The sequence below is a fragment of the Lissotriton vulgaris genome, unplaced genomic scaffold (assembly GCF_964263255.1).
Source record: "Lissotriton vulgaris unplaced genomic scaffold, aLisVul1.2 SCAFFOLD_278, whole genome shotgun sequence".
Classification (NCBI taxonomy): Eukaryota; Metazoa; Chordata; class Amphibia; order Caudata; family Salamandridae; genus Lissotriton; species Lissotriton vulgaris.
In genome coordinates, this window is record NW_028252241.1 from 270,438 (window position 1) to 342,526 (window position 72,089).

Consider the following 72,089-nt stretch of genomic DNA (forward strand, 5'->3'; position numbering starts at 1 on the left):
TAACTGGTATTGGTGTGTCATGATGTCATCACTGATGTCATTTGAGATGTCATCAGTGATGTCATCAGTGATGTCATTTGAGATGTCATCAGTGATGTCATCAGTGATGTCACTGACCATGTCATGAATGATGTAATATGTGACATCATCAGCAGTGGATTGCGGGTGCGCGATATATAGTTAGTGCAACTAACTATATATGGAATTTCATTGGTTTTATGTCAATAAAATGTCCAGCTAACTATATATGGTCTCTAACCTATGGTTTTTTCAGTGAATTTTCAAAGTTTTGTAAATGCAAATTCCTAACTATATATGGTCTATAACCTATGGTTTTTTCAGTGAATTTCATTGGTTTTTTAAAAGCTAATATCTATAGCTGTAAAATATATTCTTTATTACGTGACGTATCACGTAGCCACGTGAGACGCCTCATGACGCGTCGCATACCCGTGACGTATCGGTTCTGCAGCGCAAACAAAACCCGTAACGTAAGCGTGCCGGAGCACGCTTACAGATATATATATTTTTTTTAACCTTAATTAGACAAAATCCACACGTGCACATATCTTGAGGCCTTGCAAAGGCACATCAAACAAACAGTCCCTTCAATTTTGCCAAGTTTGCTGGAAATCTATTCCCTTCATTTTTTTTTTACTGTTTCTCTTGGTTTTCCCCTTGTTACGCTTACCGGGACGCTACCCGGTACGCGAACCGGACGCTCCAAAAACACAAGATGGCGGACTCCCGTTATGCTGCCGGTTATGTGCCCGGTTCGCGTACCGGGAAGCGCCTCTACCGCGAAAAATCGCGGGGGACTTTAATATCCCCCTCATCAATCCTAGGGGGTCAGGAGGGGTTTACCTTGCCCCCTTTCCTTCATTTCCCCCTTCTTTTTTCACCACATCTTGTCTCTCGAACCTACCGAGAGACAAGATGGCGGCCGCTCCGGACTGTTTACAATGTTGACAGCTACGCTGCCGGTTAGTTGTCCGGTTAGCTGCCCGGTGAGCTGCCCGGTTCGCGTACCGGGACGCGCCTCTACGGCGTAAAATCGCTAAATTTTTTGCCCCGCGGGGCACTTTAATATCCCCCTCATCAATCCTAGGGGATCAGGAGTGGTTTACCTTGCCCCCTTTCCTTCATTTCCCCCTTCGTTTTTCACCACATCTTGTCTCTCGATCGTACCGAGAGACAAGATGGCGGCCGCTCCGGTTTGTTTAGAATGTTGACAGACACCAGAGACCCAATCAGATTCGCTTCGCGAAGTTCCGTTACGCGTCTGGTACGCGAACCGGGGCGCTAACCGGAGCGCTGTCACAGATATATATATTTTTTTAAACGTTAATTTCTCAAAATCCACTGGAGCACATATATTGAGACATAGCAAAGGCACGTTGGGCAAACCATATCTACAATTTTGCCAAGTTTCATGTAAATCTATTCAGCCGTTCGAGCTAAAAGTGAGTCCAACCGCCCTATGGAAAAATGAATGGGAAAAACATGTTTTGGGACCCCCCTTTGTTCTCAGCCCCCCCTTGACGAAACCCCACCAAATTTTCAGGGGCTGCTCAGAAAAAAATGTGCCATTTTCCTGAAAATTTCAGCCAATTCCGTCCACAAACGCCAAAGTTATTAGACATAGAATTTTCAGAAATCCCATAGAGAAAAAATCCTAACTATATATACCCACTGGCTATCGCCAGTAGGTAATATACATATATAAACATATGTAATTTGCATATCTATATAAATATAAATGCATGCATACATATACATATATGCATACATATGCATGTTATTTACATGAAAGTTTTAAAAACACTAATAAAAGCAAAGCTAAAAAGCCACCTCATTACAAACAGAATGGCTTTAACTTAAACGAGGGCGAGATCTATTGCATTTTCAATGCTTGTTTACTTTGGTTCTATCAAGAAGGCATTCAGATGTGTCACACATTTGCCATAAATTCTGAATGTTAGCACTCTAGTTGCTCATTAGATCACTGTAGTAAAGCTAGTGCTCACCAGGGAAGTCTGCTGCTAATCATGGTTTGCAGCCATTTTCCCGCATTTTTTATCCCGCAGACTTTCAGTCCGCATACCATTATCCCGCAAGGTCATTGAGCTCGCATACCATTATCCCGCATTTTTTCAAAACGCATGTGCATTTATCGCGCATGCCTTTACAAAGAATTACGTTTTAAAGGCATGTATGGTAAATGCATTTGCGTTGTGAAAACCACGATGACGAGAGAGGTAAGTGGGTTTGTGTTAATTTTTTCGTGGGTTAGTGATTGTGTAGTGTAGTGTAGTGTTGTGTAGTGTAGTGTTGTGTTAGTGTAGTGTAGAGTTGTGGTGGTTGTTTAGTGTAGGGTCATGCTGGGGGTAGTGTTTTAGGGTTTAGGGTTGTGTTGTAGTGTTTGCTTAGTGTAGGGTCATGCTGGGGGTAGTGTTTTAGGGTTCAGGGTAGTGTTGTAGTGTTTGCGTAGTGTAGGGTCATGCTGGGGGTAGTGTTTTAGGGTTTAGGGTTGTGTTGTAGTGTTTGCGTAGTGTAGGGTCATGCTGGGGCTAGTGTTTTAGGATTTAGGGTAGTGTTGTAGTGTTTGCGTAGTTTAGGGTCATGCTGGGCGTAGTGTTTTAGGGTTTAGGATAGTGTTGTAGTGTTTGCGTAGTGTAGGGTCATGCTGGGGGTAGTGTTTTAGGGTTTTGGGTAGTGTTGTAGTGTTTGCGTAGTGTAGGGTCATGCTGGGGTGTAGTATTTTAGGGTTTAGGGTAGTGTTGTAGTGTTTGCGTAGTGTAGGGTCATGCTGGGGGTAGTGTTTTAGGGTTTTGGGTAGTGTTGTAGTGTTTGCGTAGTGTAGGGTCATGCTGGGGGTAGTGTTTTAGGGTTTTGGGTAGTGTTGTAGTGTTGGCGTAGTGTAGGGTCATGCTGGGGTGTAGTGTTTTAGGGTTTTGGGTAGTGTTGTAGTGTTTGCGTAGTGTAGGGTCATGCTGGGGGGTAGTGTTTTAGGGTTTTGGGTAGTGTTGTAGTGTTGGCGTAGTGTAGGGTCATGCTGGGGGTAGTGTTTTAGGGTTTTGGGTAGTGTTGTAGTGTTTGCGTAGTGTAGGGTCATGCTGGGGGGTAGTGTTTTAGGGTTTTGGGTAGTGTTGTAGTGTTTGCGTAGTGTAGGGTCATGCTGGGGGTAGTGTTTTAGGGTTTTGGGTAGTGTTGTAGTGTTTGCGTAGTGTAGGGTCATGCTGAGGGTAGTGTTTTAGGGTTTAGGGTAGTGTTGTAGTGTTTGTGTAGTGTAGGGTCATGCTGGGGGTAGTGTTTTAGGGTTTAGGGCAGTGTTGTAGTGTTTGCGTAGTGTAGGGTCATGCTGGGGGTAGTGTTTTAGGGTTTAGGGCAGTGTTGTAGTGTTTGCGTAGTGTAGGGTCATGCTGGGGGTAGTGTTTTAGGGTTTAGGGTAGTGTTGTAGTGTTTGCGTAGTGTAGGGTCATGCTGGGGGTAGTGTTTTAGGGTTTAGGGTAGTGTTGTAGTGTTTGCGTAGTGTAGGGCCATGCTGGGGCGTAGTGTTTTAGGGTTTTGGGTAGTGTTGTAGTGTTTGCGTAGTGTAGGGTCATGCTGGGGGTAGTGTTTTAGGGTTAAGGGTAGTGTTGTAGCATTTGCGTAGTGTAGGGTCATGCTGGGGTGTAGTGTTTTAGGGTTTTGGGTAGTGTTGTAGTGTTTGCGTAGTGTAGGGTCATGCTGGGGGTAGTGTTTTAGGGTTTAGGGTAGTGTTGTAGTGTTTGCGTAGTGTAGGGTCATGCTGGGGGGTAGCGTTTTAGGGTTTTGGGTAGTGGTGTAGTGTTTGCGTAGTGTAGGGTCATGCTGGGGGGTAGCGTTTTAGGGTTTTGGGTAGTGTTGTAGTGTTTGCGTAGTGTAGGGTCATGCTGGGGGTAGTGTTTTAGGGTTTTGGGTAGTGTTGTAGTGTTTGCGTAGTGTAGGGTCATGCTGAGGGTAGTGTTTTAGGGTTTAGGGTAGTGTTGTAGTGTTTGCGTAGTGTAGGGTCATGCTGGGGGTAGTGTTTTAGGGTTTAGGGTAGTGTTGTAGTGTTTGCGTAGTGTAGGGTCATGCTGGGGGTAGTGTTTTAGGGTTTAGGGTAGTGTTGTAGTGTTTGCGTAGTGTAGGGTCATGCTGGGGGTAGTGTTTTAGGGTTTAGGGTAGTGTTGTAGTGTTTGCGTATTGTAGGGTCATGCTGTGGGTAGTGTTTTAGGGTTTAGGGTAGTGTTGTAGTGTTTGCGTAGTGTAGGGTCATGCTGGGGTGTAGTGTTTTAGGGTTTTGGGTAGTGTTGTAGTGTTTGCGTAGTGTAGGGTCATGCTGGGGGTAGTGTTTTAGGGTTTTGGGTAGTGTTGTAGTGTTTGCGTAGTGTAGGGTCATGCTGGGGGTAGTGTTTTAGGATTTAGGTTAGGGTTGTAGTGTTTGCGTAGTGTAGGGTCATGTTGGGGGTAGTGTTTTAGGGTTTAGGGTTGTGTTGTAGTGTTTGCGTAGTGTAGGGTCATGCTGGGGGTAGTGTTTTAGGGTTTAGGGTTGTGTTGTAGTGTTTGCGTAGTGTAGGGTCATGCTGGGGTGTAGTGTTTTAGGGTTTTGGGTAGTGTTGTAGTGTTTGCGTAGTGTAGGGTCATGCTGGGGGTAGTGTTTTAGGGTTTAGGGTAGTGTTGTAGTGTTTGTGTAGTGTAGGGTCATGCTGGGGGTAGTGTTTTAGGGTTTAGGGTAGTGTTGTAGTGTTTGTGTAGTGTAGGGTCATGCTGGGGGTAGTGTTTTAGGGTTTAGGGTAGTGTTGTAGTGTTTGTGTAGTGTAGGGTCATGCTGGGGGTAGTGTTTTAGGGTTTAGGGTAGTGTTGTACTGTTTGTGTAGTGTAGGGTCATGCTGGGGGTAGTGTTTTAGGGTTTAGGGTAGTTTAGTTGTTTAGTGTATGCTAAAGGCATATTCGTTCTAAAAGTTTTCGTTATTTTAATTTGCGGCCTAATAGTACATGCGGGATTTTTTTTGCGGACTGATGGTATGCGGGATTTCGTCATATATTCGCTAATCATACTTTCTATGGCAAAATGAACCGCCTCATTTTGTTCCTTTTTAAATTAAATGTTTTAAGAGTTACCACTTTATTCCAATCAAGATGGCTTCAGGTGTGCCATACCTTTGTAATAAGTAGGACTGTTAGCACTCTAGTTGTTCTTTAGAACACTCTGGGACAATCTGTCATTGGGCTATAGTTGGGCTACATCTGGTGATATTTGGGCTACATTTGTTTTTTTTATCTCTGGCGGCCATCTTTGGGCTACATTGGGCTACATTGGGCTACATTGGGCTACATTTGGGCTCCAACATATATATAGCCCAATGTAGCCCAATATATATTTTTCAAAGTTAATTTTCGTAAAAACCACTGGAGCCTATATCTTGAGACATAGCAAAGGCACATCGGGCTACCAGTCCCTACAATTTTGCCAAGTTTGGTGTAAATCCATTCAGCCGTTCAGGCTAAAAGTGAGGCCAACCGCCCTATGGAAAATTGCATGGGAAAAACACGTTTTGGGACCCCCCTTTTTTCTCGGCCCCCCCTTGACGAAACCCCTCCAAATTTTCAGGGGCTGCTCAGAAACAAAATGTTCCATTTTCCTGAAAATTTCAGCCAATTCTGTCCTCATAAGCCAAAGTTATTCGACATAGAATTTTCAAAAATCCCATAGGAAAAAAATCCTAACTATATATACCTACTGGCTATCGCCAGTAGGTAATATATATATATATATATATATATATATATATATATATATATATATATTTAGTTTTAGTTTTTTTGTTTTAAAGACACTGATCAGCAGTGGAGAAGTGTCCAAAGTATCTAAGCCAGCAAAAACGAGATCCAGTACAAAGTCAAAAATGCAGGAGGTAGTAGCAAAAAGTCAGGGGAAACCATACCAAGGATCCCAAGTCTAACATGTGTTCCCTCCAGCTGAAAAGTGGGGAGAACTACCAATCTTCTTGGGAGTTCTCATCACTAAGGCAGAAAAATCTAGACAGACCATTGTGAGAAGTTAGCTTGGCATATGATGTCCACTAGTTCTAGTGAGCACCTTGCACCAGTCTAATCGACCATTATTGATGGTGGTTGTAAAGTCAACCTTATAGAAAGCTATCCTAGTGGTAGCATGGACCAGCAGTCATCAGGCTAAGACTTCAGAGAGCATATTAAGCAAGTTGTTTTACCAATTATAATCCCTTGAGTACAAAATGAAAGGACACCACACAAGGTATATATCAAATGTACATGTATTTATTCTAAACACAACCCCTCTGCACTCTTTATGAGGTCAGAGGTAAAAATACAATACAAGTCACTGAGTTATTATACGATAAGTTGCAGAGTATACATTATGTCCTAGGGGCCTCACAAACCATATACTAAAATAGAGGTATAAGAACCACAAGAGAATTAGAAAACAGGCCTGGGGCCTGTGGAATCGCTGGGGCTACTCTAAACAACCAAAGGTTAGGAAGTAGGAGGCCCAGGGGAGACGCGTGCAGTGTCTAAACACATCCGCGGGTTACCATTGACTTTCTACGGGAAGCATAGAAGTTACAAATATACAATTTAAGGACACTTCTGGATGGACTACGATGGAACCCTTTTAAACTAGGACACTTCGAGAGTCAAGACCCACGGGAGCACCGAGGTACTTGTGTTAACTCACCCAGGGAAGCCGGGTGCATAGGTGTCTGTTCGTGTTGGGTTTCGTCATCGTTTTAAATGGAGAGCTGCAAGGAAGTGCTGCAGGCGACCAGGGGAAAAGTGTCCGGGTGGATCCAAGGGTGGGTCAAAGATCTGTAGAACCTGAAAGCAGAAGGGACAGAGCCTGGGTCACTTGCCAGTGACCAGGGCGGCGATAGAAAGATGCCAACAGATGTCGGGTGATTTCATGTGCAGATGTGAAGTTTGTCTATTCAGCCACGAGGACCAGGAAGTGTCGACGATGACCAGGAGCTGGATTTTAGCTGTCCCACAAAGGATCTAGTTGACTGCAGTGTCGGTATCCGGACTGGATCCAACAAGCCTTGGCAAACGCAACCCACGCTGGATGTCAAGATTGGCTTTGGTGCAGACCAGCAAGGTCTGAGGAACTTCTCCTTTGTAGGGAAGTTGGAGCAAGCCTGGAGCAACCAGGAAAGCGAGTTAGATGCAAAGGAAAGTCTTCGGGGGGCTCATTAGCCAACAGACTAGGAACCGCAAAGACGCGTTGAGCTGAAATGCAAAAGCGGGGCCCACGGGTCACTCATGGAGTGGGGGCCTCTGAGCTTCGGTGCAAATGATGCTCGGTCTGGGGCTTCAAGCACCCCAATGCACGACTTTGAGTTACCTCGGGAAGTGAGTGAAGCTGTCAAAATGCAGGATGTCCAGAAGTTCCAGTCCCACGTCTCTAGTGTCTGCCACGTTTCTCAGCTTAGCTGTGAGCGAAGGTCGGGGTCAGAGATGTCTGGAAGTCTGTGTCCTGTGTCGCAGATTCTTTGGAATCCGGCAGGAGCCTCGAAAATGCAGACCGGCAAAGTTGCTGTTGGTGCCTCTTTGAACAGGGTGGTCACTCCTTGACCACAAGGGAGATGTCTTCTGTCTTCTAGTCGAAATGGAATGTCGAAGGTCCAGGGTTTATGTTTCAGAGTTTCGTCCAGTGTAATCTAAAGTCCTAGTGACTGGGCTCCTATACTTATACTAAGTTTAGGGGCTGGACTACCCTTAAGGTCCCTCCTATGGGTGGACCTTGGAAGGGGGTGGTTACACCCCTTTCCCTTTGTCCAGTTTTGCACCAGAGCTGGGACAGAGTGCCCCAGCAACCGGTTTGAACTGGGAAATGCATGGAGCACCTTGTGTGCCCCAGGCAGTGTCTGGAAAGCATTCACTGAATGCAGCCCTCCGTGCCCCAATAAACAAAAGCCTGTCTGGGGAGGTGTTGGCACCTCCATGGACAGGAAACCTATTGTCCAGGCCTCTCCTGCCGGAGTTTCGTCCAGCAACAGGAGGTCAGACTCATGTCTGTGGCAGCAGCATCCATTTTGTGATGCTGAGGCTCTGTTTAACTTTAACCGGGTAAACCAGTAACTACATGTCTTCTCCCTCTGGAAGGGTGTAATGCTACCCCTGCTGCCAGGACTGGCAGGGGGTGGTGTAGTATTCCAAAGTGTTTGACACCTTACACAACATGGATTGATAAAGCCAAACTATATTCAGCATTAACCGAGAGCATTATAATGCACTTAAGAGTATATGGTATGGCTATATCATAGAACAGCTATAGGGAGATGGTTCCGAAAGCTGCAAAGGGGCTCAGCTCATGCTAGGGCACCCTTTCACATAAAACCAAGCTCTCTGCCTCCAGGATTGTTAAGGCCTGCCATAGGAGTGACTTATAGGTGTATATGTGTCTATATGTATATATAGATATAGGTATACTATATCTAAGTAAGGGGTGATTACACCACCTTACCCAGGCTGTGTGAACAGACCTGTGGTGTCAGTTTGGAAGGCAAACCAGAGGTGGCACAATTCATGCTGCAGCCCCTGGTAGGCCTAAGGTGCACCTATGCCCTGTATACCTATGGTACACTATACAGGGGCTCACAAGGGTGACCCAGTAACCAATCTGGTATGTACCTAAAGTACATGGTATCAATTTAGAGAGAGAACAGCTGGGCTGTGGGCCTGATTAGCAGGCCCACAGCCACACTAAATAAAAAAAAAAACAGAGAATCACAGCAACAAGTGGGGGTAACCATAGGAAGCAGACCCTACTCTCCTACAGCCATCAGCATTGGCATGCTCTGTACCAGGGTGGTGTTCCACTGTAAAGTCCATTCCTTGTAGGGAGATGGAGAACCTCAACAGTTTTGGGTTCTCACCCATCATGTGCATCAACCATCTGTGGGGCCTGTGGTCTGTCTGAATCTGGAAGTGAGTCCCAAACAAGTAGGCTCTTAGGGCCAGATGTAGGAAGGCTATTACCGAAATGGCCGAAATTAACGAATTCCGGCCGTTACCGACCGGTAATAGGCTTTTCTGATGTAGGGGCCGAAATTAAAGATTCGGTAATTTACAGAATCGGTAATTTAAGGAATCGGTAAATTACCGATTTCTTAAATACCGATTCAGTAAATTACCGAATTCTTAGGAGAAATTGGGTGCCTTCAGCATGGGTGCAGTACACATGGCAGATTTCAGGGCATCAAATGCATTCTGACAGGCATCAGTTCAGAACACTTTCCTTGGCTGCTTCCTTGAAGTCAGTTCTGTCAAGGGGGCATCAGTGGTGCCATATACCTTGACAAACCGTCTGTAGTAGCCGGTAAGATCTAAGAAGGTGCTTACCTCTGTCTGGGTCTTGGGAAGCTCCCAAGCCAGAATGGTGTCAATATTAGGCTGTAGGGGCACCACCTGGCCACTTCCTACCTTGGGCCCTAAGTACACCCCAGGCCCATGCCCTATCTGGCATTTACTGGCCTTGATAGGGAGGATCACTTTCTGCAGGTCCTTCAACACTTCACAGAGGTGGTGCAGGTGCTTCTCCCAGCTGAAGCTGAACACTGCATTGTCATCCAGGGAGGCGGTGCTGATGTCCTCTAGCTTGGACAATACCTGGTTGATCATTCTCTGAAACATGGCAGGGGCGTTCTTCAACCCAAAGGGCATGACCCAGAACTGGTAGTGCCCATCTGGAATTCAAAACACAGACCTTTCTTTAGCCCCTCAGTTAAGGTATCTGCAAATACCCATATGTTAAGTCAAACATGCTGAGGAACTTGGCAGCTCCCAACCGATCAATGAGCTCATCAGCTCTGGGGTTGGGAGGTGTATCAGTCCTGGTGATGGCATTGAGCCCCCAGTCGTCCAAACAGAACCGATGGTCAGGAACGACACCAGGTGCAGCAGCTTTTGGATCCAAGACCACTGGGCTAGCCCAGGGACTGCTGGAGGGCTCCATCACCCCTAACGCCAACATCTTGGAAACTTCCTCCTTGAGGCTAGCCTTGACCCTGTCAGTCAACCTGTAAATTTGTGTTTCACAGGCAGATCGTCCCTAGTGTCCACATCATGGACACACCAGTTGGTGACTCCTGGGGTCAGGGAGAAAAGGGAGGTGAACTGTCCCATCACCTGGCAACAGTCCCTCTGCTGCTCTGGGAGCAGGATGGGAGAGAAGTTCACATCATTCACTGACCCATCATGCTCCTGCGCAGACAAGAGGTCAGGAAGAGGCTCGCTTTCCTCCTCAATTCGATCCTCTGTTGCCAGAAGCATAAACAGATTAGACCGTTCAAAGTGAGGTTTGAGGTAGTTCAGGTGTAGGATACTCAAAGGGTTCCTAGGAGTCTGCAAGTTCACCAGGTAGGTGACTTTACTCTTGCACTCCACCACCTCAAATGGCTCTGTCCACTTGTCTTGGAGAGCCCAAGGTTCCACTGGTGCCATCACCCACACTTCTTTCTAGCCATGTTGAAACTCTACCAGAGTGCCATTCTTCCGATACCAATGTTTCTTCTCTTCCTGGCTGGCTTCTAGGTTCGACTGGGCGAGTTTCCTAAAGCACGTAGTCTGGTTTCTGAAGGCCAGCATGTAGCTAAATACATCCTGGGGAGTCTTACCACAATTTTTCTCCCATCCCTCCTTTACCAGGCTGAGAGATCCTCTTACAGTTTTCCCATAACGTAATTCAAAGGGACTGAAACCTAAGGATTTCTGTGGTACCTCCTGTAAGCAAACAGTAGGCATGGTAAGAAGACGTCCAACTTACGGCTCATGGGTTCTGCAAAACCCTTAATCATTCCATTCAGGGTTTGGTTGAATCTCTCAACCAACCTATTTCCTTGGGGATGGTAAGGAGTGATGAATGTGTACATTACACCACACTCCTCCCATAGAGACATCATATACTTAGATATGAAGTTGGTACCCGGGTCAGATACCACCTCTCTGAGGAAACCCACTTGGGAAAATATCCACATCAACACATGGTCCACCACAAGGTCTTGTGGTTATCCTGAGAGGGACAACTTCCAGATGCCGGGTGGCATGGTCCACCAAGATCAAGATGTATTTGTTGCCTAAGGCTGTCTTCGGTTTCAGTGACTCCACAACATCAATATCAACATTTTCAAAAGGGGTGCTCACCACAGAGAAAGATTGGAGGGCAGCCTTACACTTCCCCTCACTCTTTCCGCTTGCCTGGCAAGTCTGACAAGACCTACAATGAGTATCGGTGTATGTTGGACTTAGGATTGCTAAGCCACCTAGGGTAACCTGGCCTAGGGTAAGACAATCAAATTCCAGAAACCCACGAGTAAAGGTTGCACACCACCCAGCAGTAACTCAATGCAATTCCACTCAAAAAATTACACTACACCGGTAATTATGGAAAAATATGGATTGCTTTATAAAAATAGTTTGGTTTTTCTCTTTCTTTTTCACACCATCATTTCTCCTTATATTTCTTTTCACTCTTAAAGTTGGAAATCACATTTCACAGCCAAATTATATTCCCTTTGTCAATCTCATAAGGGTTCAGCATTAAACTTTCTCCTACAGATTTCTATCAGCACTACTCAATGGGGGCAGAGCAAATAGAAGTTTGAGCAAATTAACCTTTTCAGTTCCCCCAATAGGTCATCAGCATTTCAAACAATCAGATTGTAGATGATAATCAAAGTTTCCACCGTTGACCCTGTTGTTTGGGTAAACCTACACAGTTCACTGAAAAACTGGAAACAGGCAGGCTCTGTAAAACCTATTCCAAGGTACCACCTACTCCTTTTACCAGTTGGGGAATTTCTGCTAACATCCACTCATAGGATGGATCTGCTGCTTGGCCAGTGCCAGTGTCTACGTCCCAATGGCTCCGGTCTTTCTAGGGAACACACGGACATCAACTATGAGCAGCGTTAAATGAAACAGGTGTACCGGTCTCTTGGGCTACACCCCAGCCCGGGAGACAGGAAGTCTGAATTTCACCTAGTTGCCTGGGTCCTGCTCCAGTGACTCTATCACACCACTTCCCACGAACCCTGCCGCTTGAAAGGAAAAATGTGTCCCTCTCTGGGACTTCACCCAGACAGGACGCTTACTTCTTTAGCCTCCCCCGGTCCTCTTGAAGGGCACACAGGAACTTCAGCGCTCCTCCCCAGGCCCGCTTCTCTCACGCTGCCTGGCCGGCCGCCAGTCTCCCCAACTCCGCTCCTCACCAGGTCAGACGGACGCCCAGCACACCTCTGGGCCTGCGCAGTTTACGGAACGCCTCCGCTCCTCAGGAACCACCCACCGGCACTAAGCATGCGCGGCCTTGAGACGGCGCTTCTCCTCACGGGAACCACTCCGCACCTCACTGGGCCTGCGCAGCACTCGGCACTCTACTCCCAGCCGGGAGACGCGGCGCTTCGCTGACGGGTGGGCTAAATCCGAGGCAAGAAAACTTTTGATTAAATGCTATTCCGAAGTGCCGGATTTAAGCGGGACACTTCCTCTGGGCCACGAAGACAGTCTCACTGGCCACCGATGATTAGGGTAGAGCAGGGATTACCTTACTTCCATCCCATTCAGGCCCGACCTTGACCTAGGGGGCACCCCTGATTGCCCTCACCTGGCGGTACTTTACTGTCCTCGCCTTCAGGCTCTACAGAGGATATCCAACGATAACCCCTACTGAAAGGGGGGAGGGAGGTCCCCTGAATCCACGTCTTGACAGGGTCAGGTCAGGAGATGAGGGATAGTTACACTAGAACAAGGACCGCGACCAAGCAGATCTATCAATCCTCACAGGGCACCAGTCTCCTCCTTCAGCCGCCTAGACTCCTGTCGTCCACCTCTCCTCTTCACACCAAAGCCAACATAAAATGGCCGCCCTGGTTCTGGCCTTATATAGGCTGACCCTAGGAGGTCCAGAAGGTTCTAGAGGGTCCCTATTCTTTCCTATGGGGCAAGCTCCAGGTGTGGCAGTTAGGACAGTTGAAAACCACCATTTTGTAGATTTGGGTGAATTCCAGTCAGAAAAGGCACCTAGGCCTGAGGTGAAAAACTATGGGGGCAAAAGAGCATCTATCCCCCAGGCCAATACCATAAAAATCTAGTGGACACAAAAAGATAAAAAGGGTATGAGGGGCAAAAAGGGGACAAAATAAATAATTAATAGGAGGGGCTACGCAAAAGGCCAGACAGGTCTAACAGTGTACCTTCACATGTGGTGCCCAAAGAAGTGGGTAACAAGCCTGGGAAAGGTCTTGTCATGCCCCAAATGTCTTGCCAAAGGCACATCATGAGCTAGGCCCAATAGGGAGGTACTGAAGCACTTAGGTACCGACCAGCATATGGGCTGACCCCGGCTCAGCAACCTTAAGCTTACTGTAGAGGAGACCATTATCCAAATAAATCCACTGTGATCCAGACTGATCACCTGCTGCCTGGTTTGCAGCCTCTTTCCATAAACCAACAAAAGTAGGGCACTCTATATGCGTCTTGAAGAATTCCTCCCTGGTGGGACAGCCTTCCTGCTGCCAAGGGGTTAGCTCAGGTAGGTCTTTAAGTTGAGCCACTTGCTTCTCTTGTCGGTTCCATCAACCTCAAGGTCTGCTTCCTCCCGGACCGTCCTGGACCATGAAAACTACTGGGGAGAGTTTCCGCGCCCCGTGCCCCTGTACTTTCTAAAAGGCATCTGGGACACTGTTTCAGGCTACATGTCCTCTTGATCACCCTTACTGGCTGCCATTGACCGAGTGGTCAAACACTTCCACTCAGGCAGACCCAACATACCCAGATGAGCCCAGCTTTCCACCTCCTTCCAAGGGGAACTCTCAATGTAATTGCCAAGCAGACAGTCAACAGGCATATTTAGACTCACAATGACCTTCAAGGGACCTGAGACCCACACCTCCCTTTAAAGGGGAACATGCGCCACTTTACACAGGTGCTCAGAGTTGTCTGCAGCAACTACAGGTTGAAGCACATTGGGAATTACCTGCTCTTCAGACACCCATTGACACCTGACAGTTGTCACACTGGATCCAGTGTCTCTCAGAGCTTACACATTCCACCCATTAATGGTCATCCACTGCCTGTACTTCTTAGTGATCTTAGGCAGAAAGGTCCTCTGGACCATCTCACTATCTCCTAGCGAGATACGGGTCATCTCAGCTGGCTCCCCCTCCCTTCACTAGCAACCAACTCCTCCCCCAGCACTGCTCTAGCTAACCCCAGTGACGGTGCATCAGCGGGGACCGTTCCTAGGATGCTTGTTTCCAGTCCATGGAGGACCTGGCTTGGCAGTTCAGGCTGGACTGTCCCCATGGGGCACAGAGTCAAGACGGATTTGCATATGGCTAGGTTCAAACTGGAATGGCATGGTGAGCAAAAAAACAATGGATTTAGGCCCAGATTTCTGTACTGGGGTGAAGGTATGACATTGTTCTGCATTCTGTCCATCAACTGTTGTTTTTGTAATGGCCAGAGCTGCCATCTTTGGAGCTGGGGAACCAGGTTCAAGTCTCTGCATTGGCTCAACAGCCTGTGAATCTGGACGAATCACTTAATCTCCCTGTGCCTACCAAAAATCCATGTGTCCTTAACTGGTGCTCAAGCACCGGTGTTAATAATGAAGTGCCAGTGCCGAGCACCGGAAACCACAGTCTCAAATTAAGCACGGTGTCTTGCTGAAAAAATGTGGGAGTGACAGTGAGAAACAGTTGAGAAGCTCTGAAGTGAAGGGAGGATGTGACGTAACGGGCAGAGCTGAAGACAGGGGAACTGGGACACCAGGTTTGCATCTCGGGATCAGCTCAACAATTTGTGATTCTGGGCAAATCACTTTCGCTCCCCCCTGCCTCTGACAATGAATGTGTCATTGTGGAATCTAACTGGTGAGCACTTAAAGCGTTCCAATACCATAGGCTGGTGTTAGTAATATAGTGAGATGAAGGACGGAACAAGCGCTCCAATTTTATTGGATCGAGCAAAAAAAAAAAAAGAGCCGCTCAAAACTGCCAGCATATGAAACAGTATGTGTTTAAGTGACTTAAAAATTATTAGCTACATAAAAGATAGATACATAGTTTTTATTTGCAGCGCTATATGTATATAAAGCTGTGATTGTCGAATTCAATGTAAAATATGCTTCCACAACGCCTCCCTCCAATAAAAAGGCTGAGCACATGCATGTCTAGCATTACCCAACATAAAACTGATGCCTGCAGCAATGGGGCTCCTATATACCTGAATTACCAACAATATGCTTATTTTATACACAGAATGAATACCACATAATCAACCAAGAGGCCCCCATCAACATGTATAGGTATTGTAGTGGCAACAAGTATAGGTATTGTAGTGGAATCGAGATGTACACAGATAAACTGTGATCCTGGGGGTTTCTCCATCAAGCTCCGTCCTTCTAGGTGCTGCTGCTTAACCTTCTGAGCGCACACCCATGGCTGCAAATGATCCACACTGCCCAGTTCAGGCCAAGGCAGAGACTGAGAGGGAGTGGTGTACATGGGATCTTACATAAAACAATGCTACTGACTTGTCTGATATGTTTTTCTGTTTTCACATATCAAAGAGAAATGGCCTGAGTTTTACATTTTGTTGATCGATATAGTGATCAAAGCGAAAATGCTAAAAAACAATGATATGTGAACCACGGATTGCTGTTCAACTATGAAGATAGCAGTTGCCTGTTTTAGAACAGATTCAAACTAATGTGTCATGTGTATGTTTGTTTTTTAGATTCTACAACAAAGAGTTTACCTACAGGGAAAAAGTGCAGCTTGAGTAACAGCAGAAAGGAAAGGCTCAAGGTGACTCCTGTAAAAACTCTGTCTGTACTGATCATTGTCAAACTGTTGGATAGAGAATGTGGTGTAACACCCAGAGCTACCGACTTTGGAGTAGATGCTGGGGAACCTGGTACGTATCTCGGCATGATTCTGAACAAATCACTTACTCTCCCCGGGGCTAGCAAGATATGAATGTATCCTTGTGTATTGTAACTGATGCTCATGTAAAGCAATTCAACCACTTCAAGGTTGAGGTAGCACTATTAAACAACTGCAAAAAATAAATAAACATGTGGAAGGTAGATATGGGATGCAACAACAGACAGTAAAAGAACAGAGAGTGAGAGAAACATAGAGGGATTGCGAGAGGCAAAAAGAAATAATGAGGCAGCACGAGCAGGAAACAACGTAGGTGCAAGTACAAACAGTAGTGCTTGTGATAAGTGCTCTAAGAGTAGTCCCAAAACAATGCTTTAAAATGGCCCCTGTGTAAGTTTAGATGTAATTGATCACTGCACTTGGTTAGGACTAAAGACAAGAGTCATGACGCATGCATGCCATGGGCAAATGGGGAGAATTAATAATGGAGCGATGAGGGAGCCAGCAAATGTCAAGCCTATGGGTGGGCTGAAGCCCACAAAGTACATACAAAAGGTCTCTTTTTGAGACACTGCATGTGCACTGTATAGCGCTGAGACCTAAAAAGGGGCTACCTCTGTGAAAATTGCCAAAACTGAGGCAAGAAAAAAATGTGTTTGATTCAGCGTTGCATGTTTCTGAAAGTGTGGAAAATGGTGACTTCAGCACAGCAAACCTTTTGTTGATGCCATTTTAGAGAAAAAAAGAATTTTTTTTGCAGCGCACTTTTTTCCTATTTTCCCCCCGAAAAACCTCAACATTGAACTATATTTCCTATGCACAAACTGTCCCAATTAGCCAAAAAAGGGCTCAGCATTCTAGGGGGGAAAGGCTTAACAGTAAAGGGCTTCCCATTCAAGATGGCTTCAGGTGTAAATCTCCGGAAAAGCCCCATCCCCCAGCAAGTCGCCACTGCCTGCGCGGCAAGCCACGACGCAATGCAGAGTGCGGATTGCTGGTCGCAGCAGAGAAGACCCTGCAGAGGAGAGAGGTTTTGAAGTGGGAACCTGGGAAGATCCAGTTGACACAATTCCCAGTAGGTTGGGAGACGTGCCTGCAGATGGCCAACTGCCCTTCCACTACAGACTGCCTGTCCCCACTAGCAATGCAGCTATTTATAGCCGGCAAGTCGCTGCCTTCCCTAGTTCGCCGTGCCCCTGTGACCTGTCGGGGGGAGAGATCAGCATGGCCATTCTATGGCAGAGTGAGCCCACTGCTGTGCTCCGTTGACCGACTGCTGGATGTCTGCAGTTGGCCTCCAGTCCTGTACAGCCCATCCTCTTGCCGGGGAGAAATGGAAAGCCGAGCCGGGACCAAGCTGCAAGGAAGGCGCGCCAACGCTGCACCTCTGCTCACCTGCATGTTGGTGATCTCCGGGAGAGGGTAAAAGAGAGCAGCACAGCCATGATAATGAAAATGAGGCGGCCATGATGTCCCTACCCCTGTACCCTTCAGCTACCAGCCTCCCCTGGGGCTTAGCTGGCCCCCGCGCCGGAAACCGTTCTTAAGGTCCCAGGAGTGTGTAGTCAACTGGGACAACAAGCGTGGAGGTTATCTGGCCATCACCAGGTTGGGGATCCCTCCAGACCCAAGATCATTGCCTGTGAGTGCAACAACACCCTGAAGGCCTGGCTGAATGAGCACCATCAGAACCCGTGATGACGAGATTATGCACTGTAAATATGTAATATAAATGTATCGCTTTGTTTCTTAAAATGCAATCTTGAGTGGATTTGCAACTTGTATATCTGTAACTTTAACCGCTAGTAAATGTAGTTGACATATGTACTTACTACCATTCTTTGTGAGTTTAGTTTATCTGTTTCGTATCTTTTATGGCATTCATGTGCTCTGAAGTCCTTATGTAATGTAACTGGTTCTATATTAAAGCTCTGTCACCTTCGAGTAAAGTTCACGCTATATGAAAACGCATAAATAAATAAACAAACATTCAAACTCGTAATTCTAACCTATGCGTAAACAGTTCACGCATGGTTGGACTATTACGAGGAACTAGTAACAATCCCCACTCAGTCTCGTCCGAACCGCGATTTGCGAAGGTAGATACGCATGCGCAAAATTCCAGTTCATTTCGGCGGCTATTGAAATGGAAAAGATACGCCAAGGAAACAGACGTTTAGAATGCGGCCTCGTATCAATAGTGAAATCGCCACTGTGTAATAGGAGATTAAGAACAAACAAAAAAAGATATCTTCAGACTTCACAGGGAACTGTGATTCTTTATTTTTCAGATGCATAATAGCCTATAGTAACAGTACCTCTGAAGAAAATACCAAATATTTTTCTAAAAAAACTAAGATACATCTGGCGCTCGATATTATCTTTTGGACGCTTTAATACATTTTGGGTTCAGCGACTAGCTACGTGCAAACGAACAAAACACGGTATATTTTTTATTATGTAGATTGGAATGGGTACGCGGCATTTTACTCGAAGACCGTCCTATTTCCACGTCTCTAGTTAGGGCTCCCTGCGTGATACGTTCCCTCCGTCTAGGTGTGACGTCAGACGTTGCAGTAAAACGCGCTGCAAGGCTATTGTGTCGTCTTCTTACAGGCTGCGGAGGTTTGGAAGCTGACGAGCTGCCTGGACCTACTAGGTTATACATAGAGCTCGAATCTTTTCTTGTATCCAGGATGCCGCGCGTCTACATTGGCAGATTAAGTTACCAGGTTCGGGAGAAGGACATCCAACGCTTCTTCGGCGGCTATGGCAGGCTTCTGGAGGTAGACATGAAGAACGGGTACGTTGAGGGTAATGAAAGGAGACCCAACTACAGATTTGCTACCTCTTCGTTTTATTGTATAGCCCCATAAAACGGTCCTCGTGACAGCCTTTGGATTCAAAGCTCTCAAATGGAAATATTTAATCGGCGATAAGCTGCGTTGTTGGTGGCACGTTGCGTGCCTGGACAAGACTTCTCAACTGTATTTCAATGTACATGTCTAAATTTTACAGTACGCACTGAGCTAGTTGAGCCATCAAGTTTTACATTTATGTTCATATGCTTTAAAGGCGCTTTCCATAGTTACACGGCACATAATGTTGCCCTCTAATGGTTTGGTCGGGCCGTGGAGTGATTCTATTGCCGCTGTATTGCGCATGAGCAGTAGCCGCCATCTTTGTTCTGGCTGTATAAAAAATAGACCCCTCCGATGGCTGCCATGTTGTGGTCGGGAAACAAAATGGACGGAGCATGTATAGTTAGTGAGGTATGCCTGTCTCGTGTGATGGGGGTTTGCCGTAGTCACACTTATCTAGCTTCCGTGCATCTTATCGGTGTGAGCGCTCTAATGCTGCAGGTGTTGTGATACGTGTCCACGGATGATATGATGTTTGGGTTTAAATGTTGCTTGAGATAGCAGTGTAAATGAACAGATGTGTACACTGGTACCTTTGTGTCTATGACATGGCTTCAGATCTATAAACGTGTGGCAGTCTGGTGGGACAGTTCACGTGGCACACATCTCAAAATGGCGGCTTGTCTGAAAGGGCCTCTAGTATCAGCGAGGGCTGCCCCCCCCTTTTCCTAAATTCAAGTGCTGTAGAAAGGGGATGGTTAGTAGACAGACAGGGCAGACTTACTGTCCTTCGGTGTTAAGCAAAGCGGCATACTCGTGCTGCCCCAAAACTTTGTTTCCGTTATAGGCGTGGACATTTCTGTGTTTTCTAGAAATGACAGTAGTTGCCGAAAAGTGAACGTGTTCGTTGCGGTGGGAAAACCGAAAATGTTTACAGGTAACATGTAAAACTGTACTTCTGATGAGCTCCCCGTGGAGAGGGGTCATGAGAAGATGTAGTTCTCCATCACATCGTATAAGGAAGTTAGTGGCTTAGTAGTGAGCTCAATTTTGCATGGAAACCAGAGAATCTTTTATTTGCGGTGCCTCTCCGTTTGGCCCGCGCTTGTACGACAAACTGAACAAATGTATACTGCACACGCCCTCCCCCTCCTTCAACCCGCCAATGAATACTCCACAACAGACACGAATTGCAAACAAAGTTTGATGTGGAGGAAAATACACGTGTGCATATCCAGATGTTCACTCATCCCTTTGACGCAGGGCCACAGCCTTGAATACTATTCCTTTGGGTGGCTGCTTGAATTGACACTTCAGGTGCCCGTGCTATCCATACCCCTCATGGAGTGCCCTTCAGTTGATCAGCAGAATACTCTCCACGTTCAGTATAATGCCTGTGTGACAAACAGGTACTTAAATCAGAAGGGTTACCAAAATAATGTGACAGTGGAGTATCGGATTGAGGCATGGTTGACTAAGTCATGCAGCAAGAAATGGTAAACTATGCACCACTTTTTGTTATTACTTCGTTATTTTGTACTCAAATTTTTCAAATTTATTTATTATGTTTTGGCTCTCAGAAGAGGGCCACATAAACATGAACATACAAAACAACACAATCATCAAAAATACAAGAGTTATAAAAACATGCTATTCGAACTGTGATAGGTGCACTGCAAACCATCAGTCCCACAAGGCCAGGCCGGGACCACCTTCCAGAAGATTAATAAATAGCTAAAAATCCTTTAAAAAAGTTAAAAACATAGGCACAAAACATTTCATTTGGTGGGCAATAAAGTGCATGAAGAAAATCTTGAAAAGTGACGATGCTGAGGCGTAGACAGATTACTTTAAGCCATCGGTTGCGCAAGTTACGTAACATAGGACAAATCAAAAGTACATGCATACAGTCCTGGTTATTCAATTTACATAAATTGCACAACGGCGAGGTGCCATGCCATTTGGACAGCAGCACATTAAGAGGGATTAAGTCATACCGTAATAAAAACCAGAACCTACGTATGCCATGTGGTAAATTCCACAGGGCGTACGGTTGGGGCTGTTTCAACCTATAGGAGGAGATTAGCGGCTCCACGTTCCTTTTGTCGCCAACTGTTTTTTTGTCGGTTAGGAAACAGTACTCCCACGAAGCCTCCTTAAGGACCTGCTTTAACTGCGTGGGAGTATAGGAGAAGAGTGCGCTTTCCTCCAACCCCAGGATTTTCACAGCCCTTCTGAAATTGCCAACGAGTTTGGAGAACTCCTTGAAATTGCCCAAAAGTTCTTTTTTGAGCAAAGCTCGCAGGGTTCCTTCTCTCGCTCTAGCCAAACTGGCTACCCACCTTATTAAGGCGCATAGACCCTGCACCCAGGCACTCCTGAGTCCAAAATCCAGCCTGCAGGCGGCCAGTGGACAGGCGTTATTAAGAGTCGAGAGGGATCTTAGGAGTTTTCCCTCAGTCTTGTGGCAGAAGTCCCAATATTTTATCTCAATTATTTCTATACCATACAAAATGGTTGCGGGGATTTTAGCTCTAAATACTTCCAAGAGGCTAGAAAAATGTCTTCTCCCCGTTGCCAGGTATAGGGACTTTAACCCGTTGCCATGGGCAAGAGCTTTGCGAGAGCAATGCTCTATGTGAAGACTCTCGCTCATATTGGCCGAGAATATTTTCCCTAAAAAGGTATAACTAGTAACGACCTCCAATCTGTGCCCTCCAATGGCCCAACGAAAATCTGTCGAGCGGCATTTCTTTCGACCAGCAATACACATCACTTTACTTTTATTGGTATTGATCTTCATATAATGCTCCATGGCAAAGTCCTGCAAAGCCTGAAGCCGATTTGCCAGTCCCACGGGTGTTAAGTCAAGCAATAACACATCATCGGCATACATCAGGCAGGCCATTGGCACCCCTCCTATCAATGGTGCGATCCCCTCGCTGTGGGACACAACAGCAGGGAGGTCAGTTGTATATAAGGAAAATAACAGGGGCGCCAATAGGCAGCCCTGTTTAAGGCCATTCTGAGCTGGAATTTTGGCCGAAAGCCCCCTTTCGCCCCCCATTAAGACCCTGCACCAGGTCTCAGTGTGCAGCGCCCGCACCAATTCCAACAGGTGTGAAGGGAGGCCCAGCATCGCCAATTTTCTCCACAGCGTTCCCCGATCTACTTTGTCGAACGCCGTGGAGAAATCAATGAATGCGGCGTATACCACTCCCCCTCTCACCTGGACATATTTATCCGTAATAACCTGCAGGGCAGTCAGGTTGTCCAACGTGCCATGTTCCCTTCGGAAGCCAGTCTGTTCCAAAGGCAGGATGTTGCGCTCCTCGACCCAATCGGAAAGAGAACTCAGGAGGCATTTCGCAAAGACCTTTCCGATGGAGTCGAGGAGCGCAATCATGCGATAGTTACTGGGACTGTCCCTTGCCCCCTTTTTAAAGATAGGAACCAGAATGCTTCCTCTCCATGATGCAGGGACACATTTGGAAGAATGGCACGCCTTAAACAGGGGATACAGGATTTTACTCCAGGTCAGTGGGTCTTGTTTTAGGACCGTCATCGGAAGTTCGTCCGGTCCCATGGCCCCAGAGGATCGCATATTTTTTATAGCCAACTCGATTTCCTTCTCAGAGGGAAAGAAAACCGAGTCATCAGGGGCCGGATCCGAGACGTTATCAACAGCTATGGTCCCATTTCCAGCATATAAATCACAAATATGGGAAAACCATAGATCTTCTGGTATAGCTATAGGGATAGGGGAGTGGCGTGTACCACATCCTTTCCCAATTATTGCCCAAAAATCTTTAATGTTGCCGTGTACAGCAGATTCCCTTAATTTAATCCATGCCTCATCCTCCCTGTCCCTTTTAATTTTTTTCTTAAGTCTGCTTCTCTTTCTTCTTAACCTAGCGATAACTTTCCCACGTTCCGGTACCCTTTCAGCATACTGTGCACGGATTAGTTTGTTTAACTCCCTATTCAGATTACGGAGGGGCAGAGGCACTACCTCTCCTTTTTTCCTAAGCGGGGCAGATTTTTTAACATTCGATAGAATCTTTAACATGAATGCCTCGAAGCAAACTATTTCATTTCCGTTCCACACTTCTATTTCCCTGAGAGTATCGGACAATAGCTCCTGGACCCCATTAATGGCAGCATTATTCCAGAAGCATCTTCCAGCTGTTGGGTTGAAGGTAGCCTCCTTACCATTTAGAGCCCAGGATGCCGTATTCAGAGAATTTAACGAAATTGATAGTGCTAGAATACTATGGTCACTCAGAGTCGTGGGTATAATCTTTAAGTCAAGAATCAAGGGAAACAGGCTGTAACTGGCGATAGCATAGTCCAAAATTGATGATCCAAAGGGGGAATTATGGGTATAATTTGCGGGGACGTCAGATGGAAATCTTCCATTTAAGATAATACCATCCCCGATTGCTAGTTCTTTTAACAAAATCTTCCCCCTTTTATTTGTTCTTATGTTTTGCGGGAAAAGCGTCTGGGGGATGCAATATGTTTCCTCCTTAGCTTTATCCCTAAAAAGTGTTAGACTAGCATTTGATACTTTACAATTCAGATCACCGATTAGCAAAATTACCGGAAAAGGAGGAGAATTTTTTATATTTTCCATAAACTGGAGGACCCGCTTCAGTTTATCATTAAAACCATCCTCAGGCGGAATGTACACATTAAAAATGACCATGGAAAATTTTGTATTGTCATGGTACATATTTTCCAAAGTTATTGTGTGGAAGAGTCTAGTGGGATCAATATAATGGGAGAATCTCCATTGGAACTTATTTGACAGTAAACAGGCGAGCCCCCCCCTAGCATGCCCTTTTTTAGAGGGCGCAGCCGGTACTTCCAATACATAGAAATCTTTTAAAGGCATTAACCTGTCTATGCACCATGTTTCCTGGATACACAATATATCGGCCTCCAGAGTGGATAAGAAGGCCAGTTTCTCCGGGCTACTATGAAATCCGGCCGCGTTCCAGGAAATTATGTTTAAGGTTGGGTTAAAGGTGGTGAAACAATTTGGGGTTATCCTTATTTTTTGTTGATAAAGCACTATGGAGCCAGTTCCACCGGTTATTATCATCATTGAGTGTGGAATTCTCAACTAGTGGAAGTGGCTTCACGTGCGATACAGAGCGTTTTCCCCTGGAAACCCAAATTTTCAGGTCTCTCAGAGGAGAGGTTATCCAATTTTGCTCACCACCTCTCAGCCCCTGCTTATCGAAAGAGTTTGGCTTGCCAGGGGTAGAGATAGGAAGTATATCAATTCCTAAACGTTGGAAATTTTCAGCCTGTTCAAGAATCAGATTTGTTATAATCGGGGAATAAAATTTCACCCGAATACTCAGAACCCGACTGCCACCTAACAGAGACACCAATTCTATGTCTCTAGACTGAATGTGATAGAGACATTCAACCTCGCTAAAGCGCTTAAGGAGCCAGGCTCTATTTAATAAAAGGTCAGTATCAAATAATGGAACAAATTCTAGCACACGCACATCCGCAGGGGCCTTAGACATATTTACAGGCCGAGCAAGAGGACAAGCATTTTCGGAGTCAATTGTTACCACAAAGGGAGCAGCCAAAGGGTTTAAAGTCCCGGAGGGAAAAGAAAGGGGCCCTCCTACTGCACTCCGAACCGGAGAGCCTGGGAGAGGGCTCCCAATTTGTGGAAAGTCTTCCTGAGAAGACAAGCTGCCTTGTTCATTTTCCTCCTCCACTGAGGTTGAAGTGATTAAGTTCACATCCGTATCCGCTTTTAAGGAAGTAGATAAAGGTTCCCCATTCCTTATTTCATTCTCCCTTGCCTCTGTGTATTTTTGGAAAATGATCCTCCGTTGCTTCTTCTTTCTATATTTTCGAATTGGTTTCCTCTTGCTGGCTTTGGTACTTTTTTTGATTACCATATTTTTTCTTTTCTTCATTAAGTTGGGGTTTGTCGGCCAAGAGTTCTTTTCCACCATCCGGGACAAAGATGGGAAATAACTCCTGTGCCGTTTTGGGGCCAGGCAAGACTTTATCCTCCTCCTCTATCTCGAGGACTATATTCTTGATGCAATTTGAAGCTGCAGAATGAGGCAGCTCCTTATCAGGGACCAGAGAAGGCGGTTCATTTTTCTTAACTAGTTCGCTTCCAGTGGCTTTGATTTTCCCCTCAGATGCAGGTTGTTCAAGATGTTGAGGGGAGGAGGCCTTACCCAAATCCGGCACTTTCTGCAGCAGTAACTTTAAGATTTGGGTAACTGATTCAAGGATACAGTCCGAGCTGCCTACAAATTTTCCTAAAAGCATCAGTATTGAAGCAAGAAGTTGTTCCAGCGCGATCATGGACTCGGAGATCGGCTTTTCTCGTGCTTCCGCCATGGAAATATTATCCAGGAGATTGAGATCGGGACTCTTGGAGGAGTTTAACAAGTCAGAAATTTCATGTCTGTTTAGTGACGGAGTGCTACTATACAACATTAGTCCTGATGGGGTGGCTCCACCCTGAACTTTAAATTGCTCCAGGGATTCCACTTTAGCAGGGCTTATGTAGCGACCCCATAGTTCCAAGTCAATAGATAAAGCGGACAGATCGTCTCCCGGCCTGTCATTCGTGGATGCCTGGGGGATCGGTGGTATATGAACAGGCTCACTTACAATCGTCGGCTTCCCGTCTGTAGGGTCCCGTGAGGGAGACCCTCCTACCATGAGTTGGGAGGCCCCCTGCTGGGCCTGGGGAGATCGAGGCTCAAAGGTAGTTGGTAAGTGTACTTCCTGTACCTCAAGGGCTTTGGTATCTGAGTTGAGTAGGGTCGCACATTTAGGTTTGTTAATAGCGGTTAGATCCCACAGTTCAGATAACTGACATTGACCTTTCAGAGGTGGATTATTTATTGACTTATTTCTTGTGCGGATGGTAGGTAATTTCCGGGTGGATTTTTCTCCCACTACCCTTCCAGAACGTAAAGTTTTAGACATTTTCCACAGTAGAAAAGAAAGACTTATAGCACTATAAAATGGATAAAAGTCTGGAATAAAGTTGGTCCCTTGCGGGACAGGTAGGACCAGGGTGCAGTATATCTATCACAGTGTTTGCGGCGAATTGCCCTCCTACTCAAATGGGCACAGACACAAATAGATAATAGCTGTGCGAAAAAGAAAATGTAAGGGTCCAGGCCCAGCCCGGCCTACCTCGGTCACTGAGGGCCACAGAGGGCCCGCCCTTTGCCCGGGCTTAGCCCGGCGTCGCCCGCGCGCGTCCCGCGATGCGCGTTCCTCCTCCTCAATTATCGGCAGGTGAGGGGGGCGTGTCAGGGCGGTGCTCCAGGGCCAAGAGGTTTGTGGTTCTTGGAGTTCTTTTAGCTGTCGCAGTCCGCCGTCCAGGGAATGCGAGTGTTTCCCGCGCAGCGGGAAACGCGAGCTGTGGCGGTGTGTGCACTCCAGGCAAACGAAAGGCGCTGCTCCGTGGCGCTTCAGGCGCTTCAGAGCGTGAGCGCTAAACAGCCCTTTTCTTCAAACAGGGGCTCTGCCAGCACAGACAGCAAAACGAGGAGAGAGGAACACACAGCAGCAAATTGTTCAGCATACAGCCCAGTACAGCGCGCCTCCTCCTCAATTATCGGCAGGTGAGGGGGGCGTGTCAGGGCGGTGCTCCAGGGCCAAGAGGTTTGTGGTTCTTGGAGTTCTTTTAGCTGTCGCAGTCCGCCGTCCAGGGAATGCGAGTGTTTCCCGCGCAGCGGGAAACGCGAGCTGTGGCGGTGTGTGCACTCCAGGCAAACGAAAGGCGCTGCTCCGTGGCGCTTCAGGCACTCCAGGCGCTTCAGAGCGTGAGCGCTAAACAGCCCTTTTCTTCAAACAGGGGCTCTGCCAGCACAGACAGCAAAACGAGGAGAGAGGAACACACAGCAGCAAATTGTTCAGCATACAGCCTTAATTGTTCAGCATACATACTGTTATATATAGGTGTTGCCACACTTTTGAAACAATCACAGTACGTAGTTATTATTACAAATTTTGTATTTATTCTTGATCGCTGGAAGTTCTCCACACAGCCTGTGGCTGTGTAGAGAACTTCCAGCGATCAAGAATAAATACAAAATTTGTACTAATAACAACTACGTACTGTGATTGTTTCAAAAGTGTGGCAACTCCTATATATAATAGTACTATGATATACGTGTGCTAAGGAGTGTTAGAATGTGTCTAATAAGTTGTGTGTGGCACTGTGCAGATGCATCCAGCGTTTTCATTTTGCTGTATATAAATTTCAAAATACTAGATCCAACAGAACATTGGCCACTCTTCCAACAAATGTCGCAGGAGGGCCAGGAGCGGCGATAGTGAAGAGGTAAGCGGAGATCCCCTTCCATGAGATACAATCACAGGGACCCGGCGAGGGGGAAGCTTTGGGGTGAGTCGGGGGTCACAAGAGGCACCAGGTGGAAGGAGAGGGAGGATCCAACCAAGCCTGACCCCAAAATGGCTGCAAATCATTTTCGAGTTGCACGAAGGTGGGCCGGGCAAGGGCTGTGCCTGTCCCTAAAACAGTGCCCAGATCGAGATTTCGTTGCACACATCAGGATCTCCACAGCGCAAAAGAATAGCAATGAGACTGTTTTTTACACTTGGTCCTACAACAGCCTTACTCACACCAAGACAATTGGGTGGGGCAACATCTGAGTGCCCTACCACACTGGTCCTACACATTCTATATACCTGACCTTAGAATGACTGTCCTGTCCCCTGGAAGCAATACTGTTGAGCATATCAACCCTAAAGTAAGTCTTGGGTCCCAATAACTCCGGGATGGGTGCTGCCAATTGATCTATGACTACTCCCCCTGGACTGAAACCTTGAACATTGTACTCACCTCAGAGCCGGATCAACATGGTCCATGTCCGGTGGAACTTTGATAGAACTTTCCATGGACCTTTGACGATGCCCCCTAGGCGGATACATGCACCCTAGGCGGATACTAAAACTGTTTGTACTTACCTCTGTGCACGAGCAACCTTGGCTGATGCCCGGTGGATCGGTCATATGCAGCTATAGAGGAGTCTGGCCCTGGTTTCACCCCCTCGGCCGTCACCTACCCAGCCGGTCATCTGACATGGTTTTCCTCGTTTCACCGTTGTTTCCTCCTTCCTCCTTCCCCCTCCCTTAATGATTCATTGATTTAATTGATGTAACTATGTAACCTGTAGCTCTGGGCGGATACCAACACTATTTGTACTTACCTCTGTGCACGAGCAACCTTGGCCGATGCCGGGTAGAGCGGTCACATGCAGCTATAGTCTGGCCCTGGTTTCACCCCTTCAGCCGTCACCTACCCAGCCAGTGAACTGACATTGTTTTTCCTCGTTTCCCCGTTGTTTCCTTCCATCCACCTCCTCCCCCCCCCTCCGTGATTCTTTGATTTAATTGATGTAACTATGTAACCTGTAACTCACTGATCCTCATGTAAAGCGCTCTGATACCTCCTGGTCTAGCAAGCGCTATATACACTTTTAAAATAAACAAATAAAGTTGAGTTTTGACAATCTTGCATGGCAATAATAAAAACCATCCCCTCCAAGGGACCCATAAACAAAACCTTCTACTTCAAATGTGGCACGTATTCACAACACATACCACTGTAAGCCAACACCTATTGATGGCCTAGTTTTAAAGGGGTACTCTAGTCCGCAATTAAGGCACTCTATCTACTCTGTTACCTTTGGGACACAGGTAATGCTAGAGAATGCAAATACCGTTCCTCTCAGATGGCACATAGCCAAATTTGTAAAGGCCACTGGTAACTAACATCCCACCATAAATGCACAACAGCAGCATTTAAACTAGACCCACTGCACCTATAATGCTCCTCGGAATGTAGTTTCTGACCTTATTCTCAAGACCAGGGTGTGAAAGACTATATCAAGTGCATGAAATGAACTAAATAGTTAGTCGCCCTTATTCGTAGCCTAAACGTTTCTGACACAAATAGACTTAAAAGTGCCATTTGCTAACACTTGCTTTCACTCAACCTGTTCCAAGCCTGGTGCATGATTCTTTTTCTGGATTCCCATGCAGTGCAGTATCCCCCCATCTAGTGGTTCGGTTGAGCCCATGGTTGCCGCGAAATCACTGACACTCGTTTCCTCTAGGTGTTATTTTAAGAGTGTCTGTGAGATGTGCTTACACAGCTTCTGTCAGCACTACAGTTGCTCCCTTCAGATCAGCGTCACCTTTCTTGTTGAATTAGCTGCGTAGAGAATTTGCCATCAAGGACCATTAGATGAGTAGCTAGCTTTCATCTCCCATCTATTAGCATACGATTTTTGGTGATATATTCCTGTATCAATCTTCTGTTCTAGAACATTGGTATCTTGGTTTATGGGTATATTAGCCGTTTAAAGCACCGTTAAGCATATTTTCTGTACCGTTTGGAAATATCTTTGATAAATCTTCATTTGTGCAGGTACGGCTTCGTTGAATTTGAAGACTCCAGAGATGCTGACGATGCAGTGTATGAACTCAACGGAAGAGATCTCTGTGGAGAGCGGGTTATTGTAGAACATGCCCGTGGTTCCCGCAGAGCAAATTCTAATTATCAAAGTCGCAGTAAGTTTAGTCCCATTTCATTGTATGTTATAGATTTTCAGTTGTAATAGCAAACTAATTACATTATTTGTAGTGCCTGCTTTTTACTTTAGTGTGTGGTCATAGTGGATTTGCACCATTTTGCCAACATTTCCCATAGCGATGTGTGGTAATTAATCAATTTGCTGCATTAAAAAATGCGTCTGCCTTTGTTTCTTTGGTGCAACTTTATTAGAAACCAGTTGTGGATGTTGATTGAAATAGTCTGAATAATGCATGCTATTTCATTTTTTTAGTGGTGTACTTTTACTTACACAAGTGCCAGGGTCTGCAGCATGGATCTTATTTGATTCGGCTAGTGCTCGTTTTGGAATTCCATTGGGCATATTAAGCCCATTATTGCCGTTTTGACTGCAGTTTTCTGTCGCTCAGTGATAATTTTATCGCCTGTCTTGATAATATGCCCCACTGTTTGCTTTGTGTGATGTGGTGGTAGGCTTGAGCTCTGGATTTAGGAGTGTAGCTTCCTAGTTGTAAATCCCCGCTACTTTCACAAAGAGGGCATACCTGTTAACCTCATTTATTATGGTTTGTTAACAGTAGCAAACGGTCAGGCTAAATCGGTGCTTGGCAGAAACAACTTTCGAAGGAGCAATAAAAAAATGACTGTGAAACTTTCCTTTTTGTACTCGAGATATACATGGTCCCACGGTTGCAATGCTGAACACTCTGGTGGGAAATCCATAATCGGACATTTTCTTCATGGGGATATTACCAAATTAGGATGGCTGAATACTGACTCAAACTACAATTTATCAAGGATTGTAAATGACGGGATTAAGAAAACTCAGATCTAAGTTCCTTTGAATGTATTGGGACTTGGGCTGAGAGTAATAGCAGGCTTCCAAAAATGGCAGGTTTGGGAGACACCAGGCAGTGGTGACGAGAGGGCGTTGGCATGGTGGTCTTGAATGTTTGCATAAAATGCTTCAGTTCTCCATTTGTATTGACTTGGTTTTAATTTCTTCCAAATTGGATTGCTCCTTCAAATAGCCTGCGTGAATCAATTACAGAATGCTATTTGTATGTGGAGGTGATTGAGCCGCTGTTAATTATGGACATGGAATTAATTCTTGACGAGTCTTTCATGGGACCCAAGTAAAGATCGGTTTGATCTTCACGATACGTGCATGGTTAACTGTTGAATTTGTTTTAGCGGTACTTTTTTTAGAGTAGTCTGGAAGGGGGGTGTTTTTTAAAAGTTTGTACAATATTTCATGTTTGCATTGTATTTTGACTTGCATGTTAATTTCAAATTTTAACGAGTCCTTGATGTTTCAATTTAAAAGTGACCAGTGGGGGCTGAGTCCATTGAGGCTAAGATGACTGCCTTTCCTGATTGGCCTTGGCATTTCCATACATTGTGTGACCCTTGCCCTATGACCCTTTGGCTGACCTTACCGGAAGCCATGATGACAGCTGCCTTTTGCCATTAGACGCAGGGTGATGGTGAGGATTTCAAGGGTTAGACAAAACTAATCTGAACTACTGTAGGTGACTGTTTCCTTGCCTGTTGTCACACCAACAAAATCCTCCTACTGTGATGTAAGTACCATTAAACACGACATTAAGTTCATTAAACACGACATTTATCGGTGCATGTAATGCGTTAAAGTTTTTATTTTACAATATTCTGTAAAATAAAACTTAGCAAACTAGTATAACTGCAGGAACAGTCACGTTTCCGTATCTGTTAGATGCAGCATCTGTTAGGCATTCGTTTTGTTTTCACATTTACACGATATATATACATATGAATTGAATTTACAAATTTTTGTAAACACTTACAAAATCAGTTAAACTTGGAGGAATACAAACTGATAAATAACACTTTTGAAATCACAGTAAAACTGGAGGTGTGCAAATATCTTCGTGCCCTAGTATGTATATGCAATTTTACATTTTAAACATTCACCAGTCTTTCTTTGCACAAAGCTGCATCAAGCCCTTACACTGTTTTCTGTGCACGATCAAGGTGGATACAGGAGAGAGAAGTCTGGAAGAGACAAATATGGGCCACCTGTCCGTACTGAATACAGATTGACAGTTGAGAACCTATCCAGTCGCTGTAGCTGGCAGGACCTGAAAGTAAGTTCATTATCGAAACTTGTAATTAGAACTTTTTGTATTGAATATCCCTTTTAGAATCAGTTACTCAGAATGGACCGCCTGTACGTACAGAATTCAGACTGAAAGTTGAAAACCTATCCAGTCGATGTAGCTGGCAGGACCTTAAAGTAAGTTATTTAATCAAAGTCTTGTAACTTAACGAGAGCCATTGTGCTTTATGTATGGAATAGCTCTCGATGTTTTTTTTCCTGCCGGTTGATACTGAAATACAGTGGTTTGCCTGCAAATATTGCAAGGAATAAGTGTAGCCCTACCTGAAAGCCCTTTACATTTTTTAAACTTCAGATTCCTGCACCTTGTTTTATATTCTTTTCTGGCAACTAGCCAGGTTTGTGCCATCAACACATTGTGTGCTTGGTTTTACTTAGCTGGTGCCTTGTATTTATGCCTTTGAACCGTGGTATTTGTGGAGGGTTTTTTTTTCTCCCAGAAATTGGTCACCTGTTATGCTTTCTAGTATTTTTTTGGGTGCTAGTTAAAACTACAGCTTTTTCTGGTGGCATTCAATCTTTTCAGACTCACCCCACACCCCCTTCGGTATATTTATTTTTGTTTTTGTAGTGCAAATCTGGAATCTAAAAGCATTGTAGTACTACAGGTCACACTTCAGACAAGCATAATCAATGCAACTTGCTCCAAGGTTTAGAAAATGTAAAAGTGAAGTACATATGGATGTTCAGCATACCGTGACTCGGGGAGTGCATTTTAGAAGGGAAACGTTGTGGTATGGTTTTGTTATTGGGAGGATGTTAGCCGATATTTAGTCAACAGAATGGGTGGGAACCCAAAGGGTCATTATGTAGATTTTTCCTGCATGGATACAACATCTTTACACTAGGTTCTGCACCGCAATATTGTGCTTAGTATATTACCAAGTGTGCAACTGCTGTTGATTTAAAAAGACAAATTTGCTTGCCTGTGAACCTGTAATGTATTGTGATGACAAATGCACTTACCCATAATTTTCGTTAAGATCCCCATAGCCCTCTTTCAGTTCTATACTTCGGAGATGCATACAATTCACATTCCAATTTCAACAACTGATGCAGCTGTCAATTCGACAGCTGCCTGAGTTGAAACTGGAATGTGAATATTTTCTTTTCAGTTATCTATTGCTAAATTCTTACTCTTCAGTGCATTACATTTTAACTGACTTTTTGTTGTAACTGCCACTTTTTTAAGGTGAAACGCGTTTAAAGCTTTTATTAAAGTTTGTTACATTGTTGTGTAATTGTATTTGCATAGTGCTCACTAACCCTGACTTTGAAGCTCTCTATTGCGGGTAGCACGCTACTTTGTAGCCCAGTTAGGTTAATCCAGTGGTTATTTGTTATCCCGCATTTAAAGTGGTGATGTATCAAGTTTACGATCTGGATGTCATTATTAGTCAGTGCGAGTGAAAAAAGAGGGGCGACTAGAGGATGAGTGGTTTAGTATTGCGAGGTAGCAAGAAGAAGTTTGAGCCGAATGCGAAGTATTAACAATACTTTGTTTTTATAGGATTTCATGAGGCAAGCCGGTGAGGTGACCTATGCGGATGCTCACAAAGATCGCACTAATGAAGGGGTGATCGAATTTCGGTCTCATTCTGATATGAAGCGTGCATTGGAGAAATTGGATGGCACAGAGATAAATGGCAGGAAAATTAGGCTTGTCGAGAATAAGCCACGACGCCGTAGATCCTATTCGGGTAGTCGATCAAGGTATGTAGTGCAGTCTAGTGATGAAAAACCGATTCATGCTTTGTTTTACAGCTTGTCTTTTTAACCACTTACACAAGAGTTCTAAATTCTTGCACTTTTGCACCGGTGAAAAACACTGACATTTCTTTGTGTTCTCATTTAAGTTGCTTTTTCAGATTGGTTTTGGTACATTTAGTGTTATCAATAATCAGAAATGTGCCTTGACTTGCACGAAGCAATTTCTGACCGTCTGATTCCCATCCCTGTACAGGTCCCGATCCAGAAGCAGGCGACGGTCACACAGCAGGAGCCGCAGGAGCAGTCGTAGTAGAACACGCAGCCCAGTCAAAGCACCGTCTCGGTAAGATGCCCATTTTTTGTGCGAATTAAATTGCAGATGTACATTTCTCCAACGCAATCACGGTGACCACTGCACTCAAAGCGATGGTGGTTATTGGGGTGAATCTTGTGCACTCTGGCACACCTTTGCGTGAATTGATCCCCGTTTCTTTTTTACGGATAACATTAAGTAGGAATGATCTTTGGGGAGGTATGCAAGTTCATGCAGCTACCCGAGGGTTAATAAATTAGATGGAGAAGAAGTGGTATTTTCAGATTGCATGGGTATGGCTTGTGACCTTTGCTATATCAATTATTGTTAGTTTGTTTATGTTAAAGTTTAACGCAAAAATGCATATGACTTGGAGAAGGTTGTGCTCTGTGGGGGCATGCAGAGGAGGGAAAGAGAACCATTTGAAAGAAGAAGAAAAAGTGGACTATCAATTTTTAGCTTGAGGTCAGTTTTACATGTTACTTATTAGAAATCTAAATAATGATTGATGCGCACAGCAAGGGTCCCTTGTTGGCAGCGCCACTGGAATTATGTAATTGTGCTGATGCAGTGTTTTCCTATATAATTATATATTTGCAACATAATCCATCGTCTGCTGCATAATCTACATATTTTTCTTCGAATTTGTATGTAGCTCGAAGGAGTTAATAAATATTGAACAGCATATGTTCTGCGTAGTGAAAGCCATTTGCAGAGCTTCACAGAAAACAAATGGAGTGCCCCCTGAAGGCAAAGCAGAGAAAAGCTCTGCGCCTAAAGCTTAAGGCTTGATTAAGCCCTTGAGCCCAACCTTACTATTGGACATAGCATGTCCTTTAACAATACCTCTCACTCACCAACCTGGTTGGTGACATGCTTCATCATCGGGGTCCCACCCCGAAGGCCGAGTGCCAACAGGGTGTGCTGCGACACCTGACTACAGTGGAGCGGGTATTTTTTCTCTTTTTATATGTGCAGTGATAAAAAGGGTTAAGTGAATTAAAAAAGGCGGCCAGGCCTACTCACTTCAAGACTTTATTCCTGAGTGACTGGTCACCTAGATAAAAACTAGCACCTTTTGTCTAATTAAGTAGACTTCGGTGTTAAGAGACGTGTAGTGTTTGATAAAAATAGCTAAGTGTGCTATGTGAGTTAAAATTAAAGGTTTAGGTCTACATGTTTCAACCTCTTATAAGTGTGGGTTTTCGTCAGGACCAAAAGGAAAAAGAGAAGTGGACCTGGGTGGTGCGCACACACTAAGGAGCGCCCTGCCCTCGATCCGTCGTGAATAGGAAAACAAAAATTGTTTCCTTATACAAAATGTAGTCTTCTCCCCACTCTGGAAGAAAAACTCATAGAGCGGTGGAATTCCGCCTCATGGGCGTTCGTGGTCCAAAGGAGATGCTTGCGCAATTTGCAGCTTCTGTTCCTCTGGCTAGTAACCTACTTGGTTCCATGAACGATACGCCCTGTGGTAAGAGCTTGACTAGTTTCTTTCCTGTTTCTTATTGCTATAATTGGGTATTAATCTGGTGTTAAGACACAGCCAATGCCCAGATGGCTTTCACCCCAAAAAATTGCAAACTAATAAGGCAATACTTCTAAAATGTGCTGCATTATGCTCGATAATTTCTTTTCTTGCTGCATAATTTACTCAACCACGTTACCCTGCCACAAAATTAATCATGCCTGGAAAAAATGCTTTGTTGTAGTTGATTGGCAGATGCTGACTGCCTCCAGTAGAACTAGCTAAAAAAAAACTGCATCTCCTTTTTAGGTCCCACATGTCCAGTTGTTGCGACTCTCTTGTAAACTAACACTTTTAAAAGGGTTTGCGGTTACAAGCTATTTCCCATTAGTTGTCCTTCAGGTCACTCTCATGCTTTTTGATTGGCTATCGCTTCCCAACATTTTCTCCAGCCCCCACTTCCTGTGCTTGCACTCCCTCTGTCCCTCCGGTTTCTTATCTACTGGCGTTACATTTTAGGGATCATTCAGAAAGTTCACCTAGGAAAACATTCCTCCCGTTGCTTACCATTGGCTTTGTGTCTTGTTTTTCACGTTTTCTGGCTTTATTTGCTTTGGCTGTCCAACTTTAGTTAGCCCCTCCCGTTGCCCAAATCTTGTTTAGTGTATTCCATGAACGCTCTGTAAACAGGCCTTTGAATCTGGTTGTTTTCTTATCTCGTATGCTTGGCATTCAAAAACATGTCAAATGTCATGTGGCTTCAGAGGGCGCTTGGTGTTTGCTTTTGCTGACTTCACAGTGAGAGCATTTTTAGGAAAGAGGAATGCAGATTGCTCTACCCATGAAGCCTGCTTGTGGCCCTCCTTGGGTCCAGTGTACAGATCTGTAGCATAACCCTTAAATAGCACATATATAACACTTGGAAGACCTATGTTTATTTTATCTAGGTAAGTGGGTTACTGCTTTTAACACAGATTCTTTTGTTACTTGCAGTTAATATGTTGTAATCCCTCTAATATAACTGATCTGTGAAGGACAGGTCACTCCATATTTTACATTGATTAACCTACTTCATGATTTATTGTCTATGTATAATATGTATGTTATGTAAAGTACTCTTGACACCTTGCAATGGGATGAGTACTGCTACAAAAAATGGTGGCATTTAAATTACTTGTGTAACTACTGGGGACAGATAAACACATTTGACATGCTTACAGTGCATGCATTTCTCTTCTAAACGGGGACTAAAAATCAAAAGCACGCCTCTTCATCACCTGTGAAGTGATAAGCTGTGAGCCTCTTTTCCCCACCTTTGTATTTGCATTTGGAGTGTGAGCCTACCAGGATCAGATTGGAACAAAAGGCGGTCTGATGGGCCGTTGACTTCAGTCTTTGTCTTTGGCCCAGCTAGAGGTTCAAATAATTTTTGAAAATTCCCTTCCAGCCTGCATGTTGCTGCATAAATTGAAACCAGAAAACTGTGCAGTCGCAGTTAAATGTGTCCTGTCTGAAAATTGCACCGGCATAAGTTCAGCATCGGCAAATAGGCAAAGTAACTCTTCCTAAAGAACACCACATCGTCACTCCTCTTCTAAGAACCTCCAGCCACCTCTTCCCTATTCTTTGAAAATAAAGTATTCACCTGGATGTGAGTGTTTAAACACCAGGACAATAAGAAATAATGGAAACATTAAACCAACATCAATGCTTCTGTTTACTCTTCAGACAGACAAAAGTAACACAGTTGCTTTACTTCGCCTCTGGGCACCACAGTGTACACCAGAATATACGTTTTGACCCTAGCTCAATGTTAAAACAGAGTATGCTTTATTTTTTACTATTGTTTCACTAACACCACAGCGTATCACTCTGCTCTACTTCACTGTATTCCACTCTACGCCACTCTACCCCAGTCTACTCTACTCCATTCTCCATTGCACACAATACCACTACTCCATTGTTTAGAGAGCACAATGGTTCAGTGGGATACAAATTGATTTAACAAAGGTTCTATGTATGAAGACAGCTAAACAATATAACTTTTACCAATATATATTTAAAAATCCAAAACACAATCTCTTGCAATTGATATATATCGTAACCCTATTTATCATTAAAAGAAGATCTGGTGCTCATGCTGTAAGTGACACAGACGGTGCAGTGCAAAGTGAGAGAAAACAAAACGTGCGTCACTATTGAAAAGACACATGACCCCTCAACGGCGTTTTGACCTTTATAACGATGAGATAATCGGGACTGTAGTAAGAGCACTCAGTATCTGAAAATTAAAATAGAGGATGTCCATGTAAAACGGTCTGGGACAATTCTGGCCTGTATATGAGATTATAATTAAACCAAGAAAGATTGAATCAAATGTCAGTCCATCAATGAATGGTGAGCATAGAAAGGGCAGACAATTCACCCGAACCATAAAAACCATTAAATAACGTTAAGAACAATAAGCAAGTGAGGGAATGAATTCCAGATCTATCAAGGTGGGGATAATCAATCACCTGACGGGACAGTAGTTTCCTGCCTGGTATTAGACTCCATTCTAAATTTACATGGCTATCCGGGCAAGGGGGTGAACTGAAGCAGCAGATATCTAGCCCGTATACATCAATACAGGGATCCCTGTGAAAAGAACACTAATCTCCTTTTCCCTCCAATCTGAAGCAGTGGTGTCTAGGTGGAGGTAGGCAGAGTTATGACTACTTTTGAGGATGGCTACAACACTTACAATCCATTTCTATATAATAAAACTGAAATGTATGTTAACCCCAGTATCTGGCCCTCCTGGGCCTACGTTGGACACCCCATCGTCTTATGCCAACTACTATTTTTGTGGCAAACCCCTCTTAGTTAAGCCATTAGGTCCCGCCTTAGCAAGAACTATTGCCTTTGTCAATGTTTTGCTTAGCCATGTTGACAACTGTAGCTTTTCAATATACAAATGTTGGTGGTGCATTGCAGATAAATCAATCAACTAATATTAACGCTGCAATGGAATAAAGTTTCCAATGGAATGTAGCTTGAACCAAACATTTCCTTTGTGAATTGATTGCAAGAGTTGGTGCACGTGTCTGTTGCCATTCCATCATCTTTGTAGATCAGTGTATAAGACAACACAAATTACAACATATAAATAGCATCAATACTTTTCACATCTCTGTAAATATCCAAGAAATTTCTGGACAACACAACAGTGTCATCACGGTTCACGTTGGTGCAAATATCCTTTAGCCTCATGGTATAATTAATCCAACCTTGATGCATCATTTGTGGCGTTAATGACAAATGTGAAATCTTACATGTATTTGTTTAATCCTAGGTTTTTGGGTATTCCTTGATGTTAAATGAGTAATAATAATAATCCTAAATGCATCTACCTAAATTTCAAGATTTGTTTTTCCCTTTTGTGCAGCTTGAGTAAGTAGTCAGTATGCGTTTGTGAGAGCAAGTTTTTCTTTCCAATAACGTTTTTTAAAAAAAACCATTTTTTTGGGTACTCTTACAGATCCAGGAGCAAGGGACGGTCTCGTTCAAGATCCAAACCTAGGAGATCTCGATCAAAGAGCCACCCCAAGTCTGATCTTGGTTCACGCTCCCGAAGCAGATCCAAACCAAAGTCTGAGCGGTCTCGCAGCCGGTCCAGATCTCCGATTCCTCAAGAGAATGGAAGGGAAGAAAAATCGAAGTCCAGGTCTCGAAGCAAGTCTCGCTCCAGGTCTTTTTCCAGGTCTCCTCCCCCAGAATTGATGGAAAGGGATCGCTCCAAATCTGCAACCCCACAAGCGGCGTCCAGGTCACAGTCTTGCTCCAAATCACGGTCAAAGTCTCGCTCTCGATCAAGGTCCATGTCCAGGGATTAAGACTTGACCATTGATCTTCAGTAACATTGCACACTATTATTGGAACACTTCCCATTTTTTTGGCCAAGTCGCGATCCTGAATTTGATATGGTCATTGTCTCATCTGAAAACCGAACCAGCTTGAAACACATTCGATATGTTCCCAGTTTTAAATGATGCTCTAAGGCAGAAACTTTTTTTTTAATGTTTGTTTTTTTTTTAGGAAATTAAGCTTTTCATCAAGAATAAAAAATATTCCTTGGGTATAAATTTCATAGTTTTAGATTTGATAGCTTAATTCTTTTACAGCCCATTTTGAAATATGATTTTTTTGCCTAGTGTGAAGCTAGCATCCCTCACCTTGGCTTACCAGGAACTCCCAACCCCTTAGGGGTCGCTTGTGCTGGAAGAAAAGCAGGGGTTACTCTGGTATGAAGGTGAATTCTTCAGTGGCCCAAAAGCTTGTTCTTAAAGACTTGTATGACAAGTCTTAAACCCGTGATACTTTTGAGTGGTGAAGTGTTTTTGTCCACTGTAAATATGCTCAGTATTAAAGGGCACTCCTCAGTCCAGGAATATCATATAGCAGGCGCAATTCTACCCATTTCAAGCAATTCTGTAACTATTTAACTTGTCAGCTACCTGTTTGTGTATGAATTGAAATCTAATAAAGGTACACCTGTTTTTGTTCTTTTGCATGAGATAGTATATTCCCTGGCGCTGTGGGGGTGGGGACTTTGATTTCAGTTCAGACCACCCATGCGGTTTCTACTCCTAAGTTGTAGGTATAATTTGTCTTTTCACATTTTTATGGAGCTGCGCAAGTTGTCTAACTTTCTGTCTTCACTCTAAGTGTAGTTCTGACTAAATGTATGTAATATCGTATTTGCCCGGGTCTGTTTTATCCTGGTCACTTTTCCATTCAAATTGCCATTTGCGCTTCTAAAGATACAGATATGAAAGCTTGCCCAGTAGTCTCGTCTAAAAGCTATTTTTTTTGTAAAAAATACAATAGTGAGTTAAAATTCCTTTGTAAAGCTACAACTTGTAGTATGAGTTGACATTAAACCGGTGAATTTAAAGATTGCCTTTTTGAAATGTATGTTGTGCATTATTGAAGGTACTCTGGACATTACTACGCTCCTGGTAAGAGCCTGTGGCTGAAACACTGTCTCTCTGGCCCAGATGTCTGCAGTCCTGCAGACTTAACTTCTTTTGTAAGGTTGTTTTAGCCTAGATTTTCTTGTTTTGATGTCTAGTAAAATGCACTGCTACTGACCATACAAAAGAAATCTAACAAAGGTGAGCTTAAAGTTTCTTAACTGTTAGAAGATTTGAAGTAGAGCAAATGGCCATGCGCAGTGAATTCTGGAACTTGTCTGTATAAAAAGTATCCACCCTTGCATGTCAAGTTTTTGACATGGGCGATAAATGGATCGAAAGTATAAGGGGTCAGTAAAAACAATATATGGTGGCTCATGTTGCTGAATGAAATCATTGAGGCACGGCTTTTAAAAGGATACTCTGCCTTGGATAAGCCAATAAATGGATTTTGGGTTGGAAGAAACGGGCAAATGTTAAAATCTGCTGCTATTCTCCTATTGCAATGGTTGAAATATTTTGAAGATGTTGCCCCTGTTTAGAAAGAGTAAAGAAAGCTACATAAGTCCATGCATTAATTACTGTCTTGAGAAATAAAGCAGGTGAGGTGGTGTAGGTTTACTGAGTATTTTTAAAAGTGAGTACTTTAGAAATATTGAAATGACGGTTAGAAATGGAAAATTAAGATTGCACGCAGGAGGAAGAGGTTACCCTGAAATCAGCAGACTGATTAAGTGACCAAATATTAACACCGTTGATCTTGAAGAAATGATAACCGCAAGAGTGCAACAGATTATATACGCTGTCTGTAAACTGACTTAGCAGCTTTGTCACCATACATATGCAGAAAAAAATGTCATCCCTATGGTTAAATACCTGATTGGATCTAAGTGAAGTGAGATAAGGGCAGCTAAAGGGGCAACAAGAAGATTGGGAATCTTACCATGCAGCTTACAGATTGGGAATCTTACCATGCAGCTTACAGATTCTAAGCTATTAATGAGAAGAGAGAAGTCTGCATATGGTTCGTGATAAACAAACACTGTTTGAGGGTGCCCTTCAGACACTTCCCTGAAATCCATTTAGGATAATCTATATATATATATATATAATTTTTTTTTCGGAGCAACTTTATAATCTTTGAAGAAAACTGTAGTTTTTGCTCTTTGGCCTCTTTCAGATGTTTATACAAAGGACCGAGTGTCTGGCCTGGAAGTCAACTGTTTGAAAGCAATATTGTCAGCCATGGCATTGAAGATTAACTGCAGCGTTTATTGCACATGTACCTGTATGTTTGAAGCATGTGAGCTGTAGATCACATGCTTTGCATACACCTGCCATCTAGTGTTGGGACAAAATGTTTGCACTTTTTTGTTCCTTCGTAGAAGCCTTTCCAGTCAGGAGGTGGGTGACTCCTCTTTTCGGTGATGGTGCTCATAGGCATCGACTCGATTGTTAGATTTTTGTTTTCCGTCCTCCGGTTCGGACCTGGATTGCTGTGCTCCGGTTTGACAGTTTCTCAAGTTCCCCATGGTGCGCAATCCACTTACCCTCAACGGTATAGTTGTGCATCTCTTCCCATTCTCCGCATATCTATTCATAAAATCTTGTGATCAGAAACTTTGTGGAAGGCAGTTGGGCCTAGCCGCGTCCAAGGAGCATCCTTTAGACGTCCTGCCTGCCAACCCTGACCCAAAACAAACACAATAGGTAATTGATACTAAAACTGGACATATTTATGCAAATTTGCCAGTTAAACTTAAGCCAGAGCATGAGGACGCTTGGCAATTAAATTCCTCTTAAAAGGAAAAGTGTTGGTACTAACCCTTCTCCTCCTACTCTATCACCTTCCTCCCCACCTAACCCTAATTTGCTAATAACACCCACAAGTTGACTGAAGGCAGCAGCCAACCAGGATGATGGGGGTGGAGCAGAAGACAATAGTCCCGATCCATGGAATGTGTGTGTGTGTATATATATTTTCATGGAGTTCAGCCTCAAAAAGAGTCACTTGAGGAGGATTTTCTGTTTGAAACTAAGCTCTTCACGAAGATCCAGTTATACACTGACCATGCAGATGACATTTTTAAACCCTGCGTGCAAGTCCTTACACCAAGGGTGGACAACAAATAAATACCAGCACCTACAGATCCAGTTTATACCTAGGGTCAATTACAATTAGACTCCCTAGTAGTTTCTAACACTCGTAAATGGGCAAACTACAAACGTCAGGACATTGCACTCAGACAAGGAATCTAAACTGATCGATGCCTCTGAAAAGAGAGTAGCTGCGCAGGCAGTCACTCATTGGCGTATTGTCATTACTCGGGCTCTCTTAGCCAGATATGATGGAGCGTATTATGACAAATTGGATCAGTTTCTCCAATTTTAACCGGACACAACCTAGTTCAGGAAGGGAAACTCCTTTCTAACACCCATTAGGTGCGCTTTAGACGCAGCTGACACTTCCACTAATGCAGTTAACATCAGTGTTTTGCTAAGGAGACACGCCTGGCTTGGAATTTCAGGCTGTTAGCCCAAAGTCAAGGCTTCTATTTTTAATCAACCCTTTGATAAAGGGCATCTATTTTGTTCTGTGGTAGACCTTTCCTTACAGAAGATAAAAGGAGACAGATGTTGCTAAATCCATGGGAGCACTGCAGTCCCCTTCCAATCTGGGTTATTTTTGTCGCTCTTACAGGGGGGCCTCCAAGAACACCTCCACAGACCACACCTCAAAACAGTCAGTCACCCTCTTCAAGGGGTTATTTTCGAGGCAATAATGGCAAGGGAAAGGGTCGACACCATGCACTTTTCCTCTGCAATAAACAGTGACTTGCTTCCTCTTCCCACGATCGTTCACACACGTTGGGGGGTGTCTCTCAATTCCTCCCTTTTTAGCATACAATAACATCAGACTGGTTCCTGTGACTCACATTGTGACACTTCTAGTGCTTCCAATCCTACAGCAAGGTGACTTCATGTCTACTCTAAACTTAACCACATGGCTGCTGGGCGTTCCCCCCCCCCCCCCTGTGCTGGAAAATGCCATTTTAGTGGCACCATGACGAGCTCAGCTCGTCATCAGCACACGACACCCGTGGGTGATGACGAGCTGAGCTCGTCATCAGCATCGAAAGGGTTAAAGGGCGCATACTTCCATATTCTAATACATCCCGCTCATCTCAGGTTTATGGTAGCGGGACGATGTTACCAGTTCAAAGTGCTTTCGTTCGGACTTGCCACTGCTCTTTGGGTATTTCCCACATGCCTGGCAGTAGTTGCTGCTCACCTGCAAAGACAACATATTCATGCCGACGATTGGCTCATCAAAGCCAGTTCTCACACAGTATCTCCAGCACTCGGGAAAAAATTTATGCAAGATCTGGGGTTCACAGTAGACTTCTTAAAGTCCCATCTCCAACACGCAAACATGCTTGGGAGCCCCTCTTGGTACTCAAAGCTTTAGCCTATCCCAATGCAGCGAGTATCTGCATTATTCAGGCTCTAGTTTCAGTTTCATTCCAACCAGTCAGTACCAGCTCGGGTATTTATGCAGCTACTGGGAATGATGGCGTCTTGCATCATGATCGTTCCCCGTGTGAGACTTCAAATACGTCCCCTTCAGCAATATTAAGCCGGTCAGTGGAATCCGTCTCTGGGTCAATTGCACACCTAGTGTTGGTAGATGGCCATGCCCACACCTATCGCTCTGCAGTGGTGAAATCCACAAAACCTAGCCAAAGGGTAACCCTTCATTGGCCCTGTTCCCCAGACCGTGCTAACAGATGCACCGCTCTCTAGTTGGGAGCTTGTCTCCAAACTCGCACACTTCAAGGTTTGTGGAGGCAAAAGCAACTTCACAAATCATCTATAGCTTCTAGAAGTATTTGTAGCGCTCAAAGCCTGCCAGACTCCTTACAGGCAAAGCTGTCCTGATGCGCACTGCCAACATGACAGCCATATATTTCAAACAAACGGGGGGAAACACACTCCAGCTTTCGAGCCTTGCACAAGTCATTTGGAAGTGGGCCATACGTCACAAGATTTACCTCCTAGCATAACACCTCCCAGGAGTAACCAATCCGATCTCAGCAGGCAGACCCAACAGATTCATGAGTGTGGACTTCACCCTCAAGTTCTCACGTTCTTTCAATGGTGGGGTTTTCCACAGTTAAATCTGTTAGCCACACACCAAAAAAGTCCAAACTTCGCTTCCAGGTATGAACACACATTGTCCAAAGGCAATGCACTATGGCTGAACTAGTCTGGGTTCTTTGCCTACGCTTTTCCGCCCCTCCCACTCATTCTACTAGTGGTTTGAAAGCTTGGGCAAACATCCCTCGCACTGATCCTAGTAGCTCTCACGTGGGCTTGTCGTCCTTGTTTCACTACCCTGTTGAAGCTCTCAGTAGTTCCTCGTCAAAAACTACATCTCAAACCTGGTCTTCTCACGCAGGGCCGTGGAGAGATAAGACCTCCAGATCCCAAAGATTTCAACCTAGGGATCTGGCACCTGAAATCATGGAGTTTGGTTACCTGAACGTGCCACCAAACTATGAATATCATTAAAGAGGCCAGAAGACCTACTACAAGGGCTTGCCATGCAACCAAATGGAAGTGATTTATCGTAATCAACCCGCTAGATGCTTCCATTCAAAATATTATTTGATATTTACTACACTTACAGCAGTCAGGATTAGCTTACACTTCCATATGCTTACATCTCGCTCCAATAGTTGCATACCTTCAAAATAGACTGCATCTGTCCCTTTTCAGAGTCCTTGTTATCAAGGTTTTTATGGAAGGACTGAAAAGAGTTGTCCCACCAAGACTTCCACCTGCTCCAGTGTGGAATCTTAACATTGTCTTTACCTGATTAATGGGTCCCCCCCCCCCCCTTTGAGCCATTGCTTAGATGTGAACTACAATTTCTCACTTGTAAAGTTGCTTTCCTCATCGCTATTGCATCACTGAGGAGAGTGGGTGAGCTTCAGGCACTAACCATATAGGAACCATTTTGTCAAGTCCACCAAAACTAAATGGTTCTTCGTACTAACCCCAAACTGTGTTCTTTACTCAACCAGATTCAGCAGCAGAACGAGCTATATACATGTTAAATGTTGAACAAGCATTATTGTATTACATAGAAAGGACAAACCCATTTCTTAAAACAAGCTGACCTCTGTAAAGCTGCAACCCGGTCTACACCGCACACATTCACCAAGCACTATTGTATTAATGTGTTAGCGAGACGAGCTAATGTAGGCCAGGCAGTACTTGGAACACTTTCAAACAGCTACAGGTTGAAAACTGCTTTGGGAGAATACTGCTGTATAGTTTATGCGAAGCATGTGTAACTGTTGCAGTTCTCTTAACACATACATGAGCAGCTCTATTCTGCTCTTAACTATATTGTCACTGTCTGTGGGGGAAATAATCTTCACAATGGAGTTGATGCCCATGCGCGCTATCAACGAAAGGAGTCGTCACCTACCTTGTGGTTGGAAAGACTTCTTAGAAGGAAAAACAAAGTGCAAACATCCAGACCCAACACTAGATGGCAGGAGAATGCAAAGCATGTGAATCTACAGCTCTACATGCTAAGAACATATGCTTACTAGGTAAGTAACATTATCCTTTCAGCTCCATGGTCCTGTGTTTGCTTGAGCCAGAGAGCAGGTGGAACTAGTCTGTAGTTGGGCAGTCCCTTATTAAACGCTGCTGTGTGTTTTTATCTCCTACTGGCGGTTTTGACTTGGTTATAACTTTAACAAATCTTCAAATGCGTGGAAAGTTTGTGTGAAGCAGGTAAGGGGGGAGGGGGGTGCCAAAATGCATTCCCCATGTAAATTCCCATAGTCTTTAGATACGCCTGCAGCCTGAACCGCTGGGTGGAATTACACCAGATTTGACTGGAATGTAGATTTTTGTCCCAAGTTCACGCTTTTTGTTTGGTGTAAAATCATTCAGTAGTTTTAGAGATACTAAAGAAAATCCACATTTTGTATGTTTAGGGTCACAAAGCCTTCGTGAATAATAAGCTTGTGCGTAGATCTCTGGAGCTATGATTGACTGCCAACAGTTCAACCAGCAAGTATTGGTAGCCATCTTGGGACTTTGCTTCAGTCGTCTCTTCCTCACTCCTCCCCCCCCCCCCCCCCCCCCCCTTCCGAATGCATAGGAAGCCTGAGCAGAGTATGAATACCCCCATTTTTCTTCTTTTCACAGAGACGTTTGCAGCGAATGGAAAAAAATGAAGTGCAATCTCATGCTTGTTTTTAATTTAACCCCATGTGGGCCAAGTCCCATGGGCATGCATGGGTTGGTAAAATGGAGGGAGTCTGCACATACCCCCCCCCCCCCCCCCCCTCTCCCCTTTCCAAGGGCTTATTTAGCCCCATGTACCACAGTCACTGGGGCTAAATATTAGGGAGGGTGGCACACAGACACCACCTCCCCGGTCCTCGTTAATAATTGACCACCGCTAAATCCCCACGGGGATCACCACCTCCTCCCTGGAGCCAATTACTTTTTTCAAAAAGAGGGGGGGGGGGTGCATGGCCTTCTCCTGGGACATACGTCCCTGGCTATCACAGCCTCCTTGATGCCTTGCCCGTGCATAACCGCTGTGACCTCAAACAGAAATTGGGGCAGGCAAAGAGATGAAAATATTGCTTTTCCACTCGGGGAGCTGAATTTACATCAGCTCCTTGTGTGTAAGAGCAACACTGGCTCCTGCAGTAGGTGGGTCGCTGGCTGTCTTTGAGGCCCCCACACAGTCCCCAACATTAACACTGGGTGACCTGTGTGGGAGCAGGGCACCAAGAGAGATGTGTCGGGTGCCCGGAGCTGAAATCTGCCATTTAATGTGACTTGGCCCTGATGGATGGTGTCTCTGGTGCTGAAAGCGCCCCGGGGAGGGGGCTGCACTGCCACCCTCTGTTTTACTTAGTAGTATGCAAAGGTCTTCTCACCTTTTCCCATGTTGATGGACATTGTTGATGGCACGTTGCAGAGGAATACGAGGGCATTGACACTGAATAAAGAAGCACTTAGTTTAGTCAAGAGGTGGTACTACTATTTGGTTGAGATTCACCTCTTTAATGTCTCGTCAGATTTCCTTGATTAGGATTCACGTTTTTTTAGATAGACGCTTGAGGGACAATAGCACTGCCGAAATTACATACACAGAAGGTCACTGGAGACATGACCTCATGGTCCTTTACAAAGCTGTAATGCAGAATATGCACAAGACTACTTCCCAATAAGGTAGCAGTCACAGGGCCATAGGTGCAGGGGCTGAGCAGGGCAGGGCCAGCCTACATTAGTGCTTGACCCCCCCCCCCCCCCCCCCCCCCACCACCACCACCACCACCACCACCAATCATTTCCGAGTCTTGCTTAAAGAGTGTCCCAGAGATTCGCTGCTTTTTTATTTTATTCGGAAGACTAATTTTTTAAAACTAATGAATTACAACATGGGTTGCTTTGCTGGTGCTCTAGTGTGTTCCAAGGAGCTTCTGTAGAAGTACATTGCATCTCTGATTGTGCAGCCCATGTTTACAGTCAGACATTTAGCAAGGGAGGTAACTGCATGGCAGTTTCCGCACACTACATAGACCACTGCTGTCCTGAACTTTGCGTCCACTGCTGTACAGTCCTCATAGGTTGCACCAATTCTAACCAAAACACTGTGCCTGAATCAATACAGATCTGAGGCATGCATAATAACATCAGGTAATAGTGTGGTTGTGACTTCTGTGTGAACTTTTGTGTGCCACTATTACAACCACAAATGTCGACCACAGCAAGAGTATTTAGCATATTTGCGATATCACATTTTTCTGTGCAGTGCCTAACTTGTTAAGTCTGGTCTGGAGGCTGAATGTAACTCACCAGAGCAGCACCGGTTTGCCCCTAGCACGGACAAAGCAAAGCATGGCACATGCAAACTGCAAGTGGCACTGATTGCGACTTAAGTAGTTGAGAAATATCTAAGCACTCCACATACCAATTACAATAAGGAGAATGCTCTGCAATGCTGTAGCAGCTTGTACCTTTCGTCCTTGCAGAAGATTATAGGGCTCAGGACTTCCACACAAAGACGTCCAGCTGGGCCGAGGCAGAATCGTTTGTATGTCCAGTTTTGTGCAGGCAGTGTGCAATATATAACTGTCCCTCTCCCATCCCGATTGACCTTTTCATTTGACAGGCCTGTTGCTTCTTCTCCATGGGCCTCGTAGGCCTGGCCAGGTTAGGAAGAGGGGAGAGTGAAGATTGGATGACAGAAGTGGGGCTGGGCGGAGTGTAAACCGGAAAGGAGAACAGAACAGGAGAGGAGAGCAGCGTTGTTGGTCACTAGATAGAAGGATGAATGATAAAAAATAGAAAAAGCAGGTGCGAGGAAGGAGAAACATAGAAATTAAGAGGCATAAGAAAAAGAGTCGGATGTATATGAAGTTTAGAGGAAAAGTAGGAAACCAGAGCAAAAACGAAGAGGGGCGGAGGGGGCGCCAAGGTTGAATGGGCAAAGAGAAATGAAAGAGGGAGACGTCAACAGCAGTTAAAATATGAAGAATGGCAAATGAGCATCTGAAAGAGAAAAGGGAGGTAAACTGGCATAAGAGGATCAAGAAAAGAAGACCTGCTGCAGGCCTGGATTAGTCTGTGAAAGATTTGTCCTTCCTTGCCCCTGTGCCTTTTAGGAGCTGGGGTAAGCAACATTTGCATAATTTGCGTTTATGAAATTGTGCAAAATGTAAGCAGGATTACGAGAAATTAAGCATAATTATGTAAAGTGTAAAACTAGCATTATGTGCTAATAATACTCAAGCTCTCTCCTTAGTGTTGTTACCATGCGTTTGCAGTACAATTTTAGCATGAACAGTGTAGGAGAGTAGGGTCTGCTTCCTATGGTTCGCCCACTTTTTGCTGTGATTCTCTGGTTTTTCGACTTTAATATGGCTGTAGTCCTGCTAATCGGGCCCCCACCCTAGCTGTTCTCTCTCTAAATTGATACCATGCACTTTAGGTACATACCAGATTGTTTACTGGGTCACCCTTGTGAGCCCCTGTATAGTGTACCCTAGGCCTACAGCATGTATTGTGCCACCCCTGGTTAGCCTTCCAAACTGACACCACAGGTCTGTTCTTACAGCCTGGGTAAGGTGATGTAATCACCCCTTACTTAGCTATAGTATATATGTTAGCATCTGGGATCTGTGGTTGGCACAGGTAGGTACTTGTGACAAGCAGGGATCCTCTCCTCTAGTCGGGGCAAGGGAATTACCCTCTCAAAATAACCCCAGCTCACCCTCTAGGTTGCGTGGCGTGAGCAGTCTAGGCTTATTTCAGAGGCGATGTACGTTAAACAGTTGTGACCACATACAGTAACCACACTACAAATGGACACCCCACAAGGTTTTATATCAAAAATACGTACACTTTATATAGAGTTACCACAAGACCAATAAACGACAAAAAGAATCCTCAGTACTATCAAATTTCAAGAGTTCTGGTTAAAACGGTGTCAATTAAAGTTCAGTGCGAGTCGATTGCCTCGTCTGGCTACGGCGTGCTGAAAGGACAGAGTCTAACAAATACAGCGGACCTCGGTGGTCCGGGCCCACTCAAATGTCGACAGACTCAAACACAGTACCTTTTCCTTGGAGCGGCCGGCACAGAAGTGCGACCTGTTTCCGGGGATCGCCGCGGTGTACAAAAAGAGCGTTGCAGGTCACTGTCACTTCCGTCGCGTTGAAGGCTACGGCTCGTTGATGGTCATCAGTGAGCTCAGGGCTTGGGTTCTTCGGGTCGGACGTTGCTCGTTGTGGTGCTTCCAGCTTTACGGTGCGGCGTTCAAACTGGAGTTCGGGAGCTGGCGTCAATCAGTCCGGACAGCGGTGCAATTCGGCGGTGCGTCGCAATGCATGCGAGGCGGTGCCCACCTCTGGTGCGGTCACAGGACTTGAAGTCAGCAGCAGTGGCGCAGCGGCCAGACCAGTTCGATTCGGTGTAGCGAGGCATTGCACGTTGCGGTGTCCTTCCAGTCGCGGTGCAGGCTACGGCTCGTTGATGGTCATCTCTGTGAGCTCAGAGCTTGCGTTGTTTGGGGTGGACGTTGCTCAGTGCGATGCCAACAGGACACCGGCCAGTCGGGAGAGTCGGTCCCAGCTCCCTAGCCACTTGTTTCCAGTAGCAATTCACAAAGGCTGGTGAAGTCCACTGGGCCTGGGACTTCGGTCAGGGGGCAAGCCATCTTCCAAGACCTTGGAGATCTTTTGCACAAGTTGAAAATAAAGGTTAAGTCCACAAAATCTTTCCTCCTCGCTAAGAAGTTAAGGCCACCACTGCAGGCCAATCCCCCAAGCAGCACTTCAGCTTGGGAATAGTCTCTGCTCGGTTCCTTCTCAGCAGAGGTTTTGTCTTGTCAGTTTCAGGAGTGATCTAATTTCATGGGATCAGGGTCCCAATACTTATACCCCAAAATCCTTTGTTCTCTCAGGGGAGTGGGGCTTGTGCCCAGTCAAATCAGTTCTTGAGCACTCTGTTTACCAGACTGCTCCTTTCACCATGCAGGACAGGTACATCAGACGCCCCACAGGAGGTGGAGCCAGCATTGTGGAAGGCAAGTACAGTCCAGGAGTACTCTGTTGACAGTCTTCCTTCTCTTCTTTCAGTGTGCAGGGCAGAGACATTAGACACACCACAGGGGGTGGAGACAGCATTGTAGAGGGAAGGCCCAGCCCTATTCAGGTCCCAGGTGCAACCCCTCCCTCCCATCTAGTTGCTGATCTCGCTATTCACCACTGGGTGGGCCCAGCCTGTCTCTTGGAATTCCCCAGTCCTGTCACACACAAACCCAGACAAGGAATACACAACCTAGCAGAGGCGGGCTGAAATGGTTAGGCTAGCAAATACCTACTTTCTAAAAGTGGTATTTGCAAACACAGAATATTAAAATAAACTTTACTAAAAGATGTATTTGATTATTCTTAGTCCAGGCATATGAAACTCTAATTTCTACCATGCTCTCTGACTCTGTTAAGATTATAAACATGTAACAATCCCGCAGCCCATCCTAGCCTACGGAGAACAGGTAGCCTTGCAATAGTGAAGAACGAAGATGGCTGTAATTCACTATCAGGACATACCGCACACATCAGGGGTTGTCCTACCTTATGCTTACAATGCACCCTGCCCGTGGGCCTACTATTGGAGTGACTAATATGAAGAAAAGAGAAGGTGTAGGGCCGGGCAAGTGAGTGCACTTGCCCAGTCAGCATGACAGTACGAGTCTGCACGTAGGCTCTGCAATGGCAGACCGTAGATACATTTTACAAGGCTACTTCTGTGGGTGGCACAACCAGTGCTGCAGGCCCACTAGCAGCGTTTGGATTTACACCCCCCGAGCACACTCCGTGCACTCTACTAGGGTCTGACGAGTAAACCAAATATCCAATCGTGGAACCACTAATCAATACATCATTTTACAGTAGGGAGAGCATATGCACTTTAGCACTGATCAGCAGTGGTGGAGTGCCCAGAGTCATAAAATAGCCAACAGGTCAGAAAAATTATAGGAGGAAGGAAAAAAGTTCAGGGATGACCCTGCAAAAAGGGCCAAGTCCAACAATATCTGTATCTACCTTGTATATAGACACTTAGTAGCCTATAAGTCACTCCTATGGCAGGCCTTAACAATCCTGGAGGCAGAGTGCTTGGTTTTATGTGAGAGGGCGCCCAAGCATGAGCTGAGCCCTCTGCAGCTTTCAGAACCATCTCCTTATAGCTGTTCTATGATATAGCCATACCATATACTGTTAAGTGCATTATAATCCTCACGGTTAATGCTAACTTTGGTTTGGCTTTATCAAAACATGTCGTGTAAGTTGTCAAACATTTTGGAATACTAACACCTGCCAGTTCTGGCGGCGGGGGTAGCATTCCACCCTTCTAGAGGGAGAAGACATGTAGTTACTGTTAAACCGGTTAAAGTTAAACAGAGCCCCAGCATCACAAAATGGATGCTACTGCCACAGACACGAGTCTGCCCTCTTGCTGCTGGATGAAATTCCGGCAGGGGAGGTCTGGACAATAGGTTTCCTATCCAGGGAGGTGCTGGCACCTCCCCTGACAGGCTTTAGTGTATTGGGGCAGGGAGGGCTGCATTCAGTGAATGCTTGCCAGACACTGTCTGGGGCACACAAGGTGCTCCATGCATTTCCCAGTTCAAACCAGTTGCTGGGGCACTCAGCCCCAGCTGTGGTGCACAACTGGACAAAGGGGAAGGGGTGTAACCACCCCCTCCACCCATAAAAGGGACCTTCGAATTAGTCCAACCCCTAAACGTACTATAAGTATAGAAGCCCAGCCCCTAGGACTTTAGATTACCCTGGCTGAAACTCTGTAAGCTATATCTTGGACCTCTGACATTCCATTTCGACTGGAAGACGGAAGAAATCTCCCTTGTGGTCAAGGAGTGACCAACCTGTTCAAGCAGGCACCAAAAGCATCTTTGCTGGTCTGCATTTTCGAGGCTCCTGCCGGATCCTGAAGAATCTGCGACACAGGACACAGACTTCCAGACATCTCTGACGCTGACCTGCGCTCCCAGCAAAGCTGAGACGTGGGACCGGAACTCCTGGACATCCTGCATTTTGATACCTGCACCGACTCCCCGAGGTATCACAAAGTTGTGCATTGGGGTGCTTGAAGCCCCAGCTCCGAGCACCTTTTGCACCAAAGCTGAGGCCCACACTCCACGAGTGTCCCGTGGTCCTGCTTAGTGCATTTCCGCTCGCCGCATCTTAGCGGTTCATAGTCTGTTGGCTAGTGAGCCCCCAAGAAGACCAATCCTTGAATTACTTTGCTTTCCTGGTTGCTCCAGGCTTACTTCAACTTCCCTGCAAAGCAGAAGTTCCTCAGACCTTGCTGGTCTGCACGAAGCCAATCTCGACATCCTGCGTGAATTGCGTTTGCCAAGGCTTGTTGGGTCCAATCCGGATACCGACACCGCAGTCAACTAGATCCTTTGTGGGACAGCTCAAATCCAGCTCCTGGTCCTCATTGACGTCTCCTGGTCCTCGTGGCTGAAGAGACAAACTTCACCTTTTTACCTGAAATCACCCGACATTGTCTGGCATCTTCCTGTCGCGATCCTGGTAACTTGCAAGTGGCCCAGACTCTGCCTCTGCTTTCATGTTCTTCACATCTCTGATCTACCCTTGGATCCACCCAGACACTTTTCCTCTGGTCGCCTGCAGCCCTTTTTTCGCAGCTCTCCATTGGAATCGACAACGAAACCCGACACCAAAAGGCACCTATGCACCCGGCTTCCCTGGGTGAGGTAACACGAGTACTCCGGTGCTCCTGTGGGTCTTGACACTTGAAGTGTCCTAGTCTAAAAGGGTTTCATCGTAGTTCACCTAGAAGTGTCCTTCAACTGTAAATTTGTAACTTGTTCGTTTCCCATTAAAAGTCAATGGTAACCCGCGGCTGTGTTTAGACACTGCACATGTCTCCTGTGGGTCTTCTACATCCTAACCTTTGTTTGTTCCTAGAAGCCCCAGTGATCCCAAAGGCCCTAGGCCTGCTTTCTAACTCACGTGGTTCTTATACCACTATTTTAGTATATAGTTTGTGAGGCCCCTAGGGCATAACTTATACTGTGAAATTTATCGTATGCTAATCAAGTTCCTTGTATTGTACTTTTACCTCTGACCTCATAAAGAGTGCAGAGGGGTTGTGTTTAGAATAAATATATATATATTTGATATATAACATGTGTGGTGTGATTTCATTTGGTACTCAAGAGATTATAAATGGTAAAACAATTAGCTTAACTCGTCTCCAAGTCTTAGCCTGAAGGCTGCTCTCCAGAGCTACCACTAGGAAAGCTTTCTATAAGGTTGGCTTTATAACCTTGACAAGTGCTTCTAATGAATCATTAGTTGCATCTCCCTGGGCACTCCTATTTGGTTCCAAAAAAGGACTCCACAGATGTAAAAAAAGTTTGCTTTCTTATTTATTCAACCCTTTCAAGTTTCATCCATGAAATTGTATTCATCATTTAATTTCATTTTTCACTTAATATGGCATCGTTGCTTTGCTCAGCTCCTATGCATTTCGGGCTGAGAGCCCTTCCTCAGGGAGCATCACTATAATTCAAGAAATGTAAACATAACTATTTATCCATCATCAGATACAAAATCTCAATGCATCAACCAGATTCTTACAATATCGTTGCCAAGCTGTCAATCCCTACTTTTTCCATATCATGATAAATGTGACTTGTGGTAAGTGATAATGTTTGTGTTTAAAAGGTGCTGGTCTACTGTGCTTTATTTATATGCTTATAAAGCGCCTGATTCAATTACCAAAGGGATATCTCTGCGCTTTAGCTTCTACTGTATAGTCACTATTAACTTTCAGCTGTAGGTAAGGAAGGTTAGTTTATGGCAGTGTGAATAGATATGTTTTGAGTTTTTTTCTGAAAGATTCAAGGCTGGTGATCAATTTCAGTACAGGAGGTAGGTAATTCCAAAGGATTGGTCCTTTGTATGATAGAGCTCGACCACCTTGTCTGGCTCTTCTGATTTTTGGGACTTGTAACAGTTGATGGTTGCTGGAACGCAGTGTGCGTCCGGGGGTATATGGAACAAATTTTTCCTTTAGGTATTTGGGGCCTGTACTGAACAGGCATCTATGTATCATACAGCATATTTTGAATTTGATGCGCTGCTTTACTGGCAGCCAATGAAGTTGGTGTAGAAGGGGACGGGAGGGAGTTCTGCGGGGGGCATTGAGAGCCAGTCTTGCTGCCGTGTTTTGGACTACTTGTAATTTATCCAGTTGTTCCTCATTTGCCGATATGTATAGGCCATTACAATAGTCCATTCTGCTTATTATTAGGGTCTGAATGAGTGATTTCTGTGGTTGTCCGGCAAGAAAGGGAAGACACGTCGAAGCAGCCCCACCACATGGAAACAGGCACCTGTCACTTGGGTGGGTTGTTCCTTAAATAGGAGTGCCTGATCTAATTTAATGCCAAGGTTTTTTACTGTTAGTTTAGGGCTTGGGACAGGACCCAGCTCCAAGGGCCACCAGTCTGGGGACCACAAAAGAGTTGCCCCCCCAAATAACATGACCTCGGTTTTAGTCACGTTGCATTGGAGGTAGTTCTGTGCCATCCAATGTGCCACTGCTCTCATTCCATCCGCAAAAGTTGTTTGAATTGCGGGTGTGAGGGTTTGGAAAGGAAACAAAAGCTGGGTGTCATCGGCGTATGACACCGGGGTGGATCCATAAGATCTTATGATGTTTGCTAGGGGGGCCACATACACGTTAAAGAGCGTGCCCACATGCAATGCTATTAGTTAATGAACGACTTCCAGTGTTTAGTAACACAATATCAGAACTTGCATGCCTTTCCATCATTCGTACTCGTGCTTCTAAAACAAGCAAAAGATATAATGAAAGAGAACAAAAACTCTTAAACAGTTGCGGTTCAACCCAAAACTAATGCGAATAAACGTACTCGATATAAGCGTTCCGCCATGTCTGCTCCAAACTATCCCCGCCTTCACAAAACGCTGTCAGCGCTTCCGTGTTAATGCACAGTAAGTAACGTGATTGGATACCCGCGCATCGTCACATGCTTAACCAGTTCGTGTCTGCGAAAACAGACTTCTCCGTAACCAGGAATTGTTGAAACTAAACTTTAACTGCAAGATCACGAAGATCGTCACACAAAAGGATCATTGGTTATTATGAACACCGCCATGTATGAAACCAAAATCATGGACCACATATCGGATTCTAATACCTACATGAGGCTTAACGAAAACCCCACTACTAAGTGTATGAAAGCTTTGGAGGAATTAATTAAGAGAACACGTGATAAAGGAGTGATCAATGACAGAACAAATCATTTTTTACTGAAGCAGCATCCCAAGAGCCCAACATTTTACATGATTCCAAAGGTCCATAAAAATTTAAGGGACCCACCACTAAGACCGATAGTATACACACAAGGGAGTTTGCACGAACGCATTGGGCAGTTTTTGGACAAACACTTGCAATGGACGGTAAAGAACATGCAGACATACGTAAAGGACACTACTGATTTTCTTTTAAGACTACAAGCAGTCGATATTGAAGGAGAGGAGAGCTTGGTACTGTGCACAGCAGATGTGAAGTCACTCTACACCTCAATCCCGCACTTCCCAGGTATAGAGGCAGTGGAACCAGCTATCATGAGCACCAATTTGGAATTGCCATTGCAAACACTTTTGATGGAACTCATGTTATTTACTCTTTATCAAAGCTATTTTAAGTACAAGGAAGAATGGTATCAACAATTTGTGGGTACATCCATGGGTAATTGCGCTGCACCGGTATATGCAAATCTATTTATGAAACAATATGAGGAAGAGAACATTCTAACAAAACCGGAATGGTATGAAAACGCAAAATTAATAGTAGGATATATCGATTATATCTTCATATTATGGAGGAGCTCAATGGAATGGCTAGAAGAAGCTTTTAAACAATTGAATTCAATTGATGAACGCATCCAATTAACTTGGGATATCTCAAAAAAGAAGGTAACATTTCTGGATGTGGAAGTCACTCACAGAAAAGGGATTGGAAACTGATATTTTTCCGAAATCCACAGATAAGAATAACACACTCCACTATACTACCTTTCATCAGATGTCACTGAAACAACATCTCCCGATCTCTCAGAGGATAAGGGTCAAAAGGATCACATCGGATCCCATTAAATCATCACAGAGAATAGAAGAAAAGGGCGCACGGTTCAACAGCAGAAGTTATCCACAACACGTGATTGACGCAGCTAAACAACGAGTACATGCTATGAAGAGAACTGACCTGTTACAAGGACATAACAAACCTGAAAATACCAGAGTGGTAGTTGTATCAAAATTCTCGACCTCGAGTGTGACGTTCAAAAAGATAATAAGAAAGCATTGGTCCATTCTCAACCTGGAACAGGATTTCAAATCAATATTCGCTCTACCACCTCTGTTTGCCCATACCAGGGGTAAGAATTTAGGAGAGATTCTTAAATAAAAGGCAATCATGATGACATTAACCATGGGAACATGACCATGTTTGAACTGCAGTAACGGCAACAACATAATAAGAGGTCACACGATAACACATCCAATGAAAGGACATAAAATAAAACTTAGATTTTCTGCTACTTGTGACACGTCAATTGTAATTTACCTATTGAAATGCCCATGTGGGAAGGTATACGTGGGAAAGACGGAGAGAAAAATAAAGACACGCATTAACGAGCACAAATCCAACATTCGAAAAAAGAACATGAAATCCGCAGTAGTGTCTCACTTTTTGGAGGAGCATCACAATATATCACATTTAAAGTTTTTGGTACTGGAAACAATTGATAAAAAAGAAGGGAGAGATAACAATAAGTATTTATTACAGCGTAAAAATGTTTGGATACACAAAATGAACTCGAGCAAGCCAAATGGTCTCAATGACCGCATAGAGTTTGCATGTTATCTGTGATTGAACTTTCAATAGTCACGCATAATTGGTTGAGCTGTTGTGTAACTGTTATAAAGATGAACTTGAGGCAGAAAAAGGTAAGAACAGTCTTTATTCTGTCACCCTCTCTCTCCAAGACTGCCTGAGAGATGCCAACATTCTAAGGCAAGCTCTGGTGGAACATACCAACAGGGAAGGGTAAAAAGGGGGGAAGAGGAATGTACCACATAAATATGTAAAAAGGAAGGAAGATTACAAAACATCTCCCTTCGCCAACGTAAGGAAAGAAAAACAGATGATATCAGGAGAGAGTCGTCGTGGAGCCAGCATACAACCTGGAGAACCTGCAAAACAATGATAGAGGAACAGGGAATGGAAAAAAGGGGCATCCATCACTCGCCAAAGACAGTGATGGAAAGAACAACAACAAGTATAAACAGGGTAGCAATAGTTCATAGGTCACAAAAGTACAATTTCCGTATCAAGTTAGCTTCCTAAACAAGTTGACCTGAAAATACACTAGAAAGCATATTACCAATCTCCGAGACCAAAGGTGCTATATCACCTCTGGATACTTTGACATGCTTGCCTTTACATTCCACAGCATTACAAACCCACCCTACAATATGTGTTAAAGCAGATGCAAGATCTAATTACCACTACTCAGACAAACTTGATCTACATTATTAGGGTCAAGCATTATTCCTAGCTCTTTTAAATGGTGCCAGCCTAAAAGGTTTGACCCATCTTTTACAATATAAACCCAACCACTGGTAGACCTTCCTCTGAATTCTATATCCATCTCTACCATGCCTACCAGGTGTATGGGTTCCCCAGCATAACTAGTAGAGATACATCAGGTTTTAACACATTAAGACCCGAAATACTAAAAAGATCATCCATCTCATGTTGATTAATCATCGTAAATGGAGAACAAGAATCTGCGTAAAGGACCAAAGGTTTTTTGTTCAAGAAAATGGTACATTCAGGATACAGATGTTGCAGAGTATCACCCTTAAAAGTCTTCACATCCACATTTTTCACTTGAAATACGTACCGAGGAGAGTGTTCCTCTCCGTTGCAAACTAGTTTTACCTGGTTATTCTCCCCCTCTCTGCACACTCTTGCAAAACGTACCTTCCTGTTATATTTCATATATGTTGCATTGCGGGCAGTGCAATGAACATTGTTCGCAAGGTGGTTACTGCTGCCACACCTAAAACATTTTAACCCTTCAGTTACACTCATAGGTTTTTCTGTTTTGACTTCTCTTGCTTTGACTCACTGTCATTGTGGTCATCCTGATACTCTTTGGCATTACCTACACTACAGACCGGTTCTTTGGGTGGGTTCATTTCTAAAATGCACTTAGCAGTGTGTTCAATAGATTGTGCCATACTAATAGCTTCTCTCAAAGATAGGTTTTTAGATAGGAGTTTTTCTCTAATGCGGGGATTGTGGGTACACTTTACTAACTGATCCCTGATAAGGGAGTTTTCTAGCTCGGGATCAGGTAGGGTATCATATATTTTTCTACCTTGAACACCAAGGTTGTGCAACAGGACATGTTGTTTTCGAACAGCAGAGAACTTTTCCCCCTCAATTGCAATAAGGTAGGAATCAAACAGGTTAATCCAATCCTTCCAATGGATTTCAGGATCCCGAATATCATTTAAAAAGGAGGGTGGTTGACTCATGGACGAAGCAGCCATGGTGGAGGATAAGGTGAAAGATTCCCTAAAATCTAAGGACGGAGGAAGAGGTACAATGTAAGTGCTCACTATATAAGTTTACTCAGAGGTACAGTGGCACCCAATGGCTGGAGGTCCTACCAATAACCTGAGAGGAAAACACAGGAGAATAGAAGTAGGCAATTACCCAGGAATGAAGGAGCGACTCTGTAAGGATACTACAGGTTAATTGACCTAAAGTAGAATGTATATATGTCCTATATGGAATGGAATTATACACAGGCAATTAACGCTGTAGTATGAAGATATAAATGGTGTGTGAATCACCATGAAGAATGTAGTGACTCACTGGCAAGAGCAGATGTTCAATGGTGAACAGAGCTGCTTGAATACATAACTTTCATAAAGATGGTAGTAAGGTGTGCGTATCACCGTTGAGACACACACTGCAAAAGTAATGGTATATAGAATCTCCTTGCTGGTTCAAATATGCGTGGCACCCAGGATTTTTCCAACAATGAAAAGTACCAAAGGAGAATAACAGAATATAGGTGCTTCAGGACGTCGGGAAAAGGAAAACAAAAAGTCTTACTTGGGTCCTTGGGGAAAAAATTGACATTTGAGTATAGAAAGAACTGCTTCACAGCCAAATCGAAGGAACTCTCTAAAGAGGCGGCCCTGAGGAGCTGGAGCACCAGGTGTACCTCACGAAGATCCTTCGGATACCGGCAAGGGCGTTGATTAACTTCTGGAGGTAGTAGACTCGAGAGGTTGGCAAAAGGGAGAACGGGGCAAAAGGGAGAACGCGCAGGCTGCAGCGAAGACTTGAGCTTCGAGTAACTCGGAAAATACCATAAAGGCGACTGGGGCGTAAATGTCCGCGTCAGTCAGAATGAATAACCGGGGCAACACTGTTAAAACCTAGACTGCAGTGTCAACATTATCAGCGCCATCTTGCCCCCTTTTCGAGCCCATTCGTGCGCGTAAGCGCCAGTCATTTTAGATACCATGGCCTCTCTGCCCATCGCCGACAGCCAGCGCGTCTTTCTCTCTCTCTCCTGACCTCGCAGGCATCCCCCCGCGCGCTCACATGCCTTGGGCCATAAACCCCTCTTCAGTACAACTCTGCCTCGGAACCCCATCCTGTTCCCAGCGCGACACCTCCCTTCACTCCTTTCATGATCCCGGGTCCTTTGATAAAACCCCCTTTCCTCTGTGCCCGTTTGTCTTACTCGTTCCCAGGCCGCCACCTGGCCCTGCGGATACTGTTTATTGCCCCCTATACAGTAGGAAGCTTCTCCCCTCAAAGGATCCACGAGTTGATCAAAGCCCCCTCCCCATGAGATCCGATCAACCACATACATTCCGTGAATCGGCGGAATGTCCAGCTGTGAGACAATCATTACCTGTTGTGACCGGGGTGGGGACTTCGACTGTAAATGTGTGTGGGAACGGGCCTGAAGGGGGGATTCCGAGGATGTCCTTTCATACTTCAAAGCATTGCAAGAATGTGTGACATGCAATAAAGATCATAAACCTGTGTATAAGAGGCCAGGCCTCAGAGATGCGGTTAGAGCACCTCGAGAAGATACCCTGTTGTCTGATTTGATGTGTTCTGCTCCATCAGAATAAAACTTCTGTTTCCTGCCTTCCAGTCTCCAGCGCCTGCCTCTTTGTTTGGTAACTTGAGTGGGTATAGAGGCGGTTAACACCGGGCAACTCTGAAAAAGGTAATCGGCCCTACCTTTTTCCACAATTGGCGTCCCAAACGTGGGGCCCATCAGCGACTCGTGGATCCAGTGGGAGAGGTCCTGACGACAGAGTGAACGACTGCAACGATCGGGAGCGCTCCTGTCCGATAGACCCTCGTCTGACAGCCGATCATCCGAACTTCACTGGTTCCGAACAGACCTCTCTCGAGTGATCTACGGTCCTGACTGGGAACCATCAGGAGTGCCGCGAAGATCACTAAGAATAGAGGACGATCGGGGGCTGGATTCGGAAGACAAGAAACTGTCCATGCGGTCCGGGTAAGGTCGTGTAAACACGACACATTGCAAAATGATTGTTTGATTTGGATAATACTAGTATTACTCTTTTGTTGATTTGTTTGGAGATTCACTGTCTGCAAACGGAGAAACAACAGGCTCTCTCTTTGCAAGCAGTGAAGGATAGGTAACGCAGACTTTTGTCCCCGTTGTAATCCGTCGTGCCTATCTTCCTCCCCCACTGATTGATTGTTTGGCCCGAACTGTGTTCGCGGATTGTTTTCCGGAGATTCTCTGTCTGCAAACAAGGAAGAACAGGTTCTCTCTTTGCAGGTAGTGAAAGGGTAGGTAACGCACTTTTGTCCCCGTTGTAACCCGCTGTGCCTACTTATTCTCCCCATTGATTGTTTGATTGATCGAACATTGACTGTTCGATATTGGTTCTTTTGAGGTATTCACCGCCTGCAAACAACGAAGAATAGAAATATTCTGTCTAGTCTTTGCACGCAGTGATAAGATAGGTAGTGCAGACTTTTGTCCCCGTTGTAATACGTCATGCCTATCTTCTCCCCACTGATTGGTAGCCTGTTTAGCCCGGACCGCTTATTAGAGATGAACCATCCGGCTCCACTGGAAGGCACCCCTAATAAGGACATGTTCATGAAGCATGGATTGATCGCTATAGCTTATAGCAAGCTGTGGCATAAATATACGAAAAAGGATCGAGAAAGTCAGTGGCCACTGAGAGGATCCTTCGACGAGGATAAAATAAGCGCACTAGAAACAGCCCTTGGGAAACACATGACAACGCCCACTATGCTTGATAGTCTCGGCATGTGGCGCAAAGAAACCGAACAGCGTAAAAAGAGAAATTAGAGTAGGTTGGGAAAAGAGCTGCGAAAGGCAGCCCACCTAGCTGCTAAGAAATTAGAAGAAGAGATTAAGGAAAGAGAAGAAGCCAAACAGAAACTAGAGGTAGAAACATCAAGCCAATGTCCAGTTAGAACGCCCTCTACGCTCTATCCTGAATTGCCCTTGAAACAGCGAGCCAACAATGATCTTTTATAGGTCCTCCGATCATCTACATGCCCCCTCCATATGCCCCTTCCCAACCCTTAGCACAGCACCCACCACCCCCAAGCACAGACGAGAGTAGTACCAGAGCTTCGGCCCCCATGGCCTCTGTGCCGGCCGAACCCCTTGTATTAGACACAGCACAAGCGACCGTGTTAGATGACCCTGAGACCCGAAAGGCTGATTCCGCAAGAACAAACAGATTAGGCAAGGATGAGCGAGCAGGGATTGACAAGATATTGAGGACATTGGTAGAAAGAAAGGAAAGTGAAGAGCACATCACGGATATGTTCAACTCATATGCAGGGAGCCACAGACGACATTTTGCCGTACGACTGTGTTATCATGTCTTGAATGCGTACGAGGACCGATATCGAGAAAAAGGTCCCGAGAGCCTAACGACTCTGTATAGGAAGGTCGATTTCGGGGATGAGGGCGAGTGTGATGTGACGGACCTCTTTACGCGTACGCTTGAGGTTTTCCGCCACCTCACTGAACAGGAATCGGAAGCTAAACCCACGACACCCGTAGCAACCAAACCACAAACTGAGCGAGCTAGCGCCATGATGCCAATAAGAGAGGCTGCCCCCTACTGGGTTCCTCTACGAGGTCAAGGAACTCACAATGACGTCAACCACCAAGATGCAAGAGGGAGGGTAGTGTACAACTGGGTCTACCAGCCATGGGATCGGCAAGATATTCTGACGTTCCGGAAATCTCTGCCTGATTTACGTAAAAACCCCACTGCCTTCTATACTGAATTAGGTACGGCCCTAGGTTCAACGATCATGACCTTGGCTGACATCGACTTGTTTTTCGGGTTATGTCTGCCAGCTGATGTGCGGAAGCAAATCCGGAAAGTCGACCACCTTGAGCTGTTCGGACATACCTGGTCACAACTCGATGGCATAGATAGGCAACGAGAACCTGGACAGAAGCCTTTGAAACCCATTTTACACCTCCCAGATAAAATTGTACAGAAATTGAAAACCCTGATTCCAGAAAAGGAAGTGGACTGGTCGATAGTAACGGCTTGTCGTCAGAAACCCCAGGAAGATGTATCGGACTACTTCTCCCGGTTTGAAACAGTGTTCTCCGATTACAGCGGCCAGGACATGACCACTGCAACCGGACACCATATATTTGTCCAGAATTATGTTAAGGGTTTGTCACCGGAGGTCTCCCAGAAACTGCAGGCCAGCGAGAGTAATTGGGCGGCCTCCAAACCTGCGGCTATCCTTCAGATGGCCCAATATTACGAACTCCAGAAAAATGAAAATGACAGGGCAACAGAGAAAAAGAAGAAAGACTTAAAAGAGAGGGTGATGATTGCACAATTGCAGGGGGTGACTATAGGACGAGAGCAATACAAAGGAAACTACCAGACAAATGTCCCTAGGAACGCACCTCCTAAAGACCGCACCTCGACACCCCGCATTGGACGTACAGACATTAGCGAGGACCAGTGTGCCTTCTGTAAAGGATTCGGCCATTGGAAATCCCAGTGCCCGGTTCTTTTGGAGATGAACAGAAATAGGGACCCCAAGGACGTAGCGGGTGGACCGAGAAATAGAGGACAGCAACGAGGGCCCGCAAATGACACGACTAACGATAAATCAAACAGACCAAATACATTTGACCGACCCAGACAGAATCAGTATCAACAGTCTGACTGCGACGATGCCTACAACTTCGCATAGGACTGCCAAGGGCAAGGGAGGGATCCAGTCGAGCTCTATGTTGACCAGCAAGGTCCTTATGTCACTGCTAAGGTCCTCGGTACAAAGTCTCCATTTCTGGTAGACACTGGCGCAACACGTAGTGCGTTATCTAAACGACTGATTCCAAGGGCATCCTTGTCTGGCTCACTTGTGACATCGATATGTTTCGATGGAACGCCCTCTACTAACCCTTTGTCCACTCCGATCCCCTTTGACTTAGAGAACAATATAACTGACACAACGTTTTTGCTTTCTGCCAATACTCCTGACGCCATTATGGGACTTGACTTACTGAAGCTTTTCCGAGCGACTATCAGATGTTCCCAAGACGGAGTTCGAGTTTTCCTGTACGACAACCCCATTCTGCTTAGACATTGCCCTTCCCGGCGCATGTTTTCTGTCAATGACGCTGACACGTCCCTGCTTGACACTCTGCCTCCGTATCTGTGGGCCAAGACAGATTCGGACGTAGGACGCATGATGATTGACCCAGTACACATCACTGTTCGACCGGACGCAATACTCCCAAAACTTCCACAATATCGGATATCGCCCGAGGGCGAGAAGGCATTGGTAAAGATTATTCAGTCACTGATAGACGCAGGAGTGGTAGAGGAAGTGGTTAGCAACGTTTGCAACAGCCCTATCTTGCCCATCATCAAGAAACAAGGAGAGCGAGATGAGAAAGCATACCGCTTCATCATTGACCTTCGAGAGATCAACAAAGTGGTTGTACCCCAGTACCCCGTGGTCTCAGACATCACCACTATCCTGACTTTGATTCCTTCTACTGCCCCCACCTTCACTGTCATTGACCTCAAAAACGCATTTTTCTCTATCCCCATCCACCCAGACAGTCGATATCTCTTCGGCTTCACCCTATTTAGATTCTGTCGAGCACCCCAGGGCTACACAGAAAGCCCCAGCATCTACAGTCAGGCCCTCAAGAGGCAATTGGATGAGGTCCAGTTACCCGATGGAGTGGTGTTGATACAATACGTCGATAACATCCTTTTGGCGGCCGACACCACTCCACTAGCAGTCACAGCCACCATTCAACTCCTGCACTTCCTTGCGGAAAATGGCCACAAGGTCTCCAAAAAGAAGTTGCAATTCTGCCAACCCCAGGTCACTTACTTAGGCCACCTTCTGTTCAAAGACGGAAGGAAACTCACCCCGACCGGATCCAAACCATTCTTGAAACCCCTGTCCCTAAGACTCAGAAACAGGTCCGCTCCCTACTAGGCCTCACCTCCTTCTGCCGACAGTGGTTACCAAACTTCAGCCTCATTGTGAAACCACTGCTTTCTCTGCTAGCTAAGGATGTCCCCTTCCCACTCCCTTGGACCCCTGAATGCCAATCCTCCTTCATAGAACTACGAGATGCCCTTTGTTCGGCCCCTGTCCTAGGTACCCCCGATTACACAAAGCCCTTCTCCCTCTACACTCACGAAAGGGAGGGGTGTGCTTTATCTGTCTTGACCCAGTCCATTGGCCCAAAGCAACGGCCATGCGCTTACTTCTCTGCCACTCTTGACCCTGTAGCCAGAGCCTTACCTGCCTGCTTCGAGCTGTAGCTGCCGCTGCTATCTCTATCCGACAGAGTGAGGGGATCGTGCTCTTGAATTCCCTCACGGTATTAGTACCCCATGCAGTTGACACCCTCCTGAACCAAACCAAGACGCAACACCTGACGAGCGCACGACTGACTGGGTACGAACTGACTCTGCTCGCACCCCACATCACCCTGAAAAGATGCACCACACTGAACCCGGCAACTTTGTTACCCCTACCAGAGAATGATCCCAATGTGCCCCCTGTACACGACTGTGTGACCCTCATGGATGAACAGACTAGAAGTAGGGTTGACCTCAGAGACACGGCTTTTCCTGACCCTGACGGAGAGCTGTGGGTGGACGGCTCTTGCATCAAACTCCCCGATGGCACCACTTCAGCTGCCTATGCAGTCACCACGGCCCGAACTGTAGTCGAGACAGCCCGCATCACGCAACGATCTGCACAGGCAGCAGAACTGATTGCCCTGACACGAGCATGCATCCTAGCAGCAGGAACCACAGCGAACATTTACACCGACAGCCAGTATGCCTTCGGGGTGGTTCACCATTTTGGGCTCCTTTGGAAGGAAAGGGGATTCTTGACCTCACACAGCACCCCCATCTTACATGGAGATTTAGTCTCCGCCCTGATCGAAGCTGTCCTTCTCCCCAAAAGACTTGCGGTTATCAAATGCCAGGCACACGAGAAAGTGACGGACATTATTGGACAGGGAAATGCACTAGCCGATGTCACTGCTCGAACCACCGCTGAAAATAGGACGACGACACGCATGTACGTGACCAGGTCACAAGTAGAGAAATGGACCGACGCTAGGGACACTATTAGGGACATTCAAATGGCTAGCACACAACCCGAATTGACTGAATGGGCACGGGTGGGATTGAAAGACGATGAAGGCTGCTGGCGGACAAAGGACACGAACAAATGGTTGCTACCTGACTCATACCTGATTCCCATACTGACTATGGCACACTCCCCTGCTCACATAGGATCAGCCCCCATGATTGAACTTGTCTCCAGAGTTTGGCACAACGACAAAATCACAGACTCCGCCAAACGTCTGGTCCAACAATGCTTGATATGCCTACAACATAACCCCGGGAAAGGAACTGTGGTACCCCGGGTAGGGTTTGGGGTTCCCAATCACCCGTTTGAAGTCCTGCAGATGGACTACATCCAACTAGACAGATGCCAAGACCTGAAATATGTACTTGTCGTGGTGTGCGCATTTAGCAAATGGGTGGAAGCATACCCAACCCGTGATAACACTGCTATGGCCACTGCAAAAGTACTGTTAAAAGAATTCTTCCCTCGCTACGGCCTTTGTCGAATTTTATGGAGCGACAATGGCCCCCACTTCGTAGCCGAAGTCATCCAGCTCATCTTAAAGGGGCTGGGTATCAAACAGAAGTTCCACGCAGTCTTCCACCCCAGTCTGCTGGACTTTTCGAGCGACACAATGCCACACTAAAACTAAAGCTAGCCAAGATAGTGGCTACCACAGGACTGAAATGGCCAGACGCTCTCCCACTGGCATTGCTATCGATGCGTTCCACCCCCACCAAACACCACTTGACACCTTACGAGGTCGTTTTTGGCCGACTCATGAGCGTCTGGTCTGCACCAAAACCGACTTCCATTCATGACGTCCCGGACGTCCTAATGTCAGATTATTTGTATTAGTTGACTGAAACTCTGTCTGTCATTCACCAACAGGTGCTGCATGCCATCCCTGACGCTTCCAGGGGTCCCGGACACAACCTGCAACCCGGGGATTTTATCCTCATAAAGAACTTCCAGCGCGCCAAGAGTCTGGAACCCCGGTGGACGGGCCCCTGGCAAGTCCTACTCGCCACCCGAACAGCTCTTCGAGAGGAAGGAAAGCGGACCTGGGTGCATGCGCACCATTGTAAGAACATTCCCCCGACTCTGATGACAACCGAAGACGTGACCACCCAGGAAGAGCTACTGAACAAAGACCGACCATCGCTGGATTGCTACCCAGACACAGAGACACTTGAACTTGCAAAGATTCCTGACCCTACCGTGCCATCCAAAGAAGGGTATAACCTCCGACGAAAGGAGAGAGTTTCGGCTAAGCAGACCATTGACTAAGTCATAATTCTCAGATCGGTGGCCTAACACAACAAGGGCTGTCAGGAGAGAAAGCCAGACGAGGTCCTTGGTTCTGCCCGCTACCGAGCTCCCTTGAAGGTGATGGAAGCGCCCGATAAGAAGGTGATGGAAGCGCCCGATAAGAAGGTGATGGAAGCAACCGGACATCCAAAAATTCGCTACAGAAACCCAGAGACAGACAGAATCCACAGTTCAAAGACAATTGCACTTTTCATCACAATCCTTTTCTGCTTTCTCCTCATGACCACGCTCTGGATTGTGGAAGAAAATGCACCTGCTCATGAAACATTCCTAACCACTGCGCAGCCTACTACCATGAAGGAACATTATTTGATCTCGCTCTCTCCTCAACTCAGAGAAAGGCGAAAGGAGTTTTGGAACAACTCCTTTGTGCAGCTGCTGCACCAGCACAATCTTGCCACCAATGCCACCAACTGCTGGATCTGTGGGTTGCTACCCCACGCCACTGGACATTCGATACCTTTCATCCCTTCACCCTTCTCAATCCACGGCTCTTGCCTTGCTTGGCTGATCCTCTTGCAAGAGAGCTATAAGGACAATGCCACCTCCAGCAAAACCATGACGCATTTCTTTCATGAGGTCTGGCGAAACAAAACAAAGACGCATTTCTGCCCGCAGACCTCCAACGACTCTATCCACATGGACATCCCTGCTATAGAACAAATTGAAATGCAGGTGTTCAACAATCCAACCAGACCCACCTTCTCCTACCTACGGAAACGAACAGCTGCCACTCTGACTGTGGCTCTATCTGTCATCAACGTCACGGGCCACATGTGCATAGAAGGGCTTGGGACACAGCTGGTAGGCCGCAGTGCTTGCCGCTTCACCAGAACTTTGGACTCTACCGATCCACCTTCCTTTGTATCCTCTCCAAACATGTACTTCGTTTGCGGCACAAAGGCTTACACCTGGCTCCCCAAAGGCTGGGAGGGCACTTGTTTTATCTCCTTCATCCTTCCTCCGACCTATGTGGCTCCAGCGAATCACCATAGACAAAAACGAGCCAAGGACACTGAACAAGCCGACTCAACAGGAGCACAGTTCCTCGATGCTATGAAGGGACTTGTTCCACTCTGGGGCCCGATGGCAAACAGCCATGCCATCCGACATCTGACTCAGGCAGTCGAGACAACAATGAACATCACAGCTGGTATCCTTGCAAACAACACAGCCGAGCTTCAAGCGGTCCGCCTGGTGGCTCTCCAGAACCGCCTTGTTCTAGATGTGGTTCTAGCGGATCGTGGTGGAGCATGCCGCATTATTGGGTCCAGCTGCTGTACATATATACCGGACAATTCACCCTCAGTGTACAAGGCCATCGAACACCTCCACAGACTCTCCTCAGAAGTTCACCAGGAGCAGGAAGAATGGTCGCTTGGTGGATGGTTCTGGAATACTGTTAAGAACTGGGGCTGGAGACTGTTTACCATTATCCTGATTCCTGTAGTTGTAATATGTGGGTTATGCTTAGGAATTCAATGCTTGCCGCCTCTGTGTTCGTTATGTGCGAATTGTATTTGCCCTAAGACTGTGGACTTTGGAAAGGAACGCATGGGAGCATTATATGATGCCGAGGTTAGGAATTTAATGAATATTGACATTGAGTAGACAAGCTGGCTAGATATGTTGAAAAGGGAGGACTGTTAAAACCTAGACTGCAGTGTCAACATTATCGGCGCCATCTTGCCCCCTTTTCGAGCCCATTCGTGCGCGTAAGCGGCAGCCATTTTAGATACCATGGCCTCTCTGCCCATCGCCGACAGCCAGCGCATCTTTCTCTCTCTCTCCTGACCTCGCAGGCATCCCCCCGCGCGCTGACAGCCCCAGCTCTCACATGCCTTGGGCCATAAACCCCTCTTCAGTACAACTCTGCCTCGGAACCCCATCCTGTTCCCAGCGCGACACCTCCCTTCACTCCTTTCATGATCCCGGGTCCTTTGATAAAACCCCCTTTCCTATGTGCCTGTTTGTCTTACTCGTTCCCAGGCCGCCACCTGGCCCTGCGGATACTGTTTATTGCCCCCTATACAGTAGGAAGCTTCTCCCCTCAAAGGATCCACGAGTTGATCAAAGCCCCCACCCCATGAGATCCGATCAACCACATACATTCCGTGAATCGGCGGAATGTCCAGCTGTGCGACAATCATTACCTGTTGTGACCGGGGTGGGGACTTCGACTGTAAATGTGTGTGGGAACGGGCCTGAAGGGGGGATTCCGAGGATGTCCTTTCATACTTCAAAGCATTGCAAGAATGTGTGACATGCAATAAAGATCATAATCCTGTGTATAAGAGGCCAGGCCTCAGAGATGCGGTTAGAGCACCTCGAGAAGATACCCTGTTGTCTGATTTGATGTGTTGCTCCGTCGGAATAAAACTTCTGTTTCCTGCCTTCCAGTCTCTAGCGCCTGCCTTTTTGTTTGGTAACTTGAGTGGGTATAGAGGCGGTTAACGCCGGGCAACTCTGAAAAAGGTCATCGGCCCTACCTTTTTCCACAACACCAGCGCGCTGGAAACCCTTCTGAGGGAAAAAAAATCCTCGCCTTCCCCTTGGGCACACAACGGGAAACAGACGAACGTGCTACATTGGACCTTCTGTGAGGAGAAAGAAAAAAAAAACCCCGCCTGCCCCACCAGACACCTACAACGGAATTGTAGGATGACAGGTGGCCGCGCAGCTGCTGACAGGAATCACAGCTACAGGAGTGCACACATCACCGTGTACCCCAAAGGCACTGTACAGGAATCAAGTCTCCTCCTGAACCGGCAAAGGAGGGGCACGCTGGCACTCACGAACATCAAGGACTCGGTAAGTAGCAATAGGACAGCTGATGACAGAACATTATCCTCCTCTGTAACTTGCACTCGCGAACATCAAGGACTCGGTCACTAGCAACAGGGCAGCCGATGACAAAACATTAGCCTCCTCAGGAACCGCACCAAGGGTCAATCACACAGTCAAGAACTCAGGGTCCGGCACAGTCAGGGATGTAGCATCAGAGGACCACAATCTGTGTGGCGAAATCACGGACCCACAGCCGTACTCACGCTTCCTGAGCAGCTGAAGTTAGTACACAGCGTTCTCCACCAGGACCCTCTCCATCTTCAACATTCGAAAAAAGAACATGAAATCCGCAGTAGTGTCTCACTTTTTGGAGGAGCATCACAATATATCACAGTTAAAGTTTTTGGTACTGGAAACAATTGATAAAAAAGAAGGGAGAGATAACAATAAGTATTTATTACAGCGTAAAAATGTTTGGATACACAAAATGAACTCGAGCAAGCCAAATGGTCTCAATGACCGCATAGAGTTTGCATGTTATCTGTGATTGAACTTTCAATAGTCACGCATAATTGGTTGAGCTGTTGTGTAACTGTTATAAAGATGAACTTGAGGCAGAAAAAGGTAAGAACAGTCTTTATTCTGTCACCCTCTCTCCAAGACTGCCCGAGAGATGCTAACATTCTAAGGCAAGCTCTGGTGGAACATACCAACAGGGAAGGGTAAAAAGGGGGGGAAGAGGAATGTACCACATGAATATGTAAACAGGAAGGAAGATTACAACAGTAACCTTGTTGCATAAGTTGGTATTTTCATTAATTTTTGTGGTATTTATCATGTTCATCAGGTTCAAAATATATACATGTTGTTTGATCATTCCCTCATATGTGAACTAATTAGAGGGAACATAGAAGCTGCCCACACTTTATAGGCACACATCACGATTTCCTAATTTTAACATGTTTTTCGTCCGTTTTTTTAATACACCCTATTTTTTAACATCGGGCATTTTATGTTAGGTTCGCGGTTATTTGGAGCATTGACTAATATTGGAGGAGTATGGTTTACAGCGGCGGCTGTTTTCTTATTCGGGTTACGGCAGTGGTGCCCAAACTTTTCCAAACTGCGGCTCCCTTTACCTATTGACAGATGGCCGCAGCTCCCCATTACTTTCTCCCTTTTTTTTGGCAGGTGGTGAATGTAAGCCCATTCTCGGTAGTACTTTCATGTTTTTCCCTGAAAATAATTGGGATGGACATAGTGTTCTCAGAGAAGTGATCTGTAAATGCACGTTAGTGTGCATGCCTGAAAGAGATACTTTATCTTACTGCATATCTCTGGCTCTAAGGCCTCAGCAGCAGCTTTAACATATTTAAATACCTTAGTAGAGTCTGGGTTGAGCTATGCTGCAATTCTTGATAAACCTGTTGCTTCCAGCTGAGCTCAATGAAGACAAATGACTCCCAATGTATGTAAACATGCCTTACTGAGTGTAAAAAGACCCACAGGTTGCTTGATGTATTCTCTGTTGGTAAGACAGCGGACT

At 45.5% G+C, this 72,089-nt stretch overlaps 1 protein-coding gene across 2 annotated transcripts; it reads left to right on the plus strand.

Moving 5' to 3' along the window:
• Positions 1 to 18,397: 18,397 nt before the first annotated feature.
• SRSF6 (serine and arginine rich splicing factor 6) lies at positions 18,398 to 39,984 on the plus strand. Of its 2 annotated transcripts, none has more exons than XM_086951041.1 (6): positions 18,398 to 18,732; positions 29,256 to 29,398; positions 31,583 to 31,674; positions 33,068 to 33,270; positions 33,521 to 33,610; positions 38,569 to 39,984. In XM_086951041.1, exons 1-6 carry the CDS (start codon positions 18,626 to 18,628, stop codon positions 38,921 to 38,923), a joined length of 990 nt encoding a protein of 329 aa, XP_086807167.1. In that variant the 5' UTR covers positions 18,398 to 18,625; the 3' UTR covers positions 38,924 to 39,984. The 2 variants fall into 2 exon arrangements, with proteins under 2 accessions (XP_086807167.1, XP_086807166.1); XM_086951040.1 differs by lacking the exon at positions 31,583 to 31,674 and adding an exon at positions 31,413 to 31,525 and having other exon boundaries at positions 18,505 to 18,732.
• The last annotated feature ends 32,105 nt before the right edge of the window (positions 39,985 to 72,089 follow it).

What these genes read in the sequence shown, in the direction of transcription:
- SRSF6 (XM_086951040.1), top strand. Translation starts at nt 18,626, where the DNA reads ATGCCGCGCGTCTACATTGGCAGATTAAGTTACCAGGTTCGGGAGAAG. An exon ending in GTAGCTGGCAGGACCTGAAA is followed by an intron (nt 31,526 to 33,067) that starts GTAAGTTCATTA and finishes TTGTTTTTATAG; the next exon opens with GATTTCATGAGGCAAGCCGG. An exon ending in TATTCGGGTAGTCGATCAAG is followed by an intron (nt 33,271 to 33,520) that starts GTATGTAGTGCA and finishes ATCCCTGTACAG; the next exon opens with GTCCCGATCCAGAAGCAGGC.